The 72,089-nt window shown below is 34.9% G+C and overlaps 1 long non-coding RNA gene across 1 annotated transcript; it reads left to right on the forward strand.

The window, feature by feature from the left end:
* The first annotated feature begins 16,837 nt into the window (after positions 1 to 16,837).
* On the forward strand, positions 16,838 to 41,444 carry LOC309610895. The gene is made up of 2 exons (XR_014234214.1): positions 16,838 to 31,577; positions 31,625 to 41,444. It is a non-coding gene; the product is annotated as an uncharacterized lncRNA (long non-coding RNA).
* The last annotated feature ends 30,645 nt before the right edge of the window (positions 41,445 to 72,089 follow it).

A 72,089-nucleotide genomic window follows, 5' to 3' on the forward strand; every position in this document is an offset into this window, starting at 1 on the left:
TTAACTTAAGCATATTATTTTCTTGTTTAAATAGGATTTCCTTAGCTAAATAGTATTAGATTATATATTTGTATCCAACATGAGGAGGTCTCTCCCTCACTTTCTCTCCCTCTCTCTATCTCTGCCTCTGTCTCTCTCTGGCTGAGTTTTACTTATTAACTTTTCTTATATTTCCATTATATAAGAAATTCTGCCATCTTATTTTGTGCTTACTGTTGTATCTTTTCCTACCTTCCACTATATAAATCAAAATTTTTATGCAGAATTTAAAAATGTATCATTAAAATCTACCCTTAATTGTATCTACCATTTTCTTAATTGTATCTACCAGTTTCTCAATATCTATATGCTTCACTGAAACACTGCAAGAACTTTAGCACATTCTTGATTTTGCTGGGTTCCCAAAACCAACTTGCACTGGTGGGGTAGTTAAATCTAGATTAAGGATACATTTATTTAGCTTGCAGATTTAGATGATAGTTTATCAAGCTATAAAATTCCTTTTCTCTATCAATTTGAAAATATTAATAGTCACCTTGCATCCAGCAAACTGTTGAAAAGTCTGAGAACAAACAATATTCTTCCTTCATGTTAGTTGCATTTTTGTAAGTTTTTAGAATGTATTCTTCTTTTTAATCTTCTTAAATTTCCCTGTAATAGTTTTATAATGTATTTTTTCTTTTTATTTTTTTCTAATATCATTTTGAGACTCTAAATAAATTTTAGTTGAGACCCGGTATCTCTCTTTAATTCAAGGAAATAATTAATTCTTTAAATATTTTCCCTTGTTTATTACTTTTTTTCTCCTTTGAGACCCCCATTATAAATATATTGTCGTCTGCTTTTTTTTCTCTGCATTTTTTATCTCTTATCTCACTCTAAAAAATCTATTTCTTTTAGATATTTTACAAGAGTGCGCTGGAGTTCATCTTCCTCTTCAGTAAATTGAGGTACAACCATTATATACTTTGACTATGCACATACATACATATGTATTTACGTAACACAAACCATATGCCATTGATTTCAGTATGCACACATTTTCATTCAGTTCTTTAAAACTGAGATGTATCTAACAATTGATGATATCTCAAATATCCCGGAGTCAGGTAGCTGTCATTAAGTAGTTGCCACTGCCTATGCATGCATGAACTAGGTTAAAGCCATTCATATGATTGTGAGTTTTTCCTCTGTACTGTTAACACTGCACATTTATAGTTTAATTTCTTTGTAAACTTCAAAAATATTAAACCATAATTTGACCTTAAAATGAAAATTTACTGTATACACAACAAGGCATAGGAAGAATGACATCAGGGTCAGGTTGATGGTAGTGAATTAGATATTTGTCTTTGAAGGAATGTGCACAATTTCATAGTGCTTGCAACACAATAACCAAGTACTTTATGAGACCTAAGAAAAGAAGATGGCGTCCAGTAAATGAAGCTATGCTACATGTTGTAACTGACATGTATACAAAAAGCTTGTAAAAAAACATGTTTTACTAAGGTTCTCCTAAGAAACTTAACCAATTGGACGTATATAAAGAAAGAGAAAGAGGTTTATTTTAAAGGATTGGCTTGTACAATTGTGGAGATTGCAAGTCTACAGGGAAGGCTGGTAGGATGGAAATTCCAGCAAGTGTTCGTGTTGCTGTTTGAGCTGGAAGGCTGGAAACTCAGGTGGAACTTCTATGTTGAAGTCTGGAGGCAGAAATCCTACCTCTTCACGGGACCTTGGTCTTTTCTCTTAAAGCTTTCGAATGATTGGATGAGGCTCCACATTAGGGAGACCAATCTGCTTTACTCGAAGTCTACTGATTTAACCCTTAGTCACATCTAGAAAATACCTTTAGAGCAATATCTGGGCTGGTATTTGACCAATCAGCTGGGTATTACAGTCTAGCCAAGTTGACACATTAACCGTCACACAGGCCAAGTAATGTAAATGAAGGGAGAATAAATTGCCAAATCCCTAAGAATTCATCAAAGAAATTTCAAAGTAATGAGAAGTTGGTGTGGTCACACATTTGGGACTAAGTGTTGAAGATCATTTTTAAAGAAACTTTCTGCTGACTTTGAACAAAAGCTATTTAATTTCCAGTGATATATTCCAGTAGAGGGAAAAAAAGTAACTGTGTTTAGTAAAATTTTTTAAATTGCTGATGAAATCTTGGTGTTCTTACATATGGCCTTGAGATAGCACTGTGCATGCTAAAGATTCTCAGATCAATACATGACCATGGGTTATGGGCAATTTATATCTAAATATGTCTAAAAGAGATTTATCGGTGAGTATATAATAAAAACTCTAAAAAACAAGTGTTATAGATCAATACATAGCATTATTTTTCTTATGGAAAAAATACTGGAGCATTCTGTAGTTAAAGGTGACTTGTTTCTTTAACTTCTGGTTTCATCCTCCTATTTCCAATATAAACATTTAATTCTAAGAACTTTTATTTTAAATTCCTGTTGTGTCTAGTCCATCAATTTGTCTTCTTCTTCCATAAAAGGTTTACTTTTCTTTCTGAGATTTATCAGCCACATAAGTATTTGTACCCGAAAGGAGAAATGGAAAATCTATATCTTGTACTCCTTCAGGGAAGGGACTTAGAGTGTTCCTTAGAGGGGGAAGGAGAGAGGGAAGTGGAGAGCATGTCTCAGAGCAGAGAGCCTTTTAGGTAGCAAACTGAGCTCAATCACTCCCTGCCTCCCTGATACCTAACAAGGCAAAATTACCCTGCAGAAAACCTCCCAGAAACTCCTCCTAAAAACTGCTCTTTTATATAGTTCCCCTACTGATTGGGACTTGAGGGGAGGTTGGGTTGACACAACGTAAGGCTCATATTCAGCTATTGTACACCATGACAACTATACCAACTGGGAAAATGTTTGAAATAACCGCTGTTTTGAGACCCCATTTGCACCTTTTGTTTTAAAACATACATTTATTTATTTATTTATTTATATTATTATTTTTGGCCACACCTCACCACATGCAGGATCTTAGTTCCCCAACCAGGGATTGAACCCGTGCCCCCTGCAGTGGAAGTGTGGAGTCTTAAACCCTGGCCCGCCAGGGAAGTCCCCCATTTGCACCTTTCACTCAGAAACCTCTCTACTATCCAGTAAGAGATATTGGCTGGCACAGACGCAATCTCCATGAGCACCATTCCACGATGCCCCTTGTAGCAGTCAGGAATATGGTGTAGCACACTTCTTCAGGGGTTACCACTACAGCCACTGTTTGTTCTGACAGATCAGTGACTATGCCTTAACAATTATTAAATATTTTGACTATGTAAGTGGAGGAAATACTCAGGGCTGTGCACCTACTCTGTGCTTGTCATTGTAGGCTCCTCATCCCAGGCAGGCTACAACACTACCCCCCAAATTACCAACTTGCTTGAAGTAGTCAGTGGCAAGGGATGGTTTTAGAGAGAGATATGCTGCACCATAGCATGGGGAGTCTTGCATGTGTTGTTAAGAAACTTGAATTTGATCATTCAGGTCAGAGATTTCAAAAATGTTCTCTATCCAGCCCTGTAAGATGATGATAGTAAATCTTAAAAGGGAGCTCTCTAACCATAAACGTTTAGCAAATTCTCAGGCCAGAGAAAACAAATTTAAACAGGTATTCTTACTGCCAGACTTCTCAAAGTTGTCATAAACTAATATGTATTGTGACCATCCAAAAAAAGAGATATAATATTGAGCATTTTACAGTCACGTTTGTTTCTACACACATAGGTGCTCTTTAATGAGCATCCGTGAACAACGTTCAGAGCTTTAGTATTGTACAACAATTTCTAGAACTTTAGTATTGTGTGACTAGGGGAGACCACACTGATATAGACAATGAGGAATCACGAAGCAAGGGATTTCAATTATAAATATATTGCGTTGATGGTGTTTTGGAGAGTACAAATGAGGTAGAGGGATAAGAGGAATGGGATTTTTATTGGGGAAGTCTAAAGTGGTATGAGGGACAAAACTAGCTTTGCAGCAAAAAGGATGAAGAGAGAACGTATCTGTCCATTCTACATGGTGCTATTTTTAGTACTTTGCTATTTCTTGGGCTTTCTCCCCCTTCCTGAAATGCCCTTTATTTCCTCTTTTCCTCATCAACTAAGATTCAACATTAAAAACTAAATCTTATCAAAGTTCTTCCAGGAAACATTCCCTAACTCATCCCTGGTACAAGAGTTGCCTCCACATTGGTTTTTTTTTTTCTGTAATATCCAATCCACATTTCTATCCTCATACTTTTCACATTGAATTGTAATTATCTTTCTATTTTCTATCATTTACACTAGATACTGTGTTTCTGAGGAATAGAAACTCTCTTATTAGTCTTATCCACAATAGCCTATACAGTGGCTGGACACAATAATCACTAAATAAATAATTGTTAATGAATGAGATAATTATTATATGTTTAAAATTGTGTCAACAAGATAAGAGTACATTACCTACCAGTTTATTTCTATTTCCAATATGAACATTTTTTTCATTGAATTAAATAATTTACTAACTGTAAATCCCAATTCTAGGCCTGTTGGTTAGCTCTGATTAGAATTTGTGACATAGTAGTAGAGACATACAAGGAAAGAGCCAACTCTAATTCAAGAGCAAATCTATATGTATCATAATGGGAGTAAAAATCCAATTGTTATGAATTCAATGCAGAGGAAGTTCATCATTTTCACTTGCTTCAGAGAAGTGATTTTTGAGTTGAGATCTACAAAACAAGTAAGTTATCAGGAAATGATGTGCCCAATGGAAGCAATGCATGAACAGAATTATGGAAGCATGACAATGTGTGATATGCTTGAACAGCTCAGTATGTCTGAGGCATAGAATCCATAGAGAAGGCAGTGAATCAGAGGCTGCAAAGTCTAGTTAGATAGGCTCCCAGGCAATCTGAATCCTCTTCTTAGGAGATGATCACTGTTGTTACACTCATGGGGCAGAATATGCCAGTTCAAAACAGTTTCTGGCTTTCTTTCTCACTGTAAAAACAATTCACATAGAAGACAGATTTTAAAAAGGCACTATGGTTGCAGGAACATTTTATGTAATAACTGAAATTTTATAAATATATAAAATATATAATTTATATACATATGCAAGTATTTCCAAAAAGAGAGAGAGAACAAGAAAAAAGGGGAAAAATGAACAAAACTAGGGTAATGTATCATCAAAGAGAAGACCAGTACTTCAACGAAAACTTCTTCTGAATTAAAATACTTGCTCTCCTAAGGGGGTCAGTTTGAAGGAGGTTTGTAGAAAGAAATTCCCATTACCAAAAATGACATGTCTAGAGATTTCAGAGAGATTAAGCTTGAACAGGGAGTGCAAGGAGGGGTGGGCTTGATATTGAAGAGTTGAGCATCTAAAAACTAAAACAGAATTTCCCCTTTTTGAAAATCAGATTTAAAAAAAGAAGAAAAAGAAAAGAGCTTACACTGTTGAAATATTGAGTGGCTTAGCTGTAGACAAGAAAGGAATAAAGGACATGAGCTAATTTCTAGCCAAGGATTTAGGACTTAACGCTTGAAATTAGATTTCAGTGATCTTTTGGATCTAATTTGCACCTGCAGTAGGGGAGATAGATGTGGGTTATTTGGAGTACTGTATTCTTCATAGAGTTAATACGTAGAAGATGTCCCAAGGATCAGGGTAGGGAGATAAGAATTAAAGTCATTGGCCAATACTATTTGTAATGGAGCCAGGAAGCAGGCCTGAACAGGGGCCAATGCCAGGGAGCTGATAGTAACTCCTCCAGAAAATTTTGTTGCTATTGTCCCCTCCCAGGTATTGCTGTACCATAATGATGTCTAGAAAGCTAGAGATGTTGTAGAGAAGAAACTGAGGTAAAACTGCATAATAAAGGGACTTAGTGACTCTGTGTCAAGTTTTATAGGGTAAATTTGAGAACTTAAGTGATTATGTGAATAATTTCAAGCAAATAAAAATGCCCTCCCTTTACTTGCTTAGATTTTAGTAAGAAAGATTTAGGAAGTAATCAATGATCCATTTCATCTTACCCCTTTAGACAATGTACATTGGAAACATTCAATATTTTTAAAGAAGTTTAAGAATTAATATTTATATGTAAGTATTAAATTGTTATAATTACATTCTTTGTATATAGACTTAATATATAAATTTAATAATTATACACTTATATTATCTTTTATATATCTTCTTGTAGAAGAATCAGGTTTTTTGAAATAAACTTATGACCATAAATATGACATATATTTAACATATTTATAAGTGCTTTTGACTGTTTTGTTCTCAAGCAACCATAGTTAATTCTCCTTGGCACGTCTTCAGTTATATCTCCCAGAAAAAAACTTTAAAACATTAACAGCTACATTAAACAAATACACATTATGGCTGGACTAATTTGAGAGCATTTGGGGAGATACAGGAAGAAATGCCTGAAGGTGAAAGTTGCTAATTGCTCTAATTGGTTATCAGGTGATATCTTGTATCATGTTGTGATGGTCTCATAGGAGATTTAACTGTGTTTCAACACTCCTGATCCCTTCCAGGACTCAACAAATGGTTATAAGGACAAAACGGAACCCATCATCAATGAAAAAACAGCAAATTTTTAAAAATTAATATTCATTAAATCGTATGAAGTGAAATATATATAAATGTCTGTATCTCCAAAACCCAAATACAGAAGTTAACATTTTATGAGGGAAAATTCAGAGTTTACTTACATGTTAGACTCATAAAAATTGAATATGTAACCACACACACTATGACATATACATAAGGGAGAGGCCTGAGAAATATAAAACTGAACAGTTTCTGTTTTCATTAAAAATTTATTAAACAGACATTATCCAAGGGTCTTGATGGGAAGATTTATGCTTCCTACTGCAACTTACCATGACAGGATCTGTGTTAGCCTTTGTTCCCTGTTCTCTAATTTTCTCTCATTGCCATATAATTTTACTGTGTATGTTTTACACCACATATGCCTCCACCTTGCCCTTCAGACACTATTTTGATTTGTGTTCTGCTTGACTGGATCTGCATCATCAGATACCTCCTTTTCAGGTAGTCAGTGGAGATGTTGGATTTATTGCCCATAACAAATAAAAGTTATCTCCACTCTTTAAAGCTTATCTGTGACTCTGAGACACTACAAGTTCAACAGCACTCAATGACAGAAGGCTCTAGCACCAATAAGTAGATGAGACAATGAGATTGTAACCATTTGTTTAAAGGATTTAGGACCTCTTTATAGCCATAGCAAGCCACTAAGAGTACTTTATTATCTTCCTTTAGAAGGACAGATAAGTCAAAAGGTAACCTGAAGGTGTGTTTATGAGTAGATAAGACTGGGAAATCATTAAACAAAGGTTTCTGGGAGTTATGAAATCAAGGGTGGTTTGGGAAATTGTTCATTAAAACCAAAGGAAACAATTTACATTAGCTTACAACTTTTTTGTCATTGAAACCAATTAACTTAAGCGTATTTCAAAAACCCTGTAAAACAACATACACTATAGGCAGTATTTTCTGCCACATATAATTTTGTAAATAATGATGCATGTTACTGTTGTGTTCTTATGTGGCATGATATGGGGGAAATATAATAATTTTGAACCATGATAGGGGAAATTCATCCCACAAAACATAGGAGATAAATAAATGTGATGGTGAAATTGAGGTCCAGAGCTAAACCGTCAGCTATAGTTCTCAGTAGTTTAATATATATAAAAAACTACAAAAAAACACCACCAACAACAGAAAACTGCAACTCAAAAGTTTCACATTGAAAAAGTTCATTGCCTTCCTTTTGATTTAGGGAGAAAGGTTGGCTTTATGATTGCAAATGTGTATCAATATTTACTTACTATATGCCAGGTTCTCTGATTACCAGTTTATGTTGGCCATCTGATTTAATCCTCATAATTGTTTATGAGTTGGGAACATTTACTGTTATCATGCATGTTTACGGATGAAGTAATTCAGGTTTAAGTAGTTTACCCAAATTATATATTGTTTGAGTCTGGCAGATCAGGAATTTGAATACAGACTGCCCTGAAAATTGAAGAAAACCTCTGTAGGGACACATCTGATCATACGAAGTAGACAAACTTAAAGCAAACTGTAATTGGTTCAGCAGAAATGAATTTTACAGGAGCCTTGAGCATATTTCCTATAAATTTAACTTTGCTAAAATTGGGAAAATGAAGAAATAAAATTTTATAATAACTCATGATATTATCAAAATAATATCAACTGTAAGATTTATGGGGATATTATAAGACATCTATACAGAATGGTTGACATCAAATAGAAAAAATTCAATATATTTTTCTTAAAGGGTTAATAAAGGAAAATAATGTATTTAGTAGACCTTTATGGCTTGAATAACCACACATTCCACTGCAGTGGCAGAATTAATTGATGCACTAAAGCAAACACAGTTGCGTCATATTCAAACAAAGCGCGCGCGCGCGCGCACACACACACACACACACACACACACACACAATAAAAGAAACCCTGCTTATTTTGTACACAGAGAAGCCCACAACAAATAAGAAATAATTACTCCTCTTATCAGGAAAGAAACTCTGAATCTCAAATTAAGAATTTTTATTGGAAAAGGCTATGGAGTTTTAAGAGCTCAGTCTCAGCCGTAGCTGAAATATAGCTGTTGTTTTAACTAAGTGTTAAAAAAATTTTTGCATCCTTGAGGAAAATATAATAATAATAAACAACATTGTTCCCACATATAGTATATACATATATACACATATATACATATATATATCCAAAGGAAAATATAATAATAATACACATTGTTCCCACATATAGCATATATATGTATATATTTCCAAACACTCAGATTAATGTCTTTCATTATCAGTAATTGTTTTAAAACAGGTACACTGCATTTCCGCCAATATTTCTTCTTTATATGCCTTAGGCAGCCCTATTATTTCCTTAGCCTGGGCCTCTAAGAACCTCTCAAAACAGAGCTCCACTTTCTATCGATTAATTAGAATTGATATATAAGATTTAACTCACCTATCTGCTCAGGTTTAGATATATTATTTTGAAAAGCTGTTAGTAACATTCCTAGATTAGTGCAAACATTTGTGTTCTTAAATAGTACAAATATATTTAATAGGACATCTATCATATTCATAGTTTTAATTGAGCTATTGTTTAAAGATTATTCAGTAAGACACACTACTAACTTTATGCTTAATGCAGAAAATAAAGGCCAGAAATTATCTCATTGGCTCCATTTCCGTTCTAAGTGGTTAAGTGAGTTATGGTGCACTAGTTTTTCACTGGTAAAGAAAGACGCCAGGAAAAGACTGGAAAATGAACCCATGTTCATATGAATCATGGAGGTTCACAAATTCTCACAAAGAAATGCTTCAACAGTTATAATTCTTTCTTTTAGTAAGTTTGTTCATGTAAGCCTACTATAAAAATATGCTTATGCAACAAGTTTTGCTGTATTAGAATAAAGATTGGTCAGGGCTTCCCTGGCGGCGCAGTGGTTGAGAATCTGCCTGCCAATGCAGGGGACACGGGTTCGAGCCCTGGTCTGGGAAGATCCCACATGCCGCGGAGCAACGAGGCCCGTGAGCCACAACTACTGAGCCTGCGCGTCTGGAGCCTGTGCTCCGCAACAAGAGAGGCCGCGATAGTGAGAGGCCCGCGCACCGCGATGAAGAGTGGCCCCCGCTTGCCGCAACTGGAGAAAGACCTCACACAGAAACGGAGACCCAACACAGCCATAAATAAATAAATAAATAAAGGAGTTCCTTTAAAAAAAAAAAAAAAAGATTGGTCAATTTGTAAAAATATATAAAATTCTGTTAAATATTAATTCTTAACCGTTTTCTTCAAGATACCTTAAAATTGAGATAAACTTTTATTGCTGAGTTAAAATTCCATCTGTTTTTAATAAGCTTAGAAGTAATCTTTCATGCTTAAAATATAGTAGTATTCTCATCAGCTCTGCCTGCGATTGTGACAGGGGAAATCAGTCAAACCTTCCGTACTTTATCCAGATATGGAAAAGTGTTTCATTGCGTACTATGGCATTAGAATAAGACAGTCTGGCAACTTCTAATTGTCTTTTATTATGTTAATAAATGAAATGGATGAAAACATTTCAGAAAGATTAATATTAACAGGACATCAGAAGAATATTTATTTCTTAAGAGAGAGAACAATGGTAACTAGAGGAAAAACTCCTATGGTAGGAAATATAAAAAATAATAATTTTGATGATTGTATTAATAGTCATTTCTATCTAAAAATACTATGATTATAGTCCCTCTAGTCAGAGCAAATGAGACTTACTCTTAGACATTCAAGTTAAGCAACAAGTGGAAACTGTTCCTGAAAGATTTATGAAACCATTATTCTCTCTCTTCCCAATAATATGCCACAGTGGACTGACAGTTCATGCAGAACTGCATAAAAGGCAATTAATTCATCCAGTAGAACACTACACAGAGGCAATTTGTCTGACATGTAGCATTTGATTTTCAATAGTTGCTTATCTACCCAGGGAACATACCAAGTTCATCCTTTAGAAATGGGATAGGGCAGTAAGCCGGTTTTGTGTCCTGAGACTCAGGGGTACCATTTAGTTCAAGATCTTATGAGTATGGCATTAGAGGCATAGCTAAAGAATAAGCTGTAAAATTTATTCTCTTGAATAAAACAGACTTTGAATTATTGTATTAAACAAATCATATAATTCAATATGTGGTCATTTATGCATCTGCAACTAGCCCGTGAGAGTTTAGGTAAATAGATAATAATAATCATGATAGATAGATAGATACAGATAGATAGATGAAGGTAGATAGAGAGGTGTGCCATCCTCTCCCCACAGCTATCAAAATCAGTCTTGATTCTGCTATTATCCCCACCTGTGAAGTAACCCTTATAGCACTCAATTTATATTATGTTGTTAGGATGAATTGTAGAATACTTAGAACAGTACTTTATTTTTAGTGAGTGTTTGATAAATTTAGCTATTACTATTGGTGCTGTTATCGTGATGGTGGTTTTTAATAGAAAGATCAGACTAGCAGCCCTCTGCTTGGATCAGCGCATATCTCACTCAAAACCACAATCATAATATAAAATAATGGGCTGATTCTCCCTTCCTACATTGCCACCCTTGTCAGTGAACACTTTGTGTCTTTCTTATCTGTGTAACCTCCAGCCCCACCCAGCATGGTGCCTGGTACAGAATACATACTCAGTAGGTATTTGTAATGTGACTGTTGTACAAATGAATAAACACTTTACATTGTGTTATTTAGGAAGTTTTTTTGAATGTGTGAGTGAGGTATGAAAAACTTTCTAAACTGAGTGCTAATTAAAAGATTGTTTTAAATCAGCAAAGTTCTTTCCCTGTTTTGTTTTTTATTTGTTTGTTTTTTTCACTCTTCTATCCTTCAGTAATTCAGCAAATAGAATATAACCAACCCCCTCTTCTAATCAGTCATGATTGTCATCAGGATCCTTACGAACTTCCTGATATGCTAGTAATGATATGTGACATTACTGTTTTCATTCATTTATTCAGTTAGCATTTGAGCACCAATTGGAGGACAGGCATTAAACAGGCATAGTCTGTAGCAAGACTATTTGATCAAAGTACAATGAAAGAAAAAAGGTTAGAAAGACTGAGTGAAATTAATTGCAAATGATATATTCAACAGAGGACTAGTATCCAGAATTAATGGTTTTCGAGCCCTCAAAACCTAACACTGAAAAACAAATTATCCAACTAGAAAGTGGGCAAAACCCATACACACTTACACTGAGTAGGATATACAGACATCAAATAAGCACATGAATAAATGTTGAACATCATCAGCCGTTTCAGAAATGCAAACTAAAACTGCAGTGAAGGATCACTACCCACTAATCCGAATTCTAAAATGAAAAATAGTGATAATGCCAAATGCTGGAGAAGATGCAGAGAAATGATATCACTCATATATTACTGGCGGGATGTAAAAGGGTACAACTACTCTGGAAAATAGTTTGTTAGTTCCTTTCAAAACTAGAAATCCCAGCAACTGCACTCTGAATTGATGACTTATTTTCATGCAGAATCTAGTACACCAATATTCATAGCAAGCTTGTTTTTTTTTAAATTATTACTGTGGTAAGAACACATGATATGAGATCCACCCTCCCCACAGATTTTGAATTGCACAACACCCTGTTATTGTCTATAGGCACAGTGTTGTACAACGGATCTCTAGAACATCTTGCATAACTGAAATTTTATAGCTGTTGATTAGCATCTCTCCATTTCTCCCTCCCCATCCCCTGATAATCACTACTGTATTCTTTGAGTCTACAAATTGAATTGTTTTAGGTTTCTCATATAAGTGACCTCATGCAATATTTGTCCTTCTGTGGCTGGTTTATTTCACTTCGTTTAATGGCCTCCATGTTCATCCATGTTGTCATATATGGCAGGATTTCCTTCTTTTTAAAAACTGATTAATATTCCATTGTATATAAATACCACATTTTTAAAATCCATTCATCTGTTTATAGATACTTAGGGTGTTTCCACATCTTGGCTATTGTGAATAGTGCTGCAGTTAACATGGGAGTGCTAATATATCTTTGAGATCCCTATTTCAATTAGTTTGGATAACTGCCTAGAGGTGAAATTGTGGGATTATATGGTAGTTTTATTTTTAATATTTTGAAGAATCTCTATGCTGTTTTCCGTCCTGGCGGCACCATTTTGCATTTACCCCAGCAATGCACAAGGCTTTCAATTTTTCTACATCCTCACCAACACTTACAGTCTTTTTTATTTTGATAATAGCTGTCCTAACAGATATGAGGTAATATCTCATTGTGGTTTTGATTTTTATTTTCAAGATGATTAGTGATGATGAGCATCTTTGCATATACCTGTTGGCCAGTTGTATGTCTTCTCTGGAGAAATGTCTATTCAGGTCCTTTGCCCATTTTTTAATCGAGTTTATTTTATTGCTATTGAGTTATAGCCATAAAATATTGAGTTCCTTATATATTTTGTAAATTAACGTCTTATTAGACATATGGTTTGCTAACATTTTTCCATTCTGTAGGTTGCCTTTATACTCTATTGATTGTTTGCTATGCAGAAGCATTTTAGTTTGATGTAGTCCCATTGTCTGGTTAGCTTTTGTTGCCTGTGCCTTTGGTCTCATATCCATAAGATTATTGTCAAGACCAATGTAATGAAGATTTTCCTCTATGTTTTCTCCCAGAAGTTTTACAGTTTCAACCTTAGGTTTAAGCATTTAATCAGTGTTGAGTTAATTTTTGTACACAGTTTAAGATAGGGGTTCAACTTCATTCTTCTACCTGTGGTTATCCAGTTTTCCCAACAACATTTGTGAAGAGACTTTCATTTCCCTGCATATATTCTTGGCACCCTTGTTGAAAATCAGCTGACCTTATATGCATGACTTTATTTTGGGTCTCTCTATTCTGTTCCATTGGTTTACATGTCTGTTTTATTCTGGTATAATTCTGTTTAAATTATTGTAGTTTATGATATCTATTGACCTCAGGAAGTGTGATGCCTCTAGCTTTGTTCTTTTGTTTCAAGATTGCTTGTACTGTTGTAGGTCTTTTGGAGTTCCAAATGAATTTTAGAATTGTCCTTTCTGTTCCTGTGGAAAATACCTTTGGGATTTTTATAGGGATTGGAATTGTCTTCTTTGAGAAAGCACCCAGCTTTAGTGACATAAACCACTGCAATGATCCAAGCCAATCTTGACTTTACACTAAGAGAGACTCATACAGTATTTGTCTTCCTCTGTCTGGCTTATTTCACTTAGCATAATGCCCTCAGGGTCCATCCATGTTTTCTCAAATAGCAGGATTTCCTTCTTTTTATGGCTGAGTAAAAAGACACACACAAGCACACACAGACACGTGTGTCTGTGCGTGTGTGTAAAGTGAGGGAGAGAAAGAGAGAAGTTAACAACAAAAACAGAGAGAGAGAGAGAAAAGTGATTTAAAGCATATGAAAACAAAAAAACCCAAAAAACAAAAACAAAAAACAAACCACAAAAGGAAGTTAGCAAGATGGGAAAAGAGGGACAAATAACCACAAGAAGAAAAGGAAGTGATTAACAAAATGGTAGGTAAATCCTTCCCTAGTAATACTTTCAATGTATTCCTTTTGTTTGCTAATCCAATTAGACCCATTTTGTACTGTTTTACTCTGTCTTCCATGTCTGTTAACCTTTCTTCCCTGTTTACAATTTCTTTGTCTTTTTTTGTAGCATTCTGTTTATATTTTATTCTTTGAGTTCACTAATTCTCTTATTGATAATAGCTAATCTGCTAATAAGCCCATCTACCAGGTTTTCAGTTTTTAATTATTTCTAAAAATTCTATTTGGTTATTTTTTAAATCTCTTAATTGAAAATATCTGTATCTTTTCATCTGTATGATTTTTCCATCCTGAATTAACCTTAAATATTATTTTTACCTACTTTTTATATTGTATCTAATCACTACTCTAAAATTCCTTAATATTTTAATTCTGTTACTTGTCTCTGCTGAAACTTGCCTATATTCACTTGTGAAGGACTTCAGGCTTATATTCTTTTGAAATTCATCTGTGTGAAGTCTGTTAGGCCCGACTTGAACACATATTCCTCCAGAAGGAAGTTGCTTCTATAAATTTTGGACCTGTCAAGCTATTTTTCAGCTTTGGATTTTCTGGACCATGCATGTATGCAACTTCATATCGCAAACCTGTTTGAAGTTAAGTTTGTATTTATTAATTCTTAAGATAGACTTTTTCCTCATGCAAGGCCTACACTAAGATAAGTTTCAAACCTTTAAGGGTTACAGTTTTATCAGGCAGTTCAATTCTCACTATTTTAAGAAGGTGCACGCCTTACTCTCTACCCTTTCTGTGGTCACTGAAACTAAGAATATAGGTCATGTAGCTGTTAAGCACTACAAAAGAAGCAGAGCATCACTTGTGAAATAATTCTACCACTCTCCTGATTTCCACCTTTATGTTTCTATTTGATTTCTGGGGATTTCTACGTGTGTATGGGTGTGTATGTATGTGTGTATATGAGAAAGAGAGAGGGAGAAAGCAAGAGAGCAAGTACTATGTGTTTTGAAGGTTATTTGTTATCTAGTATCTAGTGCTTCTGAGTATTGTTAAAAGTGAGAGGATTTTTCAGAAGATCTTGTTTGCACTCATCTCACATCTCCAATTTCAATATAGAGCCGGGTCCTATAGTAGTGTTTGGAGTCTCCTGCCTTGTGCTTACATTGAAGATATCTAAATGACAGATAAGAAACTAGTTAATAGTGTTATTTAATACACATTTGTAAGGAAGCATCAGTGTCATTGCCACAACTTCCTATGAAGGCCATAAAGCCCTTCTCTCATTGTGGCCTTCAACAATAGTCTCAAACTCACTGCCAGCTTTTATAACTGAAAATCAAGGGATCCATATCAGCCCCTCCCAGTGCTTTGTGTTTCTTGTCCATTTCACAGTCCCTGAAGTTATTTACATTATTTACTTATGTAATTATTTATTAGTTTTTAGTTTTTTGAGATGAGCTGTGCCCCTTTAGTGTTCTCTTTTGCATTTTATATCTCACTTCTAAGTGTTTGAAGCAGAGCATGGTATCAAAGTGTGAACTGTCTGTCATATCTTCACTGAATGTCAAATATACAATTTAAAAAAGCATTCTTGCAGCAGGAGGGAGACCAGTTAGAAGGTTTTTGCAATAACTTGGGCATGAAAATAAAGAGCCCCTAAGGCAATGAATTATCTATGGCAATAGAAAAATGGAGATTGATTCAAGAGATATTCTAAAGAGGCAGAACAATTGAATCATGATTGATTCAAGAGATATTCTAAAGAGGCAGAAGAATTGAATCATTGTAAAATTGGATGTAGAAGTCTAGGAAAAAGTCTAGACTTACATAACCTTTATCGAGTGCTTACTGTGTTCATATGTCTGAGTCATTGGATATAATACATTAAATATTAATATTAATATAATAGATATTATATTGCAATATTATATTAATATAATAAACATTGAATATAAGTATTTAAACATTAAATGTAAAACAATCCTACAAAGCATGTTTTTGAGTAATTTCACAGAGCTGGAGTGGACGCACCCAGCTAGGTGCTGTGTTTCTAAGACCTTCACTATTAACCTCAATATTATATTGATCTGTAGGGTAGAAGAGAAATTTATGAGATGAGATAGCTATGAGTCTGATTGAGTTTTCCCTTCAAGACTGAAGGGAAAAAATCATAAAAATGGATAAGAACAAATAAGAAAAACATACAAACAATCTGTAACAACAATCAGAGTCGGAGATCATAGGTTGAGTTGAGCCAGAGCTCAGCTGGGTGCGACTTTTGTGAAGTCTCTTCATCTTTCTTTGTCCTTTACTTTTTCTGAAGAGAAGTGGTGCTGAAGTTATCCCTAAATTCCTTGTTTTCTCTGATTTTTTTGCTCTAATCGATTTTTTTGAATACATATTCATGCAAACAGAAAATAGTTCCCCTAAAACTATAATCAGTAATCTTAGGTTCACTGAAGATTCCAATGACCTGTTAACGTAAAATGTAAATATAGACAAGCTGGCAAAAATAAACATAAATAGAGAAAAAGGACCTCACCATTCATGACTGCCTTCAAATGATTGACCTAAAACACAGGTTTTCTTTTTTCTTAGCAAAATAATTTCTTAAGTATAAAACATAAAGTCAAAAAAAAAAAACAAAAAAACATAAAGTCATATTTACTGCAAGTTGCCTTCAGTTTCTCTGCTTCTTCCTACTCATTTAATAAACTATAACTAAGGTGGGAGAGTAAATACTTCTTAGTAATTTATGCCAGTGGAAAAGATATAAACTTCTATGTAACATGTTTACACAAAATTAAAACAGTTATAACTTTGGGGTATACTGAAAGTGATTTTATGTCCTAATTCTGTGTTTTGAATCTCAGGGAAAAATATCTTTCATTTGATTAAGCTATTCCATTCTATTACAAATTTATTTATTAAACACTTTCATATACTTGACAGTGGCCTGGTTGATAACAGGCATAATAAAGTAAATAAGACCAAATTCTTATAATAACAGGAGAATAAGATTTCTTCTATGTGGGAGTAGTTTGGAAAGGCCTTTGGAGTAATTAGTATTTGAGTTCAACCTCAGACGACAGGAGAATTTCAGCCTGTGAAGGAAGTAGAGAGATCATTTCACATGGGCATGAAGGTGAAAATGGAGGTGGGAATCCATGTTAATGGGGTTTTTTTTAGACTTATTTTTTATTGAGGTAACATTTGTTTACAATATTATGTAAGTTTCATGTACACAACATTATATTTCTTCTTCTCTATACACTACAGCATGCTCACCATGAAAATTTAGTTTCCATCTATCACAGTACAGTTGATCCCCTTTACCAGTTTCACCCACCACCACCTCTTCCCCTCTGGTGACCACTACTCTATCCTCTGTATCTTTTTGTTTGGTTTGTTCATTTATTTTGCTTGCTTGTTATTTTTTTAGAGTCCACATATGAGTGAAATCATATGGTATTTTTCTTTCTCCATCTGACTTATTTCACTTAGCATAATACCCTCAAGGTCCATCCGTGTTGTCAAAAATGGCAAGATTTCATCTTTTTTATGGCTAAGTAGTATTCCATTGTGTGTGTGTGTGTGTGTGTGTGTGTGTGTGTGTGTGTGCATGCCACATCTTCTTTATCCATTCATCCATTGATGGGCACTTAGGTTAACTCCATATCTTGGCTATTGTATATAATGCTGAATTTTGGTTCATTTTAACTGGCAGTAGGGACCCCACCAGTTGAGCTAGAACACAGATCACTTGGACCTCAGTAGTGCAGATTAGAGTGGTAATGCAAAGGGGGCAATTTGTATAGCAGATCACATATCAAGCAGGAAAGAATTTGTCAAAATAACACGACTTTTATATAAGTTGCTTGTTACTTATAGTCACATCTAAAAGCCCTATTATCCCTGATTTGTGCCTTTAGAAAATAACTTTTGATTCAATCATATGTTTTTCTTTTTCCTCCTGTATGTGTGTGTGTGTATCTGGACATTTATGTACTAATCTTAGAGGGTGAGGAACATAATTATTTAGCATTTCTATTTGTATATAAGTGGATTAATTCCCCACTTTTCCCAGAAATGAATAGGGACTAACATATCAGAAGATGAATTAAGTATAAACATTCATCTCCCTCTCCCTCTCCACTTCCTGTGCCCTTATCATTTCTCATCTTGATTGCCACAAAGCTAGCTTTATATAAACCAAGACTTAATTTAACTAAAATTAATAATTTTAATAAGATGAGAGTTATTGTTTAGCAGCTATTTAAAAAACAGTGTCATTAATTTAGCTACTGCTATGAAGTATTCTTTCACACTAAAAATCAAAACTTCAAATATTCCCAAGTCTTTGTGCTTAATGAAGCATAAGGGGGTTTTGCCATTTCTTCAGAAAGATTAAGCAATATCATAAAGCAAATTTGTTTAGTAAAAAAATGTGATACATTAAAGTTTTGTTAATGGCTGTGTATTTATCTCATGAACGACAGTTGGAAAGGTAATTATAACATGCAAATTAGCTCCCATAAGGCTGCATATTAAAATTATATATTAATGTACAATATCTCAAGTTGCAACCTGTGCTTGGGCTTTTTCCAGGTAAGTAAGTCACTGAAGCTTTTGTCTTAAGTTTGTGTTCTCTCTACTAATCATTTCTTTCAGGTATTTTATTTAAAGTCCTCTAATGCTCTTGTCTAAAACTCTACTTTTTTCCTGTTAGTCTATTAGAGAAACTCATTCTAGCCCCCTAATTTTTGCTTCTCTCTTATGTATTCATCTGTTTCATTCCTACCATTTTCTTATTTCAGCAATATGTGCAATATTGTTAATGAATAGAGTATAGCCATGAAACCAGGAAATAAATCATTCACAAAGAGTTCAACTAAAGGAAATGTATGTTTTTGTTTAAAATTATTCAATTTTTGTTATCTATTAACATTTACCATAGGATTGTTGAACTATTCTGAGAAAGAAAATGTACCTGTGACTTTAGGAATTCAGATTTCTTCAGCTCTGTCTTTCATTTTCTGGTTAGAACCAACAGTCATTGATTTCATCTTTGTTTGAAACATCCAGCTGTCTCAGACACCCTGTGCTGTGTTCTTTGGAGTTGTTAATAGGAAATCACTGAATAGTATTGTTCGCATAATACAATCCTTCTCCTTGATTTCACTGTGTATATGTATTGTCATCTCTTCTGGTTTGAGAGCAGATTGCCATTTGGGTTATTAGAAAATGGTAAAATGCCTCATTTCTATGGGAGACTGAATATTTCTTCACTTTACTGTATACTTTATGCCTCCCCTATTGGTTTACCATTTTGTAGTCCCTTCTTTATCCGCCACCATTCCCCCAATAAATATATTTGTCTTATTATCCAGTTCTTCAAGATCTTTGCATGGAATCTGTTTTTTTGTTTTTTTTTAATGTGTGCATAGAAATGTTCAAGAGTGCTAAATAAAAGAATTTCCTTGTGTTTAGTAGTGACCTTTATAATAGATATAACGAATACTCTTGTATTTAGCACCTAGATTTATTGAACCTTAATATTCATCCAAATTTACATTAAAGTTTTTAGAACTAGTAAAATATTACAAATAAGTTATATCGCCTGTGTGCCACATCTACTACCATTCTTAGACCTCCATGATAGTTGTTATTCAGACATAACTATTATTCTGACCATTTAAAATTTACTGACTACTTTTTATTATTTTGCTGTATGGGTAAGTATCCAAAAAATAATAGTTTTATCACTTGTGTTCAATAAACATTACACTTTTTGACCTGCTTTACTCAATATATTTTTGATATTTATCCAGATTGATGCATGTAGCTTTCATTCACTTATTTTAATTGATAGCATAGTCTTATGAATGAATAAACCAAAAATATATTTATTATTGCTTATATTTGTAGACTTTCATCTGTTTTCCACTTTTTAAAAGTATTATCAAAAAACTGCAATAGTATATGTCTCTTTGTACAAATCAAAATTAAATAATTCTAATGACTGAGCCCCACCCCCAGAGATTCTGTATTAATGGGATGCCATGGAAGATAGGTAGTTTCACAAGTTCAGCAAGTGATTTCAATATGATTCATATGCTATTTGCCATCTGTGCATCTTCCTTGGAGAGGTGTATCTTCAGATATTTTACTCATACGTTTAATTTGGCCCATTTTTTGTTTCTCTGTCTGTTTTTTGACTTGTAAGTGTTCTTTCTATGTTTGGATACAACTTTTCTCATAGATGTGTGTTTTGTAAATATGTTCTCCCAGTCTGTGGCTTGTTGCTTTTTTTTCTTAACAGTATTTTTCGCAATACAGAAGTTTTTTTTTTTTTTTTAATAAATTTATTTCATTTATTTATTTATATATTTTTGGCTGTGTTGGGTCTTCGTCTCTGCGCGAGGGCTTTCTCCAGTTGCGGCAAGCGGGGGCCACTCCTCATCGCGGTGCGCGGGCCCCTCACCATCGCAGCCTTTCTCGTTGAGGAGCACAGGCTCCAGACGCGCAGGCTCAGCAGCTGTGGCTCACGGGCCCAGCTGCTCCGCGGCATACGGGATCCTCCCAGACCAGGGCTTGAACCCGCGTCCCCCGCATCGGCAGGCAGACTCCCAACCATTGCGCCACCAGGGAAGCCCCAGAAGTTTTTAATTTTAATAAGTTCAAGTTACTAATTTAATAGTTTTATTGAAGTTCAAATTATCTATTTCTTCTTTCTTGGATCATACTTTTTGTGTTGTATCTCAAAACACATATCCATTTCAAAGGTCAAAAAGACTTTCTCATATGTTCTCTTTTAGAAATTTTTATAGTTTTGCAGTTTATATTTAGATCTCTTATCCATTGTAACTTAGTTTTATGAGAGGTAAGATCTGTGTCTAGGTTTGTTTGTCTATTCATTTATTTTTATAAATTATGAACATTTATGCACATCCAATTGTTTATGCATCACTTGTTGAAAGTCTATTCTTTCTCCATTGGATTGCCTTTGTGTATTTGTCAATATCTGCAAAATAGTTTGCTGGGATTTTGATGGAATTGCATTTAATTGATAGTGAGGATTGACATCTTAACAATATTGAATCTTCCTATCCATAATCACACAATATCTCTCAACTTATTTAGATCTTCTTTGATTTTATTCATCAATGTTTTCTACACTTCTGTATTCAGAGCTTGTACTTATTTTGTTAGATTTATACATATTTCATTTTAGGTGCTATTTTAAATGTATTTTTTTTTAACTTCAAATTCCAATTGTTAATCACTAGTGTACTGGAAAGCAATAGATTTTAGTACATGGACATTGCATACTGAGACATTTTACTAAGGAATACATTTATTAGTTCCAGGAAATTAGTTATTCTTTGGGATTTTCACATGGACAATCATGTTATCTGTGAATAAAGACAATTTTATTTTTTTCCAATCTGTTTATGTTTTCTTTCTATCCTCCTTGTTTTTTCTTTCTTTCTTTCTTCTTTTTTTGAAGTGCTGTTTTATTATTTAATTGATTACTTATTTGTTTATTTTTAAGCAGGAGAAAATCAAACATTTTTTATCTTTTGCACTACCTTTTAAAAAATTGAAGTATAATTGATTTACATTATATTAATTTCAGGTGTACAGCATTGATTCAATATTTTTGCAGATTATATTATACTCCATTAAAAGTTATTACAAGATAATGGCTATAACTCCATGTACTATACAATATATTATTGTTGCTTATGTATTTTTTTATTGAAGTATAGTCAATTTACAATGTTGTGTTAGTTTCAGGGAGGGTCTGGCTCAGAACTTAACCAAAGAGTAGCAGAGTTCCAGAGAAGATGAAACTCTCAACCCAGACAAGACTGCTTCACTAATTAGGAAGGAGTGGGGTGCTAACATTTGGAATAGTAACATCTGGATTGATGCACTGGGAATTCTAGAGTGCTCAAATTTCCCTGAACTCGCTGTGCCTACCTAGCTGGCCTACTCCTCTCTGTTAATGGATAATGTTCCCCTTTGCTGAAACCTGATGTAAAGATTGCCTTGAAAGACCAACTCATGCCTCCTTCCTGTCCTCATCCTCCTCTCGTTCACAAAACCTCACATAATCCAGCCAAGGAAGTGATAGGGATGGGCCTGCTACAGAAAGGATTTATAACTCAAAGGATCATCAGAATCTAGCCAATAGGCACCAGCAGGAGCCAGAAGAATATGTGTATAGGATTAAATACAATCCTCTTGGATCAAAGAGGTTGGAATATAAAATTGGATGTAGAAAAGCCAGTCAATATGTCAGTATTGTGCTATGATACAGAATTTTATACCTTGGCAATGACCCCACTGATAGGGCTGTGAATTGCTCTTGGAAGCAATAGCTCCAGACTAAATGAAGTAGAAATGCCAGAACTGTGTGAAATATGGTGGGAGAAGAGATTAAAAACAAAATCTCAGAGAAGTGGGCATGCTAGAGTATATAAACAATGTCTAGGGGGAAGGCTGAAGGATACTGTTTACCAAAGCAGTAAGGAATGTTCTCATGAAAAGGGGCATAAGAATCATTGAGAAGCTCAGTAGTGCTCATCATCTGTAAGCCAGGGGTAATGATGAGAGATACTGTCGAGAATGTACCTCTCTGAATGTAATGGGAATGACAGGATCTCAAAATTAGAGAAGCCAGGTGGCAGCATTAATCATCACAAGTAAGGCGGATGCAATTATATAACAAGTGGCAAGGCATTCTACCTAGAATGACCCAACGAGAGCTATGGAGATGTTATCAGAACAAGGTTCCCCAATGAAGAGATATAATCTTTCATCCAGTGTCTGGACCCAATTTTCTGACCTGGAACCCTTTAAAAAACATTAGTATCAAGTAAAAAAATTGAGGCACAGGTCAAATGAGGCTTTATTAAACAAGAGTATTGCGATAAGGGGAGGGGTATTATTGCATTCGGGGCAAAGGACCTTACCATAGGGAGAGAGCTCCAAACATAGCAAGCATCCCAAAATTCAGGCAAAAAAGAGCTTTTCTTTTATAGGGAGGAGTAAATAGGCTGGAAGGAACTGGGTGTGGGGGAGTGGAATGAATGGGTGTCATGATCAGATAGTTACTTTTTGTCCCTGATTTCAGTTGCTTCTCCCGGGGAGCTGGAGGCATGTTAAGGAGAGGTTTTTCCCATGTTCCGATGCTTACTTAGGCTTAGGGGTGAGTGAAAATTCAGGGCCCTGTGGAAAGGAGAGAATTCGGTCAAGTTAACAAGCATTTGGTTCTGATTAATCAACGAGGACAAACACCTCAGTAATCATTTATGAGACAAAGAATGGGAATTTTGAGGGTCTGTGTCTGGCTTTTTCATAGATAAATATGAGAGTTTTCCAGGAGGCTTATCTAAGTCATATGAGAAAGAATGCTTCTTTGAAGTAAGCAGTTTCCTTGAACACAAAAGGGTGGGGTGGGGGAGTTTATTAACCATCAGTTTTTTCTAGGATTATGGGGCTCTGGTAAAGTTCAAAATTGTTAAGAGGAAGGACCTGGTGATGCTACAGTAAGTGAATATGGTGATGATCCCTTAAAGGGAACTATGGCTATTTATTCAGGTAACTATATACTGTGGGAAAAGGGACACCCAGGACTGTTCCACTATGTGTTTGAGTTGGTATTGCTAGTGAGAGAATCAAAGCGACATCATGGGGCTTTTGTCAGAGTGGAAGCATATGTAAGCCAGATAATAAACGAGGTCTTAACACTTGTGTACTCCACAGTTGGTTTACTGAATCCATGAAACCATCCAGTGGTCATTTCCCCAATCCCAATCTACAACTGAATTGGACATACTTGTTGGTTGGCAAAACTCCCACATTTATTCCTTGGCCTTGGACTAAAAACCATGGTTGAGGAAAACCAAGTGGAAACATCAGAAACTGTACTAACACCAAAGCAAGGAGTAAATTTAAAACAATATTTCACTCTGGGGACAAAGATAAGAATGAGAACCTCTCTCAAAGGCCTAGATGATGCCTGGATGGTGATACTCATCACATCTCCATTTCATTCACTAGTCTGGCCCCTGGAAATACTGGGTGGATTCTAGAGAACAGTAGTGGACTACTGGAAACATAACTAATTAGTACTTCAAAATTGTAGGTAGCTGCTGTGCCAACTGTGTTGTGTTTGCTGAGCAGGTTAATATAGCCTCAGGTACATGATATGTGATAACTGATCTCGTATTTCTATCCCTATCTGAGAAACAGAACAGAAATAGCTCACATCCACTGGAATGAATAACTAATGCATTTATGGTTTTGTTCATGGGCTATGTTAATATTCCGATCACTGGCGTAATATGGTTCAAAGAGACTTAGACTATCCGCACATTCTGTAGAATATCATATTGGTTCTTCACTTTGTTGGCATAATATTAAGCAAGCCATATGAGCAAGAAGTAGTATGCACATTAGAAGCTTCATTAAGACACATGAATTTTAAAAGGGGGGCAGTGTAAATTGTATGATTATTTAAGGATTTATCACATCAATGAAGTTCTTAAGGATCCAGAGGTGTGGGAGGACATCTCGTCCAAAGTAAAAAACCAAATTACTGTAGTTCGTACTTGTGCTTGAAAAAAGGAAATCACAAAGTTGAGTAAACCTTTTTGGGTTCTAGACGAAGCATATTCTGTGCTTGGGATTACTTCTCTGAGTGACATGGAAGCTTGCCAGACTTGAGTGGGGTCTAGTGAGTCTAGACTGTGGTGCAAGTAACTCTGCTACTTTGGCCATACAGCCTGGCAGACCTTATATATTAGAGATCTCTATGGTAGAAAAATACCATGTGGAATCGTTGTAAGCTCCAATAGGAGAACCCCAAAGTCGATCCTTGCCGATGGGGAGCAAGACATTGCCATCTGCAGCAGATAATTAGACACAATATTATTAGGCCCTAGTAGATATGGATTGCTTGTTCGGAGGACATGAAATGACAATGAGCAATCCACTCTGATGGATGTGGTATATCCAAAATTGGGTATGATCAGGGCCGAAAGGCACAATTAAGTTTCAAGAGCAGCTGGTCTAGACTCCCGTGATATCCACCATATTTGTACTATTGCTGCTTCCTCAGGTCATACCTCTGACCATATGATGAGATTCTTTATAACCAGCTACTAGAGGTAAAAATGTTGAGCTTAATTCATGGATCATTCAGCTGAGCATGTGAGTGCCAGCCAAAAGTGGACTATGGCTGTAATACCTTCAAGGGTGGTCTCCAAAGACAGCAGAAAGAAAAAGTCTCCCACTAAGTCATCTACTCTGTATGGAAAGAGAAACAAGTATAAAGCTCTTGGCCAGGGGCAAATGGCCTGGCTAATTAGTTACAGGTCTGTAAGGAGAAAAATTAGAAGATGGGGACAAGGAGATCAGAGGAAAAAACATGTGGATAGACTGATGAAAGTGGCGATGAAATATGAAGATTCTTGTATGACATGTTAAGGACACCCAGAGTAGTCACTGTGGAAGTCACTAAACAACCAACTAGTTGACCTCAGGCAATCTCTGTCATTGTCACCATTCCCTGCTCTTCACCCCCTCCCATTCTTGCCAGTGTTAGCACCGTGGACACACAAAGGGAGTAATCATATGAGAAGGATGGAGGTTATACATGAACCTATACTGCTGCCATCAAATTCCCAGACTACTGGTAACAGAGACCAATATCGAGCCCTATATGTGGAACTATCTCTCAAGGACATCCAATAACCACATAGTGGTACTTTAATTACTTTAGACCCCTATCACCATGGAAAGGACAACAATTTATCTTGACTAGAGTATATAAACATTTTGCCTGTGGTTTTCCTTGTCTGACCACAGGGACTCTGACAGCACTACTATCCAAAGGCCTACAGAGTGTTTAACCCACTGATACAGGATCCCACACAACACTGCATTGCAACAGGGGACTCACATTACAGCCAAAGAAGTGTACATAACCACAGGACTCAGTAGTCCAGGTACATTGTGTCCTGATTGAGTGTTGGAAAACATTTTAAAAACACAGCTTCCTTTGAGCAGATACCTGCAAGGATAGGGAATTATTATCCATAATAGTATACACCTTAAGTTAGTGATCCTTATATGGCCCTGTGTCTGCAATAGGTAGGAAGCCATGGAAGTCCAGAAGTTCTGGTTCTCAAAAGGCGATGCCACACATGCCATCTGATCATTTCAAGTTCTTGGAGTATTGAACCCTTTGGATGAGGAAAGTAGTCAACATTCTGGCAGAGGTAATTGGCCATGTTCATTATCAGAAGGTAGGATGCGATTATATAATGGCAGGCAGCAAAGAATATATTTAGTATTCAGGTAACCTACTGGACATCTGTGGGTAAATCTCTACTCAATTTTGATAGTAAATGGGCAAGTGCAATGGCCATGACACAAGGAAGAAGAAAATCATTAGGGGTGAGGAAGTGAAGGAACTGGGAGTCAATGACTGAATGAATAATGGTCATCATGAATGTTTAAATAACTATAAATTATAAAAGAAGTAATGTTGTTGAGAGAAATAGTAACATCTTCAAGTCTAGAACTAGTGACTTGAATATTGGTATATGAACAAAGCAAGGAGGGGTGTTGGTGGTAAAGTTTGATGTCATAAGTTTTCAGGTAATTGGAGTGAGGATTTAGGGAATGGATAAGAAACAATGCACTAGAAGTAGTAAGGGGAGTAAGGAGGCTACTACCCTAACCTCCAAGATCAGTGACTGAGACACAAACATGCTTGAGAGAGTTGCAGTGGAAGCTGTATCCTCAGGGGAGAGCCAGATTTCATGTAGAGAAAGGGGAAAGGATCCTCCAGAGAAAAGGCTAGGATATGAGATTTTGATGGTGACACATACTGTGTTCCAGAGTGGAGGTGTTGAAGGATGCAAAAGTGCTGGGGAAATGTCCCTCTGGTAACTGTATGAATAAGAGTTTAAGAGATGTGTGATGCCCTTGAAATCTTGGGCATGGTGGTAACTGAGATAAATAGGAAAATAAGAAATCAATGGATTCAAGTAGGTAGTCACTTTCTGGAGGGGAAGTAGATAATTAGTTTGAATTATAGCTTCCCTTTGAGAACTGGACTCTTTGGCAGATTGTGGTCATAAGAAAGGGAATAAGTGCATGGCAGAGGCTTGCCAGGAGCACCTGAAGTTTTCCTGGCATCCTCTTTATTCCTGCCAATGATGATACTGAGGTGAGAGGAGGGGCATGTTGCCAGGATACTGCAGTGCTCTGAGCACCCCACGTACATGCCCGCTGGTGAGTATCGTCATTATCATCATTTTGGTTGCAAGAAGCCACAGCAGGAAGGATAACATCAACACATTAATAGATTAAAGGAAAAAAAAAAACAGATGATCGTCTCACAGAGGCAGAAAAATGATTCACAATTTTTTAAATATGTGCTCAGCAGACTAGAAATAGAAGGAAAATTTTCTTTACCTCATATAGGATAAAAAACTTGCAGTTAGTAATATTTCTTAATGGAGGTACCTTAGAAGCATTTTTTTAAGAATCAGGATGGTTTTATAAATGAAAGTTATTATCACTTCTATGTACCATAACAATAGAGATCCTAGCCAGGGAAGTATGACAAGATAAACAAATAAAAGGCACATGGAGAAAGGAAGAAACAAAAATATAATTAATGCTTTACATACGTTATAAAATCGTATATGTTTGAGACTATATTTGTTATAAATACATAAGTATAATATGCATGGGAATTGTAAAAGTCCATCCATCAAATTTAGGATTATGAATTACTGCAAGGGAGAGAAGAAAATGAGATTGTGGATGGTAACACAGTTTCAAAATTATTTATAATATTTTATTACTAAAATTGAAAATAATCTAAAACAAATACCATAACATTTTGCAGTTTGAGAAAACTAGGTGGTAGATATATGGATGTGTGTTTAATTATTAATATAATTTCATCTTGAAATATTTTTAATAAAAATTATCTATCTATCTGTCTATCAATGTCATCATGTCATTGCACTTTAAGAATCATTCCTGAAGAGGATACCATCTAGCCCAATGTAAAATACTGTCCATTATCTGTCCCCAGTTGTCTTTTAGATGTGTTAAGTGCACTTCAAGATTCAGAGTAAGTGTCATCACTAATGACTTTACACTACCCCACAATTCTGCATAAGGTTCTTCTACTTTGTACTGTGTTAACACCCAGGGCTTATATCTATCATGGCATGTATTACACTGGATTGTAATATTGTTACTTGTGTGTGTCTCATCAAGTAGGTTGTAAATTCTTTGAGGTGGGAACTGTATCCTTTATCTTTGTATATCCAACTTCTGGGTATACAATAGCATATAATAGGAATGAGTGGCTTTTGAATGAATAGGAGTCTACTTAAATTTAAGAAAGCCATGAACACTAGAAGCCAAAAAATTGAGCAATGACAATGATAGTATTAAGAAAAAAAGAGAATTCTATCTTTGTCACTCTTAATATCTGAAAACAGAATTTTGTTGTCTTCAAAAGGAAGATCAACTCTCATTTACAAAAAGTTCATTTTTCTGCTCAGATGATCTACCTGTTTGATAATGTTCAAAACTTTTTGGAATCTCTGTGGCTGTTATTTTGTTGGAAGAATCATTTGAAACGTACATAGATTATTCATCTGCAACTGTAGGTATAGCAGAAAGTTGAACATTTTAATATGATTAATTTTCCATGTGATGCACTAAATAGTAGCCTGCAATGAAATATACATTTCCATAATATTGTGTTTTTCCTGAACTGTATTTTATTTATATTAAAATGTTGGCAATATTTCTCAAAATCAGTTTAAATTTCTCCTACAAGAAAAAATATCTAGTGACTTCAAGTATAATTAGCAAATGTCACTGCTCAATGAAAGAAAGATACCTTTTATACCTGTTGTTTAACTCAGAATATATAATGTCTTATATTCTTTCTCCATTTATGACTCATAGGGTACCCAGAATAGAGTCTGTGGCATAGGCATTAAACATTTTGAAGTCAAATGACCTGGGTTCAGGGTTCAACTGTCAGTTACCAACCCCTCTGTGTGGCCTTCAGCAGGCCACTTACTGTATCTCATCAATTTCCTAGTTCCCAGTTGGACAAAATAGTATTTTTGCATGGTTTTTTGGTACAAACTAGATGATGTTATTATTGCTCCTTGAAGCTTAAAAAGCGCGTTAAAGTGCATTGTACCTGCTAATATCTGATCAACATGTCATACTTTACAAAGCTTAATCTTTAAAAATATCTGAGATAACTGTTAACACAGGCCAGTGACCTAGGGTCTAACACATGCAGTGGGTACTCATTCTGTTTCTACTATTGATGTTGCTAATATAAATGCAAAAAAGAACCCTGGAGAAACATAACAAAAATGTCTCTGATGATATATTAGAAATATATGACAATATACATTAATGTAAAGGGCAAACAAATTATTTCAATTAATATTGATGCCAAATAAAAATCTAGTGACTTAACCCAATTTTTAATCATTACTCATGTGGAGAAAGCATTCATTCCATCTCTTGGTCTATTTGCAGTATATGAAATGGATTATAATTGAATGATTAGAGATCTAGTACTTCCTTTTTGAAAAATGACTGGTGTGAAAAAATTACCTAATGTTAAATAAAGCATTATCATTTATATGCAGACCCTTTGGCACCGATCTGCATTATGTTTTCTAATAATCAAAGTAGGTTCAACTGATCATTTGGCACAATCTGTTTTGTAACCAAAAACATGTATTTGCAAGAAAATTGGCTGAGGTTAAATGGGAATCTTAATTAAAATTAACTAAATCAAATGGTTCAGTAGAAGGACAAAACATTGCCTTTGTCTTATTCATTAGTGATGAAGTCTAATCAAATGAATTGGCCAGCCTCAAGTCACCACCCACCAAATTATTGCCTTATGGAATAATTTTCCTTACCATGAATGCTACTTTGAAATGATGCCTACATAAAACAAAATACAGACTATCAGAAGGCCTTTTTTTTTTTACATGATTGCAAACATCTGCATAATTCAAATTACTTAAAAAATTCAAGTGAAATGTTTGATGTATTTGATAGTTTGTTGTAGCTAAAATAAAGGATGAGTTGATGCTTTTTGTAATTAATTAACTGATTTATTTATTTTTGGCTGTGTTGGGTCTTCATTGCTGCATGCAGTCTTTCTCTAGTTGTGGCGAGTGGGGGCTACTCTTCATTGCAATGCGTGGACTTCACATTGCAGTGGCTTCTCTTGTTGCAGAGCGCAGGCTCTAGGCATGTGGGCTTCAGTAGTTGTGGCACGTGGGCTCAGTAGTTGTGGCTCACGGGCTCTAGAGCGCAGGCTCATTAGTTGTGGTGCATGGGCTTAGTTGCTCCGCAGCATGTGGGATCTTCCTGGAGCAGGGCTTGAACCCGTGTCCTCTGCATTGGCAGGCAGATTCTTAACCACTGCACCACCAGGGAAGCCCCAAGGATGACTTGATGCTTTTAAGAGGTGAACAATTGTTGGTTTCAGTATATTGATATGTCATCTTTAATATCTACCATTTTTGTTTGGCAGCCATTTCCTAACCAAATTTTTTAAAAGACATTTAAATATTCATTGGTTATTCAAATGAAGTAAACTATTTTGTTACCTTCAAACTGTTTCACATTGGTATACATACCTATATGCATATACTATCAGAACAATATTTTTAATTTGTTATAATTGTTATAATTTTAATTTTATAATTATAATGTTTGTAATTATAATTTTTATAGTTTTTATAAGTTATAAATTTTAAATTATTCAGTTATAAGACAGAGCTTATTCCAGTTCCTGTGAAATTCTCAGAACATATTTTTCTAAAGTAGAAACTGAATGACCTAGAGAATGTCATATAGAGTGAAGAAAGAGAAAAGCAAATATCATATAATAACGCATATATGTGGCATCTAAAAATGGTATAGATGATCTTATTTGCAAAGCAGAAGTAGAGACTCAGACGTAGAGAACAAATGTATGGATACCAGGGGGGAAAGGGGTGGGGTGGGAGGAATTGGGAGACTGGGATTGACACATACACATTATTGATACTATGTATAAAATAGACAACTGATAGGAACATACTGTATAGCACAGGGAACTCTACTTATTGCACTGTGGTAACCTAAATGGGAGGAAAGTCCAAAAGGGAAGAGATATCGGTATGTGAATGGCTGATTCATTTTGTTGTGCAATGGAGGCTAACACACATTGTAAAGCAACCATACTCCAGGAAAAATTTAAAAAATTATTTTATCACCAAAAAAAAAAAAAAAAAAGGTAGAAACCGAAGAGGGAAGTTGAAAGCACCTAAGTCAAAATAAGAAAGCTCTCTCCTATAAACAGTTGCTCTCTGAGAGTATTCCTTATAACTTTATTAAAGTTAAAATGAATGGAAGAAAGGAGAAAGCAAACTCTTTCTCACAACCAAGGAGAAAAGAGAAGTTGGAGGGCAGAAAGTGGTGGTAGGAGTGAGGTAGCACAGTCAAAATACGAGAACACAAAAACCAACTAGAGGAAAGTTGGAGTAAACAAAGAATGAGAAAAAAAAAAAAAAAAAAAGGAAGGCTCTCGAGCCAAGTGAATGAGATTATAATAGGAAATTTAGAAAGATGAAGGCAATCTAATCCTACAAAAAAACGAATAACAAAAGAAAGCTAAGAAGTAATTTGAGATTCTTCAATTTTATAAGGAGAAAATTTTTAGGGAAATACTTTTTTTTTTAGGGAATAAAATAAACACAGGGATACTTTAAGAGAATAGTACTTAAATTTATGTTTTCTACAAATATTATGTACCTGCTCTGTTCAGGCATGATGGTAGGCTTTGACTGCAAATATAAGATATGTTTGCTCAAGGTAAAAAACAGTTATAACATAATAGCATAGTTGCTTTCTGAAAGTATGTACAATGTACAGTGTGAGAACATAGGACAAAGAGGGTATAAGTTGGCTAAGAAGACAACAGAGGATTTATTCTGAGACTAGAAAGTTAAATAAGCATTTATAAAATAAGGCGAGATGAAATCTGATCAAAGGGAACAGATTCTGAGGTGGCCTAAGGACCTTCAAGAACTCTGGCTTAGTACTGTAGTACCATAGAAGGCATTGGTGATTCTGGTGACCAGAAACAGGAAGGCAAACAAGATGATCAACAGTTATCTCACATGCCTGAGAAGGAGTTCTAGACTCTATGCCAGAGGTGAAGTGAAGGAGCTGGGTGATTTTGAGTCAGAGAGTGACTTAATCAAATTTGCTATAAAAAGATGACTTGAGGGAAATATGAAGAAAGAATGAGATATGGAAATATTAAATGCAGAGACATTATTAAAAAGATAATTGAAACATTACAGGTGAGAAATTATAAAAGCCTTAACTTGAACAATGGTAATAGACTAGGAAAAGAGGAGATAAATATTTAAGGGACAGAGTTAATAGGACTTAGTGATCCTAATTCTTCTATATTTATGGGTTTCAAGTACCCAAGATTCCTTCATCCTCAGGACCTCCAAGCTCCCTTGACTATTTACTCTGCTCCTCTGCAGAACTATGATCATCCCCTATGTGAACTATGATGGGGAAAAAGTTGAAATGTACTTATCAGTTTTATTAATGTTTTTAAAAATATTTTCAATAATTAAAAATTGTAGTTCCTGAAAGATTTATTTTCCATAAAAAACAAAGTCCATCAGTTTTAATTACAACCAGGGAAGTATTACTTCACTGCTATGGATTTCTGTTGTCTCTGGGTAAGGTAGAAGAGAGAGATTTCAATCTGCTATCTCCCCCCCTCCCAGACTTAGTTTTCTTGAACTTGTGATGTCCAGCAACGACATGAACACCTAACTATGGATCAAGCACAGTTTTTAGACAATTATTAAGGAGAAGGGAGCCCCTCCATTTATAGAACTCAAACAAAGTAGAAGAGAAAAATATGATACACATATTAACAGAAATAAGTACATAGTTACCAGCCACAGCAAGTGCTATCAAAGAAAAATGCAGGGAGTCATGAGGCATCTCAGTGGAATGACTTTAGTGCAGGATCTGAATGGGAAGAAGCCGAAAGGAACCGGTCAGAAATAGAGTGGAACGGAAGACCATTATACCGGAAGTAAGGATGGGTTAGATCCATGACATGGGGCTAGAGGCTGTAGAGGACAGATAAGACAGGGTATTTCTATCCTTGTTAGGATTCTGAGTTTATGCTTGGGTCATGGAAGGACCTTGAAAAATGCTGAACAGAGGAGCATATGATCCAATTTACATTTTAAGAAGATCTGAAAACTGCTTAGAGCACTGATAGGAGATGAAAGAGCCTGGAAGTGGGAAGCTCATTTAAGAAACTTTTATAGTGGATTGAAGTGAATGAATCCAAGATACATGTTGGAGATGGAATGAATAGGATTGGAATAATGTAATGACTCCAATCTAACATAAATAAGCCTCATTTTAACCAGAGCTTATATATTAGAATAAAAACATCGATTTTAATATTTTCACAAATCCTTCCTAGTGAACGGCTTTCCTTCCCACTGCTCCCTTCCACAGCAACTTCTGTCCCATTACATGTACTGAATTCTTTATCAGGAGAGGTAAACTGAGCTACCCTGCCCAAACTTCCCAAGTCCTCAGTTTGGAACTGTTTGTATTAAAGGGTTTTATACAGTAATCATTTTTCTTTTCCTTTTCTTTTCTTTTCTTTCCGTTTTTTTCTTTAAAAAACTCTTTGGAATTTTGTAACCCATAAGATCTGAGAAAAACCCACATTTACTAAATCAACGATTTCAAAGACGTGATTTCATAGTGTGATTCAGATTATCCTACATAGACAGAAATAAGGTCATTTGAATACCAAAAATTATTTTGACCTTTTATAACCATAAGAAAAAAAGGGGAAGGCAATATGTTTTAAGATTTAAAGGAACAAAAGTTAGCCCCAGCTGGTCCTGAATAATGGAATTTCAGAATCATAGAAATTTGTAACTGAGTGTAATTCTGAAGAACAAAGGGGAAACAATGGGACTCCAAGCCCTTCCTTCACATCCTTGCTGCTTAATTGGAACTTCAGTGTAGCTTTCTCAGTTCTGATTCTGAGTGACTGCTGTCTTTGATTCCCCCTTAACAGGATGAGCATTTCTGAAAAGGTATATACAGCGAGAGAGGAGAGGGGTTGGGGGAGAGTGAGAGAGAAGAAAAAGAAGGAGGAGGAGGAGGAGGAGGAAGAGGGAGGAGGAGGGGGAGGGGAAGGAGAGGGAGGACAATGAAGAGAGTGAAGATAGGGAGAAGGAGAAGAAAACAACCAACAAGGTTTACAAATATGCACAGGTTAGGAAATAGTAAATAAAATTTGAGGTGAAAAGGGTCTAATGTTTTTAATATGACTTTATATTAATTAAAATTTAATATTACTTTGATAAACACTTGATTTGTATTCAGTTGATGATGGATTGGTTGGTATTATGTGTGTATGACTATAACTACAAGGAAGCACGTGAGTGGCTGTGTTTGAGGTTCAGTCCTACCTCCCAAACCAAGGAATAACCACACCCCCTTATCTGTGCCTTGATCTTGAAGCATGCTAAATGGCTCGTTAATAACCTTTAAGGATGTGGTTTGTTCTGGTTTTTTGTTGGTGTGTTGTTTGTTGCTAGGAAGAAGAGTTTGCATTTCATCATCATGGGTTGAATTTATGGACTTTCAGTGAGTGTGGAGAGCATTAAACTTTAACTGGAGAATAGTTTAAATGAGTCATCTGAGCTCCTGATTTTTATAGCCTGCTTCACTTTCTTATCCACTCCAAGAGGCTTTTATCTAACTCTTAGAACCTGACTATAAGTATGGTGATTCACATTCAATTTTTTTTGCATTGTATAAAGAAGTTGGAAGCAAGAAGAATTGGTCAGTTCAGAAATTATGTGGCATCCTTTTGTATTTCAAAATAATATTAATGGACAAATTCTAACCAGGGCCTATAATAATTTCACTTCAAAATTACAAATTGGCAATATAACAAACTAATAAAATGTATCCAAACTGAAATGTAGATTAGAGAAATCAATGACAGAGACATGCATTCTCTTAGGTTCTCTTTATAACATACTGGTTTCCACTTTTATAACAGTTTGGTGATGAAGCATCCCTCCCTTGCCTTGGATTACATTTCCGTTTTTGACATTTGTGAACTTAAATATTGTTATACTCTATCCACGTAATTCTTCTATTTCTACTTACAGCAGCACTAAAAGCTCTGTTTACCGGTTGACAATATCTCCCCACATTGATGATTTTTCTGCATCAATACAACAGCTTGATTTAACAGATAGGTTGTGTTTAGAAAATACTATTATTTTAAAAGGAACATTCACTTCTTTAGGCTCTGATGGGATACTTCAGTATATGCTAATCACGTTTGTTAAAATTTCTTTGATACTGTTTTTTATTATAAATTTCTACCTACTTTGTTTTTATTTCTATCAGCCACAAGTTTCTTTGTAAGGTAATCATGCAGAAAATATTTTCCAGCTATTAGAAATCAGTGTTTGGATGTTTCTCCATATATATATCCAAAATATCATTAAGAAGTCTGAACATTATTTGGTTACTTCATTGTGGATCTCTTTTTATTGTCTGTTTGTGTTCTCTGGGTGTTCATATCATCACCCAATTTAGTATCATTTGTGATTTGAATTAATGTGCTGTGTACCTCTATGTCCAGACCAAAAATAAAAGAGTTAACATTCTTCTGAGATACTTTAAACTGAATTCAACTTAATACCAATAAAGCAGTGCCGTGATGTTTTTTAGAAACGGATTGACAGAATATTTCTACCTAAGGGAAGCGCAGCAGCATACTGATCATGAAAAGAGATTTCGAACTTCCTTAAAAAGAATCCCTTAAAGCCTTCACTTAATCTACTGTATAGCTGCAGTAAAGAAAGAGAACAGTATGGTCAGTAAAATTATTTTTTTAAAAAGCACTTAGGGGCTTCCCTGGTGGCGCAGTGGTTGAGAATCTGCCTGCCAATGCAGAGGACACGGGTTCGAGCCCTGGTCTGGGAAGATCCCACATGCCGCGGAGCAACGAGGCCCGTGAGCCACAACTACTGAGCCTGCGCGTCTGGAGCCTGTGCTCCGCAACAAGAGAGGCCGCGATAGTGAGAGGCCCGCGCACCGCGGTGAAGAGTGGCCCCCGCTTGCCGCAACTGGAGAAAGCCCTCGCACAGGAACTAAGACCCAACACAGCCATAAATAAATAAATAAATAAATAGATAAAATTAAAAAAAAAAAAAGCACTTAGATTGCAAAGGAAATGACTATAAGAGATAATCTTACATGTTATCACCATGAAACTTTAGAGACAGTAATGAGCATAGCAAGTGTGAAAAATCCTTACACATTAACATGAGAAGAACAGCAGAGTGAAAATTCCTACTCAGGATTTCCACAATTTAAACGATAAGCTGTATCCCCACTATAACTGTGTTCCTTAGGATGCCTGATTTTATTACTCTACACAAGGATAGATAGAGAGACTTCAAGTATGCCCTATATGTATTTCCTCGTTCAGAGAAGTTTATGAGACCTCAGAAATGCCCCTAGAAGGGTATGGAATAAAAATCCAAAAGTAACATTTCCATCCATATGGCTGGAAATCCCATGCCAGGCAATGCTGCTTGCAATTGTGACATACTTTGTATTCTTCCAGCAAAATCTCATTGCATTCACGGTTTTTATAGGTATTGTGGTAATATAATTTTTTACTATTTCGTTCTTACTTTGGAGTCAGTGAAGGGGGAAGAAGTTTGGACTATATGGAACTAAGGAAGCATGACCTTGATTCACTGCCCTTCTGAAACAAATTTATCAGCTTTATATGGTCAACCATAGCATATTGAGCTTTAAACATTGAAGCACTTTGAAGGCACTGGTGTATTACTTAGGATTGTTGTTGCAAAACAAAATTTCTTATATTTTTCTTGATATATGAATAATATACTTTACTATATGAATGAATTCAATGTTCCTTGTATGTTTATAGTCTTATTTGCTGTGTCCTTTCCATGATGAGATTTTTAAAATCCTTTCTACTATAAAGCTCTGCCTATTATCACTTAACACTTTCCCTATTCCACTAGTTTAATCATTGATGCAAATGATGGACTGTAATGGATTGTGTGTGTACTTTTTCTGAATATGAAAAAATTCAGGTAAAATGTATTTCCAAAATTCTGTCTTCTCTCTTAGGTGCTTTATAACAGATGATTCTAAAATACACTGTGTAGCCAGCAAATGGTAGAAGACCAGCTTAACTTTTTCTAAGATCAGAGGTACTCTTTCATCTAAAAATATGCAAGCATATAGAATTTGCCAAACCAATAACTAAAGCACCCAAAATTTGAAGGTAGTGAACACTTTCTTAGCCCTTCTGAAGGGCAATCAGGGCGATTTGGAAGCTGCTCATTTTACTTACCAAGAGTTAAAGCATTAGGCTGTCCTTAAGGAAAAAAAAAATTGAATTATAAAGTATAATTTTATGCATAATTTAACTCCCCTTCTAGAAGTATCAGTCTTTATCTGAAGAGATTAATTGCCTGAAGAATCTGCATGCCCCAGTACATCTAGGAAACCTTTATGCAATAAGCTTTGTTGGATAAAAACAATATTAAAATAATATTTTGGACTATTAGGACAAACATTGTCTGAATTAAGGTAATTTCAAGACTCCAATAAAGTGTCATGGAATCATGAATAATGACATGTATGGAAATAGAGGCTATTCCCTCATTATACAAGTTCAAGACAGTTTTGGAGCTTGCATATAATTGATAGTTTGATAATGAGAAAAAAAGTTATAAGCCTCAAAAAAAAATCATGGGTAGGAAATAAAAATCAAATAGTGCTTCTATAGTTCCTCTTGATACAAGAAGCTACTTGAATATGAATATAGAGCAGAATATGTACAAGAAAGAGCAGGTCAAGAAGCTCATTTCCTATCTACACTAAATAGTGAAGTTCAATTTTGTGTATGCTTAAAGGGAATGACCAATTTGTATTAGATTTGTTAAAGTTACAAAAAACACTATATCCTGAATTTGAAACATTCCAACTATTTTGAATGCTGTTTAGAAAACATACTTATTGGAATTTTATGCAGCACATAAATACTTCATAATCCCTGCACTCAATGCCCTATTGTTGTTCTCACATGTCCTTGTACACACACATATACACAGCACACACAGAAAAAATACAGAGATACATATTCCAAAGCACACACATAAATTGCAGTAGACTCTAGCCTCTGACATATATGCATATTCTAAATTTATTCGAAGCTACTGATATAGCCATTGCCAGCAAGACACAGATTTTAAAGTTTAAAATTGTTTTGAAATCTCTCAACAATTTTCTTGAATTTATGCAATTGTTATTATTTGACATAGCAAAAATCTGTTTTTCCTTAGGCCAATTTGAACATGAAAATGTTGATATATTGTTAATTCCATGGGAACCATCTCTCTGTCCTTTAAACTATTTGTCTACAATTGTGATGACACAAATAATAAATAGCTTTACTCTTAAATGTGAATGGCTTTCCTGCTTCAGCCTTGGTATCCCATAATTTAGGTAAATAGATGGAATATTTGTAGGTCAAAATAAGTTAGGAGAGTATAGAAAATAAAAATTTTAACACGTTATATCTGAAGTCCATGAAAATATAATAACTGTAAAAACATGATTAAAAAAACACAAATGAAGATGCAAGAAAATCAGTATTTCAGATTGTTTCAAAATGATTCAACAAGTGTATTCCCAAGTTGTAAAAATTTGACCATTGCTGGCAAGTAAACCCTACTTTTTCTAATCAGAAAAAACAAGAGTTTATGCAAGCAGTAGGGAGCAAGCTGAGTATAACAATAGATCTTCAAAATGACTTTTCCATTTAGAACTCAAAGGAAAGAACTCTTGATTTCCTTTCAGAATGGATATCCCTAAGGGTCCCAGGGAACAACAATCAGGGACAGAGTAATGAGATAGATAGGGAACTCACCAATTTGATTCAGAATGGAAAAGGTTAATTCATAATGAGCATCATTGTGTCAAATATATGTATTTTGAAGTGAATTACAGGAAATATCCTCTTCATAACATGATAAATAAAATCACAAAGTTCTACCAAAATCCATGGTCACATTACTGCGAGTTCAGGGAACTGATCCCAGCTGCAATTTGGGGCCTCCTCGCGATAATTGTTCGTTATGGCTTATATGTCAAAGGAAAATAATATTCTGGTTTCAGAGGATTTCTAGAACATGGAAGGAATTCAAGGAGTTTCCATTTCCATTTCATTGGCATTTGTTTCCATATGTATAATTTCTAATTGTGGTAATAAAAATTTGCTCTCTAAATTTACTAGCTAAACTGCTATTAAGTGTACTGTTCAGTAGTGTTAAGTACATTCACATTCACATTATTGTTCAGCCAATTTTCAGAACTCTTTTTACCTTACAAACTGAAACTCTATACTCAAGTAAAACTCCACATTTCGCTCTTCCCCCAGCCCCTGTAAACCACCATTCTACTTTCTGTTGCTATGAATTTGACTACTCCAGGCACTTTATGTATATGGAATCATGGAGTATTTGTCTTTTTGTGACAGGCTTATTTCATTTAGCATAATGCCTTCAAGTTTCATTCATGTTGTAGCATGTGTCATAATTCCCTTCCTTTTTAAGGCCTAATAATATTCCATTGAATGGAGATACCACATTTGTTTATCCATTCATCTGTCAACAGACATTTGGGTTACTTCCACCTTTTTGCTATTGTGAATAATGCTGCTATGAACATGGGTCTACAGATATCACTTCAGAAACCCTGCTTTCAATTGTTTTGGGTATATACCAAGAAATGGAAATGCTAGATCACATATGGTAATTATATTTCTAATTTTTTGAGAAATAGAAGGATGTTGGGCTAAAATAATTCTGGAGGTGAGTGAATTCTCTGCTTTCTATTACATTTATCTGTTCTTTCTCCACCTGACTTTGCCTTCTTTTCCACATCCAGTAGCTGAAGTGAACAGAATGGGGGAGAATAGGAAGACAGAAATGAATCACATGTCACCTAAATCCGCATTTATAACTATACCATGAGTTTTAATATACTATGAAATTCAGTGTCATTCTTGGTATATAATGTGACACTGATAACTCCTCTTCATTAAGGCAGGCAATCAGGGCTCTTCAATAGTGCATGGATTTACATTAATTTGTATATGCTCTGTCACCCAGGCTTTCTTACAACATTAGCATAAATTAGAAATCTATGATTGCTACCCATAAAATCATAAACATCAACTTAAATCTGTACTTTCTGCAAAAAAATGTTGGTTATGAAGTGAATATAACATGATACAAAGAACTCTGATTTTTTTTTTACCTTTGCATTTAGCCAATATAATGGACATTTGTTGATTTTTGACCACAGAGACTCCATAAACTTTCCTCACATTTCAATTTCCTTTTGGGAAATTACCCATTTTCTATTAGATGTAGTCTGATGGGATTGTTAATTATGTTCCCTGACCTAGGGGAAGGTAAGAGACCTAGGTTGGACCAATCAGACTCACACTCTCAAACTAAGGAGGAAGGAATAAACAATAGTTGGAATTTATTCATCCCATCAACAATATGAGGACCAAAACATTACTAGTATGAGGAGTTTACCCTGATGTTCATGATGATAACTCCCTCCACAAACTCTTCTCCAGTTGAAAAGGGGGAAACACCTCTATGTAGCTGTCCCCATTTATGTATATGGGAAAAATGTAATGATGTAAGCAATTCTAGTCCAGATTACACTTTACATAAAGATTATTGGGAACAAATTCTGCTTCCATTTAACTTTGCCTAAGTACATTGCAATTTCTCTATCATAATGTTTATGGAATCTTCTTAATAAAAGGTTTTATTGTTCTGATTTGGTTTGTTGGTTTCCATATTATAACACAAAATCTTCTTGGTTTATGAGTTTTCATAAAGAACAGTTACCTATAATATCCACAGTGGAGAAATGGTTTCTTTCTTTCATTTTGACTAGATAGGATTTTATAGAACAATATATATCATACAGATTTATATTATTATTAATTTATTTAAATTTTTTAAAAAAACCAAAAAGGCAATTTACGCATTTCTCTCATCCCCCATCCCCTGCCTCTAGCAACCACCAATCAGCCCTCTGCATCTATGAGATTGCTAAAAAAATATACAGTAGTAGTTCCCCCTTTGCAGGGAATATGCAGGGAATATGTTCCAAGACCCCCAATAGATGCTTGAAACCATGGATAGCACCGGACTCTATATGTACTAAGCATTTTGGTATACATACATACCTATGATAAAGTTTAATTTATAATTTAGGCACAGTAAAAGATTAACAACAGTAAAAAATAACAAAATAGAACAATTATAACAATATACTGTAACAAAAGTTACGTGAATGTGATCTCTCTCTCTCAAAATATCTTGTACTGTACTCACCTCCTTCCTGCGATGATGCCAAATGATAAAAATGCCTATGTGATGAGATGAAACAAGGTGAATTACAGAGACATTGTTATCTGACCATACCTCAGAAGGAGGATCAGCTGCTTGGGGTGATCCTGGATCATCCAGCCATGACTTGTTGATGGCTGGGTATCAGGAGCAGATGATGTTGATGATGAGGGGATCTCAGGTAGGCTGGAGCAAGATAGCATGAGATTTCATCATGCTTCTTAGAATGACAGCATGAAATTTAAAACTTCTGAATTGTTTATTTCTGGAATTTTCCACTTAATATTTTTGGATGACTGTTACCTGTGGGTAACAGAAACCATGGAAAGTGAAACAGCAGATCAGGGGGAACTACTGCATATAATTTTTAGATTCCACATATAAGAGAGATCATATGGTATTTATCTTTCTCTGTCTGACTTATTTCACTTAGCATAATGCCCTCAAGGTCCATCCACGTCACAAATGGCAAGAGTTCATTCTATTTTTATGACAGAATAATATTCCATTGTATATATACACCACAATTTCTTTATCCATTCATCTATTGATGGACACTTGCATTGTTGTTATTGTATAATATCATTATATTATGTATAATGTAACAATATATAACAATATATTACATATAACATACATAATATACATAATGTAATATAACAATAAATAATTTAATAATATGATTATATAAATCTATAATACAGAAGGATCATATATATAATATAGAAAGATAATATATCATATATTTATAAATATATAATAGAAATTTCTTTCTTCATTCCCTCTTCATACAATGGTATATAGATTATACCCTTCAAATAAGCAAGACTATGTAGATGTGACTATATAAGACAAAAATAATTCTGGCCCGTTTAGCCAATATATTCATACATTGATCCATGTATTTACTCCTTAAAGCAACAATTACTAAGTACTGACCGTCTCCCAGCATCATGTTGTGTACTAAGGGTAGTAAAATGAATAGTTAAGAGGGCCTGACATGACTCAATCATACAATTTTTTTAAATTAAATTTCTTGAAATTTTGTGCTGCTTATGGACAAATGTAGGATGATGTGAATTGAGGGTATACAATATTTTAAATGTTTACATTGCTAACTGAAATAATTCCAGTGATAATTCTGGTATATTTGAGAATGATGGCTGTTTGTTTCTTTCTACATTACAATGAACTGATAATCCAGGCTAGAATGAAAAGGAAAGTGTGACTTTTGCAAATTCTGCTGGAGAAACAAGATAAGCATCCAACAGGATAAGAATATTGACAAGATTTCTAAAGATTTAAGAAATAATGCACTTTGAAAATTGATTTATAATGGTGATAAATAATCTACATTTTAAATCAAGTACATTGCTAATAAATGATATTAAGCACTTAATAAATTATTATTAAAATGAATGAATGGATAGATAAATGTAAAAAGAGATTATTGCTTTTTTGAATAGAGATGGATAAATAAAATAAGTAAATAACTGATTGCTTAATGAGTGCAATGAGGAGAAAAGTGTGAAGTATAATCCCACTTTATGGACATGTTCATCCCTAAGTATCATATGAGAAAAAAAGCATACCAGGATTGTTAATTGATGAGAAGAGAAAGTTGTCAGGACACACTTAGAGCATAGAAACATGTAGAGAGTAAGATTTAGGCAAAGGAACTTGCATGAGTCAATAAATCAATATGAGAATAATTAGGTAGAGTGTGATGGAACACCTGTAGTACTCAGAGTTAAGACAGGGTATAAAATCCACTGCTTATATCCATTTGTATTTTTCAATAAACACACGTATATTATTCAGTAAACACCTATTTAGTGTCTGTTATGTGTCAGGCACTGTGCAGGAGAAAAAAAGTGTGCAAAATACCTTCCTCCATTGATATGTGGAAAGGCTTATTCTTGCATTTTGCAAATATTTATTGTGTACTTGCTACTATTAGGTGGCACCCACAGGGAACACTGCAATGAGAAAACTGGACAAAACTACCTGCCTCATAGGTTCTACATTCTAATGGTGGTATATTTGAGGGAGATGGTCTTTTTTTTTTTTTTTTTTTATTTATTTATTTATTTATTTATGGCTGTGTTGGGTTTTCGTCTCTGCGCGAGGGCTTTCTTTAGTTGCGGTGAGTGGGGGCCACTCTTCATCGCGGTGCACAGGCCTCTCACCATCGCGGCCTCTCTTGTTGCGGAGCACAGGCTCCAGACGCGCAGGCTCAGTAGTTGTGGCTCATGGGCCTAGTTGCTCCGCGGCATGTGGGATCTTCCCAGACCAGGGCTCGAACCCGTGTCCCCTGCATCGGCAGGCAGATTCTCAACCACTGCGCCACCAGGGAAGCCCGAGGGAGATGGTCTTTTAGAATAAAAGATTGAGACAAAGAAGGAAATAAGAGAATGGTCAGGAGAAACAGAAGTAAGAGTATAATTAAATTACCATAAATCTGAGTTTGAGTTTCATTAGTCTTCTATTAGGTGTCATTAAATAGTACTGAGGAGTACTTAAGGACCAATTTCATTTTCTAGAGATAACACAGAGTCATGAAAAATCTGAAACCCATCCTGGAAGTAAGATTGAGTTAGACATTCATAAAGAGAGAGATTATTGTGAGTTGAGTAACACCTATAAACTTGTTTGCACTGTACAAGCATAATATAAATACTAAAAGTAGTTTAATGGTTGAGGCCTGTAGAAACAGCCAGATCTTCTTAGTCCATCATCTGCTAAAACAGGCATGACCAGGAGACTTAGGATCTTAACCTCGACTTGGATCTGTAGCTTTTTATACCTTTCCCTATCTCAGGAAAACAAAAAAGGAAGAACGTTGGCTTAGAACAGTCCCAGTAAATGCCATGTGGGTTTACTATGGATATAACCTTATTTTTATTTTATTGAGTCAATTTAAATGGAAGCCAAGTATGGTTTTCTGTTTTGTGTTCTCCACACTACACACACTGACTCCACAGAAACAAAGAGCCTGCTCTCTTCCAGGAAAAGTCAAACAAAATTTTTTGTTTTAAAATTTGAATCCAGTTGATCTTCAGAATTGAGATTCATTGAAAAACCATAAAGAAAGGTAATGTAGAATGTCCCAACATTCAAATCTCTAGGCATCTAAATGTCACTTTATATACTTTATATTAACCATGGTGTTTCTGAATTATTGCTGTAATATTTCAGTAATGGGATAGAAGCTGTCAAGGTCAGAACAGCCTCATAAGGGAGATGTGCAAAGGGAAAGCATTAGATCTAAAAAGCACAATTGTAGCTGTTCTAAGGAACCTTTTTATGAAAGTAATGGACCAAATGATATTATGTAGAACTGTGAGATTCCAGAAAACACCATGTGGCAAGTTTGCTCAGAGATGAAAAGCGGTTTTTCCTTTCTGTGATCTTTATATTTTAGCACATAAAACACCTTGGCTCCTTTCATTCCAAGTAAAACGTATATTTAATATCCATAAAGCTTAATGAACGTGGCTTTTCTACAGAAAGACTGATTTAAACGACTTTAAATTGCATTTTTAGCCCACAGACCAGCAACATTATTTGCAATACTCCTGGTAGTCTGCAGGAGGAGCCCTGGGCTGCACAAATGGTGGGTGCAGCCTCCACCAGTGTGTGCCTCAAGACATTTCCTGTCTTGCTCTGAAAGGTCCTGAAAGCTGCATACAACCACGGGGAACATAGCTTGGTCATTACTCTTTCTTCCTAACTAAGATACAGAATGTTTTTTCATATTCAGTTGTTCAGTCAGTGGCCAAATTTCAGATCATGGGGTAAGTCTTCTACCTTTCTTTCTCATCACTCTACTCTGTTATAAAAGAAGCAAACAGACACACAGAAGAGAAAGCAAAACTCTTAGCAATGGATATTGAATTGTAACCCCACAAACCATCAGCATGTATACAGCATTCACAGTTCATTAAAAGTCTCTGTTGTCTGTGTTCTCTTTTGATCCTCCCACTATCCCTGTGAAGCATAGTTTATTAGCATCCTTATTTGGCATCTGACAACTCTGAAGTGCAAAGATATCACATAGCTGATGACATTACGTCAATAGGTGTTTGATACAGGACCCAATCAAGACCCCCTTATATTATATATTAAATAATATGTGTAATTTTTTTCTCTGCACTTATACATCCTACAAAAATATTTTACACATTTTTTTATAATACCATCGTCCCAGAGAGATCCAGGTGAGTTTGAACCTTCAGGAGCTGTGTAATCCTAGAGAAGACTGAAACACTCCACCACTTTTTTTTCTTTTTCAGAATAACGAGTATAAGTTTAGAAATTGATTTTTTTCCTTAAAATTTAATATCATCCCTGGCAAAGTATTCTATATAGATATTTGCATTTTAGTTCTGTGTAGGTAATAGTTATATTAATAGTGCCAAAGGAATGAACTTTTGAATCATGTTGCTTACTTTTTTCTTGTTTGTACTAGACCTGCGATAAAGGCTCTTGAACTCACACTTTCTTTAAAAACCTTTATGAAATCCCCAAATAAAGTCATATTAATATCATTTATTGTAGTCCCTTGCCATGTTTTATTAAGTCAACACATATACCTTGATGCATCAAAATGCTTTTTCAATGAAATCACTGGACTGCAAAATAATTGTTCTGTTTTTCTACATTTAACCAGCAATGATTTTTGCAATGTTTTTCTGTGTAATTAAATGTGTCTGTGAATCATTAATGCCATCTAAAAGAAAAACATCCATAAAATTGTTGATTTGACAGTAATATAAACATGAGGCATGAATGTTCTCAGGTTTTCTGAGAGGCAAAACCTCTTTTGGGAAACAATATTTTGCCACTATGGGACATTTAATTCTTAACCAAATACAAAGCTAATTACTCTAGCTTAAATAGCATTCAGAGACTTCTATTTTGGCATAGTATTTCAAATATTCTTGACTGTAAGATTATTCTCGATGATCAATAGTTTTTAAGAGCAAGCCCATCTTCAATTTAGAATAATCATGAACTTATTCCAAGAGGAATTTCAAATGATAACCATTATTATTTTGAACAATAATTAAATATCTCAAGTAAGATTAGCACAAGGCCAAACAAAAGACTGGTACTAGCACAGGAACAAGAATCAGTCAATATTTCCTATCTTTCAAAAATGTGTCTTTTAAAAAATTTTGTATTTGTTTTGTTTCTTTTGTTTTTGTTGAATTTCAGAAAGCCAATATTCTCTATATGGGGGAGGGAGATACCAATATTCTTTCACATACATTCCTCTTATTAGGCCAATTATTTTTCCCCCCAAAATTTTGGTTACAGTTGAGCAGAATATTTAGAACATTTAAGTCGTTTTTATTAACATAGTGTATGAGGAAAGGTATGATATTTCCATAACATTGACTTGACTTGAGATACCAGTTCTGCCATACTTAGCTGTTTAATTGCAAGAAAACCATTTGAACTCTCTCAAGCTTACTTATTCTTTAAAATAGAAAAACATACCTCACATGTTTCATAGATTTCTTAGGATGTGTTCAAAATTTTTAACAGTTCATAGAATATAATAAATGCACACAAAGTAGTAGCTATTTGCATATTCTTCTTACATGGAAGTATCTGGATCACTTGTTTACAGTGTCCAAATGTATTAAACAATTAGGTGATTATTCTCTTTGAAAGACACTATTTTTTAATCATTCACTCATTTAATAAACATTTATTGAACACTTATTATGTGTCACTACAGAACTAGGGATATAGATATAAGTAAAGCAAAACTTTTGCCTCAAGAGATTTACAGTATTATTAGAACCATAACAGTTCTTATTTATTGAAAAAACGTCATATAAAAAGAATTGCATTAAACACTTTTAAAACATTATATTTTAATGAAATATGTTTCATGAAACATAAACATATATTAAAATATATGTTTAATGAAAACTGTTCTCAAAGTCAGGATTTGAACCTCTATTATATTCTGACCTTTAAACCCAAGTTCTCGATTGGTACAACATAGTACTATGGAAATAGGAAGCACATTTTGATACAGGAAGACAAGAGCAATAATTAATTTGCTTAATGACAAATATCTACTTTTTTGCCATTTATTTTTCAAATGCATATTGATTTTGGAAGAGGAAAACAAATGGGTTTTATTTCTTTAATTTTTTCTTTAAACAATATATGTTTATTCTCTCACAGTTCTGGATGCTAGAAGTCTGAAATCAAGGTGTCAGCTCTACAGAGGAATCTTTATTTACTTCTTCTAGCTTCTGGTGGCCTCAAGCATTCCTTGGCTCGTGGTAGCTTAACTCCAGTTCGTGACTCTTCTTTGCCTCTGTGTGCTCTCCTTTTCTTATTAGAACACTAGTCATTAGATTTAGTCTACTCTAAATTAAGCATATCATCTCGATGTTCTTGCTAACACATCTGCAAAGACTCTATTTCCAAATAAGGTCACATTCTGAGGTTCTAGGTGGATGTGAGTTTTGAGGGACACTGTCCTACCCACACAATTTATAATCTGTAAATTATTATAGCAGAAATTTTGTATTAAAAATGCAACAATATATATTCATTTACTAAATTAATGCAATTTATTTTTCTGGGGCATATATAATACAAAATTTGTCTTTAAGTAAAATATGCCTTGAAATTTATTCTGCATGTCTATTACTATATGTGATAGGTATGCATGGAGTCGCAAATTTATGGATTACCTTATAGTCTCACAATCAAGTAAAGAATCCAAGCATATAACAACTAATTACAAAAAAATCATTTAGTTATATATGTGATGTGTAGAATAAGGCAAAAGAACAAGTATTCTGAATACTTATATCAGATGGATTTGACCAAATCTTGGAAATTGGATTCCTTGAGGAAGTAATGTCTAAATTGAGATTATAAGAAGACTAAGAATTAACTAATTAAAGAGAATTTATCTATGCTTCCACTATCTATGCTTTCATTGATTCTGAACAATCTCTAGTATAAAATCAGTTATTCCAATTTTCTGAGAAATGTGTTAGTTAACAGTCCTTTTGTTTATTCACTCTTATAGTATGACCTAATATCCCCCAAAGAGAAACCAATGAATTGCCCTGAGAGTAGGCAACATAACCTTACTTTTACATTAACTTTTCGCATTTAGATGCAGTTGGACAGAAACAGTAGGCAAACTTCAAGAGTAAAAAAACCCTAATTTGACCTCTAAACTCTTCTGAAAAATCTTGTTTTATAACAGTATAATTATAGGTAGAACTCATCCAACTTAACACTAAACTATAGTCCTTGGTAGATTTCAGAGAACTCTCATTTGTAGGGAAAAGCTTGTAAGTACTGTATTTATCCTAACATCATTGCTTTCATCTATTATGCATAAATGGACCTGCTGATGAAGATATATATATGTGTATATATACATATGTATATGTATGTTTTAATATATATATGTACAGTTAATATATATATATGTACATATATATATTAATCCAGCCAGGCTTTTACTATCTATCATGTACAGTAGGACTCCTAGGAGATTACTGCTTCTGTATATTTTTCCATTTCCTTGGTAATTCTGGGAGAATGGGGATTTTTTTTTTTTTTTACTTGTTCATATCACTTTTTTTTTTATTTAATTGGAGTATAATTACTTTACAATGTTGTGTTAGTTTCTGCTGTACAATGAAGTGAATCAGCTATATTTATATCTATATCCCCTCCCTCTTGGACCTCCCTCCCACTCCCCTCATCCTACCCATGTAGGTCGTCACAGAGCACCGAGCTGAGCTCCGTGTGCTATACAGCAGGTTCCCACTAGCTATCTATTTTACACATGGTAGTGTATTTATGTGAAACCTAATCTCCCAATTCGTCCCACCCTCCCCTTCCCTACTGTGTCCACGTGTCCATTCTCTACGTCTACATCTCTCTTCCTGCTCTGCAAATAGGTTCATCTGTACAATTTTTCTAGATTCTACAAATATGTGTTAATATACAATATTTGTTTTTCTCTTTCTGGCTTACTTCACTCTGCATGACAGACTCTAGGTCCATCCACATCTCTACAAATGACCCAATTTCATTCCTTTTTATGGCTGAGTAATATTCCATTGTATATATGTACCACATCTTCTTTATCCATTCATCTGTTGTTGCACATTTAGGTTGTTTCCATGTCCTGGCTATTGTAAATAGTGCTGCAATGAACATTGGGGTACATGAGTCCTTTTGAATTATGGTTTTCTCAGGGTATATGCCCAGTAGTGGGATTGCTGGGTCATATGGTAGTTCTATTTTTAGTTTTTTTTAATTTATTTTTTATACAACAGGTTGTTATTACTTATCTATTTTATACATATTAGTGTATACATGTCAATCCCAATCTCCCAGTTCATCCCACCCCCCCACCCCCACTTTCCCTGCTTGGTGTCCATACATTTGTTCTCTACATCTGTGTCTCTATTTCTGCCTTTCAAACCGGTTCATCTGTACCATTTTTCTAGATTCCACATATATGCATTAATATATGATATTTGTTTTTCTCTTTCTGACTTAATTCACTCTGTATGACAGTCTCTAGGTCCATCCACGTCTCTACAAATGACCCAATTTCGTTCCATTTTATGGCTGAGTAATATTCCATTGTATATATGTATCACATCTTCTTTATCCATTCGTCTGTCAATGGGCATTTACGTTGCTTGCATGACCTGGCTATTGTAAATAGTGCTGCAATGAACACTGGGGTGGATGTGTCCTTTTGAATTATGGTTTTCTCTGGGTATATGCCCAGTAGTGGGATTGCTGGGTCATATGGTAATTCTATTTTTAGTTTTTAAAGGAACCTCCATACTGTTCTCCATAGTGGCTGTATCAATTTACATTCCCACCAACAGTGCAGGAGGGCTTCCTCTTCTCCGCACCCTCTCCAGCATTTATTGTTTCTAGATTTTTTGATGATGACCATTATGACTGGTGTGAGGTGATACCTCCTTGTAGTTTTAATTTGCATTTCTCTAATAATTAATGGTGTTGAGCATCTTTTCATGTGCCTCTTGGCCATCTGTATGTCTTCTTTGGTGAAATGTCTATTTAGGTCTTCTGCCCATTTTTAAATAATGTTCTTTGTTTTTCTGATATTGAGCTCCATGAGCTGTTTGTGTATTTTGGAGATTAATCCTTTGCGAATATTTTCATTTGCAAATATTTTCTCCCGTTCTGAGGGTTGTCTTTTCATCTTGTTTAGACAAGAGTCTCTACAAGCTTGTTTCTTAAAACAGCAGACGACTGAAGTGAAAAATCTCAGTGACCATAACATTAAGGTTAATTGATGCTATTAAAAATTAAGTCAAAATATCTGAGTAAGATTGTCCCATGTGGAAACATGTCTACTTTCTGATAATATGGTTGACTGCTTTCTATGAATAGCTTCCATGGAATATCCTAGGAGCCCAGAGGGGAAAGAGGGAATTTAATAAATAATCCTCTGTCACAAACAAGCAAGTCCATATGAGACAATCTTAGAATAACAAGGTGACAATTTAATTTAATCTAATTTAATCAAACATAATCATATTTATATCTCTATTGTACCAGTAAGACCTTCCCTTAGATGGAGACTGTTTGCAACTTTTGTGGTCTCTTATCAATTAAACAGTCAACTGAAGCCCTGTTTCCAATATGATTCAATCATAACAGTGATTAAAAAGACTACAGAAAAGCTCCTCTTTGTTGGGTTAGCAGTTTTGCATACATCAGTTGGGAACAAATGCACATAATTCTGTTGAATACATGATGATACTCTTATCCTTCTATTTCCAGTATTGAAAACCAATTTAAAAAAAGATGTTTGCTTATATCCTCCACGGCTCTTAATTGGGCAAATTTTCCTCCTTTATTTTAAAGTATAATAACCCACTGCCTAGAAATGGTTGTATATTTGTCCTATACGTCCCTTCACTAGTGTCTGAAAAGCAAACTTCTTACCTGCCAATTGCAAAATTCATTTAAATTCCGATCACCAGACATAAATCAAGGACACTCTTCAAAGCACTGAGCTCATCTCCACAGGTTCATGAGTAAATTTGTCTTTTCTCCTAGAGCCATCTGTACCCTAGACAGAACGATTATGCAGAACATTTCCATACAATGTTAAAAGTGCTATAAAAACAACAGATATTTATTGGTTTCTCACTTTGTGCCTGGGACTGTTCCGAGCATTCTTCATGCACTAACTCATTTAATCCTATATACCATCACCATGGAAAAAAGTTACAAGGCAAATTTAAGTAATTGGCCAAATGTCACAAAACTAAAAAGTGGGGAAAATACCACCTTTTTTACACTTCAGACAAATCACTAATTAATATGTTTATACATTGGCAGAAATAATACTTACTGGTCCTCTGTGCTTTTTATCCTAACTCCTTCCACCTTCTGAAGGACTTTGTTAATCATTTTTTGTTTCTTCCACGTAAAACTTCTCTCTTAACTCCATTCTTCACATTAACATTTTTTAAAAATTTTATTTATTTATTTATTATTTTTGGCTGTGTTGGGTCTTCGTTTCTGTGCGAGGGCTTTCTCCAGTTGTGGCAAGCGGGGGCCACTCTTCATCGCCGTGCGCGGGTCTCTCACTGTCGTGGCCTCTCTTGTTGCGGAGCACAGGCTCCAGACGCGCAGGCTCAGTAGTTGTGGCTCACGGGCCTCGTTGCTCCGCAGCATGTGGGATCTTCCCAGACCAGGGCTCGAACCCGTGTCCCCTGCATTGGCAGGCAGATTCTCAACCACTGCGCCACCAGGGAGGCCCACGTTAACATTTAAATATGCTCAAGTCTCCTGTCTTACAACAAACAATAATAAGTATAGGAGTACATTAATGTCTTATACCAGGATTTGTTGTTGTTGTTATTGTTGTTTCAATACAATCTTTTTCTAGGAAATATTACCCTTTCCCAGGGCTTCCGTTATCATTAATGTGGCAATAACTCCAGATTTATAACTTCAGTTCTTAACTCTTGGTACCATGCTATAAGTGATCTTCAGTGTCCCCTGCTTCAGTGAATGGCATCTTTATACATCCATTATGCATGTCAGAAACCTAGACGTCACCCTACCTTCCAAGCCTCTCTTTCACTCCATTACAATATCCTGCAAGTTTTTACTTTCTAATTCTCAAATTTATCCACTTAGCTCCATCTCATATCACATGACCCTAGATCAAGCTATGACCTTTTTTCCTATCTGGAAAGAAATAGCCTCAAAATGGATTTCCCTTCTTTCACTTTTTCCATACTGCAATTTAGTATCCACTCTATAATGATGATGATTATTTCAAAACATAAATGTGATGAAGACATTTCTCCCATTAAACCCCATCAGTAGTTTCAAATATCTTCTTTGACAGAAATCTTTAGCATAGTCATCAAAGTCTGATACAGTCTGGTGCCTTACTACTGACCTGACAACACTGTCTAGTGTTTAAAATATTTTTTCAGGAAGAATTTCTGTTTCTTTAGCTAAAATTTTAAGTTGGGGGTCTTAGAAAGAACTGTTTCAAAGTATGAAATATGTAACTCAGAAAAATGCAAGAGAGTTTTTCAAGGAATTTAGTCTATTGTGCCTGCACTTTCTTCAATTTTCTAAGAAAATTATTCTTACCTGAAATTTGCTAGCACTAAGATTTAATGGGCATAATGCATGTGACGGTCTTTCTCAGAAAATGAACACAAAGAAAATGAAAAAGAGTGATTGGCAGAAATGTAAATTCAAGAGAGCAGAGAATAAACTGGGAAAGTATATGTCCGGATAACTATATGACACTAAAAGCTATTAAAGGTGACAGTGGCTTCATTCTTTGTCTGTGCTGTGTTTTATGCAAAATACACTCAGACTAGACCTGGAGTGACCTCTCCTCAAATGGCACAGCTTGGGGTTTTTGAATGCATCTCGGACTGGCATTATATTTTAGTCATTTTTGTGCTGACAGTGGCAACTGTATCTAATAATATAAAGACTGTAGATTCTGCCTGTATGATATTCAGGTCACTTCTACGCCACAGTTGTCTAGGTCTCTCTCTCTTAGACAACTGCGGTGTAGCCTGTCTGAGTGTACAAACTGGGGCAAGGGGTGAAGTGCTGGAGGAGGAGCTTCAAAACTTTTCGAGAAACAACTTTTGGGGTCCCTGGTAAGTGCAAAGAGAATCAATAATAATCACTCAAGAAGTGAAGGTGACTATGGTAGTACTTTCCAGATCATAGGTCATTCAGTCTAAGAAATCCTAGGGAGGGGAAAAAAGAAAATGCAGTTGAAATGCTTTCCACAGTGCCTTCTCCCGCCTCCACCTATTATATATTTTTCTTCAAAGTGTTTGCCTATAAATCCTGACCTTCCTGCTTGTAGTGTGAAGTCAAGTTACCCCAGAAATGGAGCTGTGCAAATATGGGATTTTCAGTCCTCCTGGTCTTGCAATTGTGTTTTCTTTCACTGCTGGCACTGCTCTGTCTTGCCCATTTTTATGAGGAGGTAAATGCAAACTCTTATTCACAGGGCCTTCTATAATGTCTCATGTATTTGAGACCTCAACTGTCAGAATTGTATAAAACTTTGACATAAACATAATCTCAGTGCTGAAAATTGACCCAAACTATTGCAGACTTTTAGAGCTGCATACTTCCCAGCTATGAGAAGGGAAGAATTCAACTGACTATAAAAAAGGGTTGTTCCACAGTTACTGATGTCTGAAGATGGAAAATAAAAGCTATATTAGGAGTTTTCTGTCCCCTTATCATGACAGTTTTTTAATCATAAATTGGACAACTACATGATTAAGTTGATATAAAAAGACATCTTTAGGAACCTTATGAATGAAGTATCTTTTGAGTCCCTATGTTATTAAAACAGTTTTCCTATCTATTCAATAAAAATGTAAAATGAGAATTATTAAATTTATTGAAATAAGTAAGCTAAAAACAATGAAAACACTCTTAGTAAAAGTTCTCCACATAAGCAGAAGCACCTGGAATGGAAACATAGTTGGTGCCATAGGGGTTTGACACTGAGGCAAGTAAGGAAGATAGGGTTTCTGGTTGTTTGGGATAAACATAAAAGCTGCTGAATTTATAAAGTGCAAAAATATCCTAGTGACCAAAAGAAAGAATAACTTAACAAGAGATTGACCTAATCTCTATTGTGAATACATCACCCACATGGTTTGTAGAAGGCTGGAGAACCAAAAGGAGATACAAGTGGGAACAGTGCCCATAGAATCAGCAAGAAAAACAATAACAAATTTGGTGTGTGTACTAAGGGAGAAAACATCTCTCTGTTGTGTTAGTAAAATGAGATTCGGTTAAATGGTGGGACCCAGGACTTTTGTTTAGGTGTGATAAACGGCACGCTATCAGTGAGCATATTTTAGAGTTTCCAAGATTAAACTTATCTGCGGTTCTTGGGAAGAGACAATGGAGCAGCTGAGTTTTTGCAGCGTTCTTCAGCCTTCCTTCTCTTTTTATGGTAATTTTCTCTAAGATACTTAATAAAATGTAATCAAATATGAGATCGTATAAACAAACACTCACATAAATTTGATTTATGGCATAAAAACTGACATAGAACAGCTCATGTGCATTAACAGTTGGAAAAGTAAATCTGTAACCGCCACAAAAGCAAGTGGGTACGTAATATTTGTTATGTCACAGGGACAGAGTGACAGATTCTCAAACAAATAATGCAAATTAAGTCAATATAATTAATTGGATGCTATAGTGAAATAGAAATTTTAAGCAAGCAGCATCTTAAACCATAGTAGATCCTCTAGGATACAGATCCAGAGCCATTGAGAGGAAATATATCATGATTCCTGGTCATCCATAAATCACCAGACAGAGGAGGATGGGAAGCATAGGAATCACTTTCTATTTCTGCTATAGCCTCTTTTTCACTTAATGTCAGGGAGTTCAAATGGATTTTTATGTGTAACCACCTTTAATCTTACTGTGAGCAGGCAGTATCATATAAACTGGTAAATTCCCACTTCCTTCAAAAACCTCACTACCACCTAATTACACATTATAAGTTGAGCATAAGGTCAGCTGGCACCCTATGAATAATTCAGTTTTATCAATTCATCTATATCAAAGACAATAAATTATGTAACATGTGCAAGTTAATACAGTGGAACTCACTTATGGTATTGAACATTCAGCTTACGTTTTGGTGTAACTAAATGCATGCCCAAAATAAAACATGGTCCTATAGAAAGATATTCCACTGTGATATGACGGTTTCAATAGAGGTAGCAACATGTTACCAAAAAAACAAAGACTGGAGGGGCTCTTGTTAATAAGACTAGAGTAAAATCTTGTATCTTGGGTTTGTTCATTTAATTTTTCATTAAATTCATTTATTCAATAAATTTGTATTGTTGGAATACTATGTTCTAAACACAGTAAAAAATGTTCAAAAAAATAGTTTAAAAAAATAGTGTTAAAAGTTTTAGAATCTGATGGAAAAACATGCAAATAAATAGATGATTATAATAAAGTGTGCTATGAGAGATAAAAACACAAGGTCTAGACATATGACTCTACATGTGCAGAATCCCCCAGTCACAAAAAGGGCATATAATTCCCAGAGCATGACTGGCAAATTGAGAGTAGGCAGTGTGGTAAGAGATGAGGATCCTTTGGGGAGCAAATTATTTAGGAAAGATGAATAAAATGGTATTTAGAACCAGGTTGGGGAATTAACCTTTAAAGGCAAAGGAACCATCTCTTCCCCTCATAAAGGGTTAAAAATGACTATAGATATACACTGAAACAGTTAGATTTATTGGGGACAGGATGTGAGGCGCCCAAGTGTTTTCACACCTCGTAGCCTAAAAGTTCTCTGTAGAAAAGGAGGCAAGATATTTTGATAACTGAGAAATGAGAAGGGATTAGCTAAGATGTTTGAGTATGAAAATGACTATTTGGAAGAGGTATTATGAGAAACGACAACAAGGTGAACAAGTAAATGATTGCTAATAGAACTGAGTGTCCAGTGAGTATGAAAAAAAATGTGTAGAAGCATCAATCTACATTGATGTATGATTTCCTCTAGCAAGTCTCAGCATCCTGAGGAGAGGAGGTAGATGGCTTTATTGAGCAACTTACAAAAATTTTTATGGCGCTTATGTCAGAAATCATATAAGCCAGAAAAGCAATCCAAACAACCATTCAAACACTTTGCAAACTTCAAGTAAGGTGTTGGTATGACTCACCACTGAGGCTGGGATTTATAGGAAATAAACTGAAGCAATAGGAATGGGAGAAAAATGAGGGAGGAGTTGAAAATCCAAAGACTTGATGAAGATAAATACTGTATAGTGGAAGTAATGAAGTGAGAGACTGAAATAAATGGAGGCTCTGATCAGAGATTAGTATTTTGAAATTTATTATATTGGAGGTAATAAAAATATAAGTGATGATAAAATGTAGCTGAGGCCAGGGGAATGGTTGTCTAAAGGAAGGTGGAAGTTGAGAGAACTGGGACCCAGGATGTCAAACACCCATGAGAATAAGGTGTCTAGTGGTCTAGCCACATATACTTTGAAGTCATTATAGAGGCTGTGATGATTTGAAATAAAAAAGAAATACTGTGAGCCGTGTGCCCAAGGGCCTCAACGGATGACAATATCAAAGAATGATAAATGGAGGTGAAGCTTCAAAGATAGGAAAGTTTTTGCGTGAGCCAAACAGCATTGCTTGGGAAGTAGCAATGAGAGTTAAGGAAGTGCAGATTCCGTCTATGACTAAATGGAGTGGGAATGAATGAAGCATGTCCCTGCAGGAGAACCCGGCAGGCACAGGGAGAGTCAGACTGTGGCGGAGTCCAAATGTTGAAAAAAATATTTGGATGAGAATTTATGCATGTTTAAAACGTTGGTCAGACATTGAAAAGTAATCAGGGGGAGGGAAATGCAGAGTAAATTAGGGATGATATTAGAGAAGAGGAAAGTTGATCAAGGAACTTGAATTTTACACATAGCTGTGAATGGAAAATTATGAAGTATGAAGAGCATTATTCAAAGTGTGGCAATGACAGGGCTGGAAAAAGTAGCAAAGTCCAAATAATGAAATTTAATAGACTGTGTTTATAAGTTTTTACTCTAACCTAAGAACGTTGGGGAGAAATTGAACATTTTGGGCAACAAAATGTCATAGTCCGATTCTCGATTTGAAATATTGTTCTGACTTCAGGGAGACTAGATTGGGGGCAAATGATGCTTGAAGTAGGGAGAACAAATAAGAGGCTCATGTAGCAAACCAAAAGAAAGATGATGATGGACAGATTTAGAATCACTGAGTGGGATGGGGAAAAGTGGGTCACTATAAGAGATGCTTCAGGATGATTACTTGACAGGATTGTCATGTCAAACTCACGGAGAAGTTGTCAGATGATATGTGAAAAATACTGATGTAAGTGACCCTGATGCAAAGTTTCGTTAAGAGTACTAGTTTTGTAGGTTTTATATATGCATTGATGTTCTGAGCCACCAAACTATCCCCGTTGTCACAGAGTCTGGAAACCTAAAAACTGTATTGCCCAGAATCCTTTGCCAGCAGGGTCTTATTTTATACTGCAACAGGAAAGTAAAGTTTTGGATTCAAAAATCAGAAGGAAATATATTTTCCTTCCTTTAGAGGCTTCAAGGAAGTGGGTGAACAGACTACATATATGAAGCTCTCATCGGCTTCCTGGAAACTTCCTTTGATTCTGGAGCTTCAGTGCTCCAGGAGTCTGAAATCATTAACAGTGATTTCCTGCATCACTTGCACTTCCTACTTGCATTAAATACAGCAATGCTTCTCCCTGGTCCAAGTTCTGCTAGCTCTTCAGATGTAAGCATCTAATTCCCTCTGTCCCCTCTGAGTTAGAGTCATTTCTGTTTTTTCCCTAATCAAACCCTTAACTGATTCAGAATTTTGTAAAATAAATGGCTCAGTGATGGGAAACTTGAATTGGTTAACTGACTCAGTCTTATTTGAAAACAATAATGAAATAATTACTAAAATAAATGAAATATTAGTAGGCTCCAGCATGCCTGTAGTTGCCTGAAAAGAAATGTTTCTTCAATGTATGGCTTTGAGAGACCACAATGATTATTGCAATAGCACCTAATAGAGGAAATAAAGCCTCTAAGTACTTTGAGATGGCTACTTCTGACTGTGTGGTTAGCTTAAAAAAAAAATTACAAATTCAGGGCTTTAAATTTTTGGCTTAAGGCAAGACCAGAAACAAAATTAAAAACAAGATTCTATCAATATTACTGCTTTTAAAAACTCTCTAGTGAGGTGGATGGACCTAGAGACTGTCATACAGAGTGAAGTAAGTCAGAAAGAGAAAAATAAATACCGTATGCTAACACATATATATGGAATTTAAAAAAAAAAAAAAAGGTTCTGAAGAACCTAGGGGCAGGACAGGAATAAAGACGCAGATGCAGATGTATAGAATGACTTGAGGACACGGAGGGGGAAGGGTAAGCTCGGATGAAGTGAGAGAGTGGCATGGACATATATACACTACCAAATGTAAAATAGATAGCTAGTGGGAAGCAGCCTCATAGCCCAGGAAGATCAGCTCTGTGCTTTGTGACCACCTAGAGGGGTGAGATAAGGAGGGTGGGAGGGAGACTCAAGAGGGAGGAGATATGGAGATATATGTATATGTATAGCTGATTCACTTTGTTATAAAGCAGAAACTAACACACCATTGTAAAGCAATTATACTCCAATAAGGATGTTAAAAAAAAAAAAAAAAAAAAGCTCTCTAATCCCCTAGAACCTCAGGGTCAATGTTAAAAATAAGACCAAAGTAAACCTTTCAGGGTCCAAAATTACAGTTCATGGATATTCACAGAGTCATTCATAAACTCTGTAGGGCCCTTATATGAAACTCAAAGCATTGAATGAAAGAAAAAATGTGACACAATAATTTAGAATGATGATATTTAGTAAATTCTGGTGATTATGAATAGTCTGAACCTCAAAATTTCACTGTCTTCCCTGGCAACAGAACCATTTCCTTCTCATCTGCCTGAGATCAGTCTCCTCATATTGGAAGACCCTATAATGAGGCAATTTGTTTATTTCAAAGGGTTGCTTCTCTTCAAGACCTATCCCCACCAAATTTCAGTGCCTACATACTGATAACAAAAGTTAAATCCCAGTTCTTTCTAAAGAAGTGGTTTCCTTCCAGCTTTCCCTGGAAGGAGGGAACATATAAACCAAAATAATTGTAATTGTTTTGTCAATTTATATCAAAAGAAAATTGGAGAGTATGTGTAGGAATGGATTTTGAGGGTGCATACCAGAGAAGAAGAAACATAATAAAATGCAGGGCTGTTGATAAACAGAACATGTCTCTGGTCCACCATATCAGAGTGAGAAGGAGAAGTAGCAAATACCGTAACAGACTTGGTAAAAATCAAGCTTGTCCTCACAAAAATTCAGAATGCAGAACCATGCCACTTTGACAAAGTTTTTAGATTTCAAAGCCTTGCCAAAGTGTCCTCCAAAATCAAAGAAAAATTGCTCTGCTTTACTCCCTATACCACTAAAAAGAGACAAGATTTTTTTGTTCTCTTGGGATTCTGCAAGCAGATACCACATTTGAGCATGCTGCCCCCAACCATTTGCCAAGTAGCCCAAAGCCACAGGATCTGAGTGAGGATGAGAGTAAGCAAATGCTCTGCAGGCAGTAGAGACTTGAGAACAAGATGCTCAGCCAATTAGACCCTGTGAAGCAGAAGATGCAAAGATGCTCAAAGTGTCTATGGCCAATCGGGATGCAATATGCAGTCACTAGTCATTTGAAGCAAAGCAATGGCCTCTTCCACAAACAACCATTTTCACTTTGAGCACCAACTGCTGGATTGCTATTATATTTGTACATAGTAACTAATTTTACGTTTTATTCTTCTTGTCTTCCCACATTACTTTATATGTGGTATGTGTATAGTGTTTTTATTTATATTTCTATTTTTTCTTTTAAGTTATAGAATGTAAAGATAGTTTGTAACTGAACAGGAAGTACAACAATCATTACACAGAGATGGATACAATAACTCATGGGATTTTGTGTCTCTCCTCTCCCTCCCCCCACCCACCCCAGGGTGAGGTGTGGGGACAAACAACCTCATTTGTATAAGACTGTTAGACCAGGGAAGAAAGAATATAGCAAAACATCCATCATCATGTTAGAGGGATACATGCTGTTGCTTTTATATTATTCTTAAGAGTTTAAATGTCAATAGAAGTATTTCTTAGATACCAGGAATCCAAGGGGGAGGACTGAATCACATATGGTTGTTGATATTTAACACTACCCCCATTATTCTAAAGGCTTTAGAATCCAAAAACTACACTTTCCAGTTTCTTGTCAGCAGAATTCCAGCTTAGATTTTAATAATAAGCATTTGTGTGAAATTAGGTAGGTAGAAAGCAGAAGTCATTTTTCTCTTCCAGTAGTGGCTCATATGTATGTACCTAGGCAGTAAGTGTAACCTTCAGAGGGATCCTGACCGTCTTCAAATCATTTTCCTCAGTTCAGCAGACAGCAGAGTTCATAGACAGTTCGCACTTTCTGGTTTCCCCAAAGCCAGCAGTGGTTCTTTCTGACCTTTACTCACCCAGCCCTTTCAATAGTTTTGTTAAGAATCGAATTCCCTATATTAAGTCCTGTCTACCAAAATATCTACATTCCTGACTAAACTCTGACTTACATAATATAGTAAAATGGAAATAAAAAGTGAACTCTAATCAATTTTAATGAAGAAAGAAAAAAAAAAGTAAAGTTTAGCCTAACAATTGTGATATTTGGTTCTGACCTCATCCCTCCAAGTGTATCATGTATACACATTTGTGTTATTCTTTATGATCATTCCCTCAAGGAAGATGTCTCCAAATAACTTTTTTCTTTTCCATATATATATATATATATATATATAAAGTTTGCTATATATATAATTTCTTTATATATATATATATATATATATGTATGTATGTATGTATGTATAACTAGCTAACTCCACATTTGGGATTTTCTGGGATTAAATAAAATGTTACTACGGCAAGTACTGTAATCAAGTAAGAAACAAACTATTTTTGAGGAACTGCTGTAAACGCTAAAATTGTAATGGTCAGGCAGCAATTAAGAGATATGAAGAGATTGTCCCAAATCATTCAAAATAATTTTCTGAAACTCAGTTTTCTTATAAGTAACATGAAGATAATAACACCTCATAAAATGTATAAGAAATAAATGAAATAAAATATGAGCAAATCACATTGTTAACAGTAATTTGCAGTACAATTGATAGTTACTGTTTTTGTTACTACTATAATGTGGATTTATAATTCTAACATTTTAATCATTATTTAAACAGATGTGCCTTATTATGTGGTGATTTCTTCACGATAAATCTGCCATAATTAAAAGAAAAATAAAAAAGATTTATTTAGCATTCCTTCTGAGAAAATAAAGAAGATTTATTTAGCATTCTTTCTGCTAAATTTATTTAGCATTAAAGGAATTCTACTAATACCACTGCTGGCAAATAGGAGGTTTCTGAAAATGTATTCTAAATTGGTTTCCCAGCTGTTCACATCACCAGAGCCACTACAAGATGCAAATGACTGCCACTTTGGTCTCTTATTCCCTCCACCTGGCCCTCATGTAAAGGCCAAATGAATAAACCAACTGATATGGCTGGTGAGAAAACTTATAATTATCCTAAATGTCCTCACAATACATTGATGACCACTAATCTCAAATGGGCCCTTGATGTTGCTGAACTTTCATTTTACATTTCTCTAAGCTATTTACTCTCCCCGTTGGCTTTTCACACCTTTCCCTCTCCCTTGAAATTTTGACACCATCTCATTCATTCTAGAAAGCTCAGATCCTATTCAGTGTAAAAAGTTTTTCTAAATCTAAAAATAATTTCCATCAACTCCCACCGTATCTACACTCACATGCTTTGAATGCCTGCTTTCTGCTGTCCCTTTTCCTTTTATGAAATCGATTGTCCATATTCCTAAGGGAAGCCTCCCCAATTTCTGTACTAGATACTATCTCTTTTGGCCCTTTTAATGGCTGGAGCCCAGTAACTCTCTAAAATTGCAATGTATCTTTCTCTGTTGGATCATTCATAAGACTATACAAACATGCTCTTTTTTTCTTCCATGTTCAGAAAACATTTCCAATCCCAATTCAGTCTGCAGTTACCATACCATTTCTCTGCTCCTCTGTAAACTCCTCATGAGAACTGGCAGTGCTAGCTATCTTCTGGTCCTCTCTTCTTATTCTGTCTTAAACGTCCTTTAAGGAGTGTTTGCCTGCAGCCGTGCCATCAAAACGTATGTTGCCATGACACTGATGCCTTAAGTTTGTTAAACCCAAGGATTAATTCTCAATCCCCCTAGAATTTCAATACACTTGACCAAGTCCTCACTTCCACAACTCATCACTTGGATTCTAAGGCTTCATCTTCTGTAGGTTTTCATTCTATGACACTCACCTCCTTTTTTGGTTCCTTCTCATTTTTTCAACTTCTTAATATTGGGTCTTGGCCTTGGATGATGTATGAGTTTACTAGGGCAGCTGTCACGAAGCACCAGGAACTGGGTGGCTTAAATAAGAAATATATTTTCTAACAGTTTTGGAGGTTTGAGATCAGGTTGCCAGTGGGTTGGTTCCTTCCAAGGGCTATGAAGGAGAATCTGTCCTATGCCTCTGTCCTAGGTTCTGATGGTTTGCTGGCAATCTGGCGTTCCTTGGTTTGTAGACCTATCACCTCATATCTGCTTTCGTCTTCCTATGGCATTCTTCCTGTGTCATGTGTATGTCCAAATGTCTCCTTTTTATAGGGACACAGGTCATATTGGATTAGGGGCCCACCCTACTCTAGTATGACCTCACCTTAATTAATTACATCTGCACTGACCATATTTCCAAATAACATCACAATCTTAGATATTTCAACATATAAATGTTTTGAGGGGACATAATTCAACCCAAGAGAAATGATTTCTTGAACACATGTTTTGCACGGCTCATCTAGATTTATAATTTACATTGTGTCTATGCACTAAAGACTCTAATTTATACCCTAGGCTAGACTTCTCTGAATTCCATACTCATATATCCAAATACATTTTCAATATTTCTGCTTTGATATATAACAGGCGTCTCAAACATAGCAGTCTTGTAAAATGAACTCTCACACAATCTCAAACCAGGGCAATAACATAGACCATGCTGAGCACTCCAAAAGCCTCCCACGTGTCTGATAAGTATTCCCAATCGTTAATCTCTCCCTTCTCCAGGAGTAAATAATACTCTGACTTTAATGGCATTCACACCTTTGTTTTTAAAATTATGATTATCTAAACAATATAATCTAACATTACTATTTTTGAACTCACATATGATTGAAGTTATATATGATGTATCTGGCCGTGTCTTGCTTCTTTCATTCAAAATTATATCTTTAACATTTTTTTTCAAGTTATTGCCTTTCACTGTGTTTTATTCATTGTGAAATAGTATTTCATAGCAAGATTATCTCATGATTTGTTTGTCTTCATATTTCAGCCTTTATAAACATTGCTGTTATGGACATTCTTCAATATGTATCCTGGTGCTAATTAGCATGAATTTCTATGGCTATATGCATAGGTATAGAATTACACTGCCATAGGTATGTTTATCTTCACTTGTACTGAATACTGCAGAATATTTTTCAAAGTTGTTCTATCCAAATTTGGTCAGGAAAATGGAAGTCACTTTCTATATTCTATATTTGAGGGGTTTATATTTCAAAACCTGCTTTTCATTGTAGCAAAAGTAGCAGAAGTTAAGAAACTGAAAAAGCCACCCAAACAACCACCCCCATAGGATCCTTATGTTAATAGCTGGTTAGAAGAAACTCAGGATATTCAAATATGAACTTGAGTAATAAAACCACAGTCTTCTTAACACAATTATATAAGGAAAACAGCCTAGAAATGTAAAATGAGAAATGAAACATTTGGCAGACAAAATAACTTCAGAAAAATATTACCTCAAAGCAGAAGAAATATAACAAAGCAGTGTTATTCAGTGTGGTGTATATACATTGCATTAATGGCGCTAAATAATGTCCCTTCCCATTCTGGCTCTAAGCCTTGTCATGTGGCTTGCTTTAACCAATGAGATATTAAAAATATGGTATCAGCAGAGGCTTGACAAAACTCTTGTGCACTTCTGATTGCTCGTTATCCTTTTGCCCTTGCTATGAGAACAAGCTCATGATAGCCTACTGAATAATGAGAAACCACATAAGCAGATATTAAGACATCTTAGCTGAGCCATAATAGACCTGCTAACCCCAGTCTACCTGCCAGCATGACAAAGACAAAAATGTGAACCTAGTTAAGATGATCTCAACCTGGCCCAAAAAGCAGAACTGAACTGTTGGCCCACAGATTTGTTTTAAACTGCTAAGCTTTGGAATGGTTTGCTATACTGTATAATTGTTGCAATAAATAACTGCGATTAGCACCATGAAAAAGAAGTGCAGAAACCGAGAAAAGAGAATATGAAACAAGAAAATGTGAAATGGAAAGGCAGAAAATAAATTGGAAAAAATGACAACAATCTTTTCATAAATGAACACGTAATTATGAGGTGTATAGAGGAGATTGTATATGATCAAAAGTGCATTAAGAGAAATAGACAACAGACAAGAGAAAAATACAAGGAAGTCAACAGAAATTGAGAAGAGATCTAAAAAATGGATGAGAGAAAACATAAGACATGAAAGACAGGCAATGGATCTCTAATATACATATATGTAATGCTCTGAAATTTAAAAATTAATAGTTAATTTAAAATATTTTCTAATAGTCTTTTATATTAGTAGGTTTCCCTGTTTTTCAGGCATGAATTTATTTATGATAATTGGGCTTCCCAATTATGAAGCTTTATATCTCTTATAAATTCTGGAGAAAATACCAGCCATTGCATCTATAAATATTGCCCTCATCTTACAACTTCTCTGTTTCTTTCTGAAACTTAGTTTGCATATATGATAGATGTTCTCATTCCATCCCCCATGAATCTTACCCTTCTTTTGTATTTTCCATCTCTTTGTTCCCCTGTACTGAAATTTCTTCATATCTGCTTTTCATTTTATTAAGTTTTTCCCTCAGCTATTTCCAAACTTCTTTTAAAAATACCCATAGAATTCTTGGAAATGGCAGAGTAGGGAACTCTAAGGGTCTATTCCTCCACAGAAACAAGGAAAAACCTGGCAAAAATGGTCACAATCAGTTTTATTAGAACTCAAAGGTTGACAGCAGCCAAGTGAACTCTCAATCAACAAAAAGGCAACTGAAACACATAGGAGAGATGTGTGGCATTTTTAACTTACCCTTGTCTTATCTACCCTACCCAGTTCGTTGGTGGTCTGTGGGTTCCTGGTTCTAGAAGTAACAGAGCTGACTTTGTCCTCAAGAAATTCTGGTTGTCTTTTTTGGCTAGCCCAGAGGACTAACTCAAAAAGCTTGCCTTTATTTTCACTAACTCTGAATCAATCAGGGTGGAAAATCAGCAATTCTGAGGACATTCCTTGAAAACACTGAAAGGCAAAGGAATAAGGCATTGCCACCTGGGGCAAAAGATAATGGTTGAGTCAAACAATAAACATACTGAAAGTCTGGGAAGAAAAGCTGGGGAGTGTGATACTTTAGAGAATAAGAGTTTTGAAAAGCTCCCATGCATTCTGAGGAGTATAGATTTACATTCAGGCCAAATGCAGGACACATGCTCAGAAGATGCTAATCAGTAATCTCTGGCTGACTTTTTTTTAACTGTCTTTACCATTTTTAAGAGTGTAGTTCAATATAGTTAAGCGCATTCAGAGTGTTGTGCCACCAGTCTTCAGAACACTATTCTTCTAGGAAAACTGAAACTCTTTGCCCATTAAACAACAACTCACCATTTCTCCTACCTCCAAGCCACTGGTAACCACCATTCTGCATTCTGTTTCTATGAAACTGAATACTTTAATACCTCATATAAGTGTAATCATACAGCATTTGTATTTTGGGACTGGCTTATTTCACTTACCAAAATGTCCTAAAGATTATGTTGTAGCATATGTCAGAACTTCCTTCTTTTTTAAGGTTGAATAATATTCCATTTTGTGTATATACCACATTTTGTTTATCTGTGTGTTGATATTTGGTTGCTTCTACCTTTTGTATATTGTGAATAATATTGCTATGAACATGAGTATGCAAATATCTCTCTGAAATCCTGCTTTCAATTCTTTTATAAATATACCCAGAAGTGGAATTGCTGAATCCTGAACCATTTGTTAACCCTAGTTTTAATTATTTGAAGAATGATTATACTGTTTTCCATGGCAGCTACACCATTTTACAGTGCACAGGAGTGAAAAGTTTTCCAGTGCTTACTGATACTTATTATTTATTTATTTTTTGTAATAGCCATCTTGATGGGTGTGAAGTGATAGTTCACTGTGGCTTTTGGTTTGCATTTCTCAAATGACTAGTGATATGACCATCTTTTTATATGCTGTGAGCCATTTATGTATCACCTTTGGAGAAATCTTTATTCAAATCCTTTGTCCGTTTTTAAATTGCATTATTTGTTTTGTAGTTGAGTTGTAGAAGTTCTTTGTATATTCTGGATATTAATCTCCTATCCAACATGTGATTTTCAAATATTTTCTCCCATTCCATAGATTGCCTTTTTAGTCTGTTGATTTTGGCCCATTGATGCACAGAAGTTTAAAATTATGTAGTCCCATTTGTCTATTTTTGCTTTTGTTGCCTGTGCTTTTGGTGTTATAACCAAAAACTCATAGTCAACTCCTTATGTTTTCTTCTAGGAGTTTTATAATTTTAGGTCTAATATTTGTCTCTAATTAATTTTGATTTAAATTTTGATTTGGGTGGAAGATAACATTCTAACTTTATTCCTTTAAAAAAAAAATTACAGTTTTCCCAACATCATTTGTTAAAGAGATAGTCCTTTCTCCATTGAGTGTTGTTGGTATGTTTTTGAAAATTATTTGACCATAGAGAAGGTTTATTTCTGGGCTCTCTGTTCTGTTCCATTGGTCTATATGTCTGTCTTTATGACAGTATCACACTGTTTTGATTACTGTAGCTTTGGAATATGTTATGAAATCAGGACAAGTGAGTTCTCCAACTTATTCTTCTTTTTCAAGATTGTTCTGGCGATTCAGGGTCCCTTGAAATTCTATATAATTTTAGGATAGGTTTTTCTATTTATGGAAAAATGCCATTAGGATTTTTATAGGGATTGCATTGAATCTGTAGATTGCTTTGAGTAGTACTGACACCTTAAAAATATAGTCTTCCAATTCAAGAACATGAGTTATCTTTCCATTTTTTTGTGTGTCTTTTAAAATTTCTTTTAGCAATGTTTTGTAGTTTTCAGTGTGCAAGTCTTTTCCCCCCTGGTTAATTTCATTGCTAAGTATTTTATTCTTTTTAATGCATTGTTATGGAATTGTTTTCATAATTTGCTTTTCAGATTGTTCATTGTTAGTATATAAAATGCAATTGATTTTTGCATGTTGATTTTGTGTCCTGCTACTTTACTGAATTTGTTTTTCCACCTATAAGATCATGTCATCCAAACAACCAACAGGTACATAAAAGAATGTTCAACATCACTAATCATCAGGGAAATGCAAATCAAAACTATAATGAGACATCACTTCACATTTGCTAGAACAGCTGTCATCAAGAAGACAAGAGATAACAAGTATTGGCAAAAATGTGTAGAAAAGGGAACCCTTGTACATTGTTGGTGGGACTGTAGATTGGTTCTGCCACTATGCGAAACAGTATGTAGGTTCCTCAAAAAATAAAAAAATAGAACTATTATATGATCCAGCAATTCCATTTCTGGTTATATACCCAAAGGAAATGAAAACAAGATATTGAAAAATTATATGCACTCCCATGTTTAGTGCAGCATTATTCACAGTAACCAAGATATGGAAACAACCTATGTACCAGTCAATCATTGAATGAATGAATAAAGAAAATATGGTGTGTGTGTGTGTGTGTGTGTGTGTGTGTGTATACACACACACACACACACACACACACATAGGAATATTATTCAGCCATGAGAAAAAAGGATATCCTGCCATTTGCAACAACATGGATGGGCCTTGAGGACATTATGTTAAGTGAGACGTCAGACAAAGAAAGACAAATACTTGATGGCATCACTTATATGTGGAATCTAAAAAAGCTGAACTCATAAAAACAGAGTAATATGGGGGTTACCAGTGACTAGAGGGTGGGGGAGTAAGGAAGATGATGGTTAAGTGTACAAGCATGCAAGAAATAAGTAAATAAGCTCTGGAGATCTAATGCACAGTATAGTGATTGTAGACAACAATACTGTATTATAAACATCAAACTTGCTAAGAGATTAAATCTTAATTATTCCCAGCACAAACACAAACAAAATAATGATAATTATGTAACATAATAGAGGTGTTAGTAACGCTACAATGGCAATCATATTGCAGTATATAAATGTATCAGATCAACATGTTGTACACCTCAAAGCTGATTTGTCATCAGAAACCATGGAGACTAGAAGGAAGGGAATGACATATTTAAAGTGCTGAAAGAAACAAAAGATATCAACTGAGAATTCTATATTTGGGAGAACCGTTCACAAGAATGAGGAGACATTAAGATAGTCCCAGATAAACAAAAGCTGAGGGATACTGTCAATAGTAGATCTGTGCTACAACAAATGTTAGTCTTTCACACTGAAATAAAATGATACTAGAAAGTAACTTGAAGCTATATAATGAAACAAATAATTCTAGTCAAGGTGACTACATAAATAAATATAAAATCCAGTATTTTTATATTTTTGTTTTCTATCCTCTTTTTTCCCTATATGTTTTAAACAACAAATGCATAAAACTATAATTATACATTTACATTAATGGGTACATGATATATAACAAAAATAACAACTTAAAGTAGGAGGGAAAGACCAGTATAGGAGCAGTTTTTGTATACCATTGAAATTAAGTTGTTATTAATTCAAAATATTGTTATGAACTTAAGATGTTAAATGTAATCTCCAGGATAGCTACTAATAAAATAAATAAAATATACCCATAAAAGGAAATGAGAAAGGAATTAAAATGGCACATATTACAAAAAATAAATGAAATAATAAATCTGTAATGGGAGACTTGAGAACAAAAGAGATATAAGACAGAGAAAACATATAGCAGGATGACAGAAGTAATTTATTCTAAATCAGTAATTATTTGGGGGGTAAATTGATTAAACTCTCCAATTTAAGAGCAGATATTAGCAAAATGTATTTTAAAAAATGACTCAACTATATGCTGTTTACAAGACACTCACTTTAGATCTGAAGACACATAAATCGAAAGTGAAAAGATGGCCAGAGATTTTCCATGAAAATAGCAACTGAAAGAAAGCAGGGGTGGCCATACTTAATAACAGAAAAAAATAGATTTTAAGATAAAAATCATCACAAGAGACAAAGAAGACATTATATAATGATGACAGGGTCAATTCAACAGAAATATATATATATATATATATATATATATATATATATATATATATATATATGTATGTATGTATGTATGTATTTATTTATATATCATCAGACCCACCTAATATGTAGAGCAAATATTTATAGAATAGCAGAAAGAAGTAGACAGCAGCACAATAATAATGAGACAATTCCCCACTTTCAGTAATAGAACAGGCAGACAAAAAATCACTAAGGAACAACACTGTATGACAACACTAATGGGCATATACAGAACATTCCACCTGGCAACAGCAGAATACACATTTTTCCTAAGTGCACATGGAACATTCTCCAGGATAGGCCACATGTTAGGCCACAAAATAAGTCTCAGTAAAGAAGACAAACTATGCAAAATATCTTTTCTGATTGCAGTGGAATGAAAGTAGAAATTAATAGCTGAGGAAAATTGGACAATCCACAAATATGTGGAAATTAGACAAAATCTCTTAAACAACCAATAGATAAAAATAAATTTCACGGGAAATTTGAAAATAACCTGAAGCAAATCAAAAAGAAGTTCAAATTTGAAAATAACCTGAAGCAAATCAAAAAGAAGTTCAAGCTAAATGCAAAGCTAGAAGAAGGAAGAAAATAATGAAGATTAGTGTGAAGATAAATGAATTAAGAGAATAGAAAAATTATGGAGAAAAATCAATGAAAGCAAAAATGGGTTCTTTGAAAAGATTACCAAAGTTGAAAATTTTTTTCCAGATTAAGAAAAAGAGAAAGAAGACTAAAATTACTTAATCAGAAATGAAAGTTGAGACATTACTACAAACCTTACAAAATATTAAGTATTATAAGAGAACACTATGAACACTGGGATGCCAATGCATAGGATAACCTCAATAAAATGCACAAATTTTTAGAAGTACACAAACTCATAAAGCTGGCTCAAGAAGGAATAAAAAATCTGTATAGAACTCTTAACAAGTAAAGGCACTGAACCAATAATCAAACACCTTTTAACCAAAGAAAATCCATGACCAGATGACCTGTGATAGTCAATTCTACTGAACATCTAAAGAAGAATAAACACTTCTCAGATTCTTTTAAAAAGTAAAATAAAAGAGGAAGGAACACTTCCCTGCTTAATGGATACAGGGTCTCCTTTGGAGATGACAAACAAGATAGCTGGAACTACTTATTGGTGATGGTTGTACAACATTGTAAATGTACTTAATGTCACCGGGTGGTACACTTTAAATTGGTTGAAATGGTAATGTTTACGTTAAGTGCATTTTATTACACACACATATACAAACACAAAAGCCTTAGAGCTTTACATTTTAATGATTATATTATTTTCATTTCTGAGGTTAATATTTGGACATTTTAAACTGTGAGTAATCGATTTTTATGCTCTCTTTTTCCTTTCCGTATTTTAGATTCCCTCTTTTATTTTTAATGCATTAAATACACATATTTTCCATTCTATAGATGATAATTCCAATATCTAAGGTACTTTTATTTGATCTGGCTGCATATTTCATTAACTGACTATCATTTATATTGCTTTACTGCCTCATTTGCTTTGTGATTAC

This window comes from Balaenoptera borealis (genome assembly GCF_965194805.1).
Source record: "Balaenoptera borealis genome assembly, chromosome: 14".
Taxonomy (NCBI): Eukaryota; Metazoa; Chordata; class Mammalia; order Artiodactyla; family Balaenopteridae; genus Balaenoptera; species Balaenoptera borealis.